A 72,089-nucleotide genomic window follows, 5' to 3' on the forward strand; every position below is an offset into this window, starting at 1 on the left:
AAGTCTTCTGTGTTTTCCAGGACCATGTAGAGGGCTCCTGGCACCACAGGCTGCAGAGAGCAGTTTGCTTTTCTGACCCCACTCAGATCTGGAAGATTCCGTGTCACCTGGTCCAGGAGCCAGACCAGTCCTCCTCCATGTGGATTATGCTGTGTCCAGAACCAGAGAAGCTGTCTGGCAATTATTTTCATGAAGAGAAAGACAAACATTCAACACCCTGAAAGAGAATGTACATCTACAACCTGCTTAGGGAGCAATTGAGAACTCTCTAACCACTGCAGGAAATTTTTTCCTCCAATTTGGTACCAGTAGTTTTGTGCCCTGGAGTGTCATTTGGACAGCACCTCAACTAAGGGAAATCGGCCACCAGACAACTACCAGAATGCCACCAGGCAGCCCAGAAAGAGTTCCCAAGTCATTCCTCTTGACTTTCTTTTGACACAACTTCTGAACTAGCACTTGAGTGGGAAAATTCTATCTGTATTTGTACCTACTTTCACCTGGTCCTTACGTCAAAATATGCTAGGGACAGTCAAGTCAAAGTCTAATACACATACATTTCCATCCTGCTGCAAGTTTTGGCCTTAAGTTTTTATTTGCCTCACCCCTTGAAGATCTTTATGTGAGGAGGATGGTAGTTCATATTATGCCTCTTCTCTCCTTCTCTCTCTCTCTAATCTCACTGTGTTCTCTTTTTTCTCTGCAAATGTTAACAGAGACACATTTTACAACAGGTTTTTCATTCTGTCTTTTTTTTTCCTACATGGTCTGAGTGTAGTAAACTCTGGTTATGACCAACACTAGAAGTTTCGATTATATGAAGACAAATGATTTTACTCACTCTTGAAACATTATTATTCAATTCCAAACAAAAAGACACTGCCTGTTTAGGGGTATAAACAGGGTTGTTGTGTCCACCAATTATTGGCTTTATTTTCTGTAATAGAATCAAAGGTTTCTTATCTTTGTACTTATACACTTTATCATAAGGGTATCAAAAGGGTGAGACCCAGTTCCTGCTTATATTTATAAAATAATAAACTATTTTGGTGTGATTCCCTTGAACAATGGATTTTCAACATTCTAACAATCAGCTTCACATTTAACATAAGGCTATGAGAATGCCAGGAGAAGAGCCGACCTGTGGGATTGAAAATGTTTCTAATTGACCAGGATGTGTGTTTGTAACGGGAGCATTTTATTTTCTTTTTCATTCATGTACTTATTTTTCATATCTGACCATTAATCTCAGATTGATCAGGTCACTGCTTTAGAAGAGTCAATATGCACATTTCTGGAAGCACAGAAAGACTGGGGCAGTTGATGCTCCAAAGAGCATTTGGACTTTGAGTGATCCGTGGCTTCTGGTCAAAAGTGACTAAGTAATGTGAAATTCACTCCTGTGAGCCCAATGCTTCCTAAAGGCAGAAAATCACCATTCTCACTTACTGGTGCAGGCAGGGTATTTTCATTATAATATGAGGAACAGCCACTAAATACTTCATTCATCCCTGTGTCTTTCCGACTCTAATCTTTCCATTTGTGTTAATAAGGGAGGAAAAGAATGATTACAGAGAATTTAACTGCTTTCAGATATCAGTTTACATCATTTGCTTTGACGTTGTTTTTTCCACGGGGTCTTAAATATCCCTTTTTCAAAAATATAAGAATTTCTTTTAACTTCTTTACTACAAGGTTAAATAGAGTGCTGGAGTTCTCAGCACAGCAGCATCCTGTGTTTAGCCAACACTAGAAATCCCCCTTGTCTTGATATCTTCAGAGCCAGATGTAAGACCCAGAATCATTCTGAAAAAGACCAGGTCAAAGAAAGTGAAAGCTTAAAGAAATGGAATAAAATTAAAGCATAACTAATAGTGTGACTAGTGAAATACGGAGCATATGTCATTCTGCAAGTAACTCAACATCACGATTTTCTCAGCAGGTGAGATTAGTCCAGAAAGTTCAGAGTTTAAAGATGAACATCATTTTTGGTCAGCTATCTGCCGAGGTCCAGCCCCGGCTGATCCAGGGAGTTCGAAGAGGAGACGGCTTCGGCGAGTTCACTGGATACAATAGCTTTATTTAAATATTCATCAAAGATATAAAGAGTAATAGAATGAGGATAGCTCAGTAGGAAAATTCAGCGGAGAAAAGAGGCTGAGTAGCTTGGTTTATGCGGAAAATCAATATAACCTGTGACATCAGGTTAGCTCTGACCACAGAGGCCGCAGGCGCCCTCTCGAATAGCAGAAGTTGCCTCACCTTAGGCACCTTCTCGAGTGGGTCTTAGAAGCCCAGGCAAATAAATGGTTGCAGGGGACCTCTGCGCTCCAGATGGAGACTCAGCCAGAAATTGAGAAAAAGAATGACATGGGGAGACCAAGCTTCGGTGAGCAAGGCCCATAGCTTTATTTTGAACAGGGGCTTTAATACCATAAGTTGCACATAGAGGATAATAGGGGATGTGAAATCATGCAAAGTCAGCAGTCTTTGATCCCTATCGAAACCAGGGTTTCCTTCCTGCAAATTTATCGTATACAAATGGTTTAGGTGATTTACATCATCTTCTGGACAGAAGGCCTATTAACATTTTATGACTCTGACAAAGGTTTGTCAATCCATAAGACTTATTTTCTCTAAGAGTAATTATTTTAAAGTTTGGCGCCATCCTCCGAAGGTGTTAGATAAAGTTGCATTCCTATAGGGCAGAGGTGCAGTGGGTTTACAACAAAGGAAAGAATGTATTGCCTTCACATCAGATCAGATCAGATCAGTTGCTCAGTCGTGTCCGACTTTTTGCGACCCCATGAATCACAGCACGCCAGGCCTCCCTGTCCATCACCAACTCCCAGAGTTCACTCAGACTCACGTCCATCGAGTCAGTGATGCCATCCAGCCATCTCATCCTCTGTCGTCCCCTTCTCCTCCTGCCCCCAATCCCTCCCAGCATCAGAGTCTTTTCCAGTATGTCAACTCTTTGCATGAGTGGCCAAAGTACTGGAGTTTCAGCTTCAGCATCATTCCTTCCAAAGAAATTCCAGGGCTGATCTCCTTCAGAATGAACTGGTTGGATCTCCTTGCAGTCCAAGGGACTCTCAAGAGTCTTCTCCAACATCATAGTTCAAAAGCATCAATTCTTCAGTGCTCAGCCTTCTTCACAGTCCAACTCTCACATCCATACATGACCACAGGAAAAACCATAGCCTTGACTAGACGAACTTTTGTTGGCAAAGTAATGTCTCTGCTTTTGAATATGCTATCCAGGTTGGTCATAACTTTCCTTCCAAGGAGAAAGCGTCTTTTAATTTCATGGCTGCAGTCACCATCTGCAGTGATTTTGGAGCCCAGAAAAATAAGTCTGACACTGTTTCCACTGTTTCCCCATCTATTTCCTATGAAGTGGTGGGACCGGATGCCATGATCTTCGTTTTCTGAATGTTGAGCTTTAAGCCAACTTTTTCAGTCTCCACTTTCACTTTCATCAAGAGGCTTTTTAGTTCCTCTTCACTTTCTGCCATAAGGGTGGTGTCATCTGCATATCTGAGGTTATTGATATTTCTCACGGCAGTCTTGATTCCAGCTTGTGTTTCTTCCAGTCCAGCGTTTCTCATGATGTACTCTGCATAGAAGTTAAATAAACAGAGTGACTATATACAGCCTTGACGAACTCCTTTTCCTATTTGGAACCAGTCTGTTGTTCCATGTCCAGTTATAACTGTTGCTTCCTGACCTGCATACAAATTTCTCAAGAGGCAGATCAGGTGGTCTGGTATTCCCATCTCTTTCAGAATTTTCCACAGTTGATTGTGATCCACACAGACAAAGGCTTGGGCATAGTCAATAAAGCAGAAATAGATGCTTTTCTGGAACTCTCTTGCTTTTTCCATGATCCAGCGGATGTTGGCAATTTGATCTCTGGTTCCTCTGCCTTTTCTAAAACCAGCTTGAACATCAGGAAGTTCACGGTTCACATATTGCTGAAGCCTGGCTTGGAGAATTTTGAGCATTACTTTACTAGTGTGTGAGATGAGTGCAATTGTGTGATAGTTTGAGCATTCTTTGGCATTGCCTTTCTTTGGGATTGGAATGAAAACGGACCTTTTCCAGTCCTGTGGCCACTGCTGAGTTTTCCAAATTTGCTGGCATATTGAGTGCAGCACTTTCACAGCATCATCTTTCAGGATTTGGAATAGCTCAACTGGAATTCCATCACCTCCACTAGCTTTGTTCGTAGTGATGCTTTCTAAGGCCCACTTGACTTCACTTTCCAGGATGTCTGGCTCTAGGTCAGTGATCACCCCATCGTGATTATCTGGGTCGTGAGGGTCTAAAGTTGCTAGCACCAAGGCCACTACTTATTTTTTCTACATACCAACTATATTAATTAATACACATTTAAGAATACAATACAGGGGATGTGGAAACTTGGCAGCAAACATTGGCTCATCCATGAAATCTTTTACTAGTTTTATTCTAACAGTTGCTAACTCTCTGAGAGGCTCTATGGTATTTGAATATCTTAAGCTTCCCGTGCCTTTCGTGGCTGGGAGACTGTAAACAATCGTATGCATAGCTGTAGGAGTCCGGGTAAACTTGTCAGGTGAGTTAGAGAGCTATCTGAGGGGTTTGGATTTAAACACTCCTAATGCCCAGGAACTTATTAACTGGAGCTGTAAGTTAACTCCTTTTCAGAGAGAGCGAGATGGTGGTGGGGAACAGCCCTCGTAAAGTCAGAGGTGAGAGTACAAAGCAGTAAAGTAGGCAGACTCTGGTTTTGGGGGGTAGATGCTCGAGAATATCCAGGGGGACTCTTGAGGCTCGATCCCGCCTTTGCGTATGCCGAGCCTCCTTCCTCACGACTTTTACCACGGGCGGAGCTCCTCACTCTGGCTCCCGGCAGCTATCATTCCAACATTTTCAAAATTTTATTCTTGAATATTTCCAAGAGAATATGCAGACCAAGCATTGTTGTGGAATCATACAGAATATTGTATTAGTTAATTTGTCTTCAAGGTCAATTAAGCTTGTCTTTGGGTTTAAAGTCCCCTGAAGAAGGGCATGGCAACCCATTCCAGTTTTCTTGCCTGGGAAATCCCATGGACAGAGGAACCTGGTGGGCTAGAGTCCATAGCGTTGTAAAGAGTTGGACAAGACTGAAGTGACTTAGCATGCAAGCCTTGGGTTTAAATTACCCAATTTTAAAAAGACAGCAAAGTCTACTTTTAAAATATTCAAGATTCTGTTTTCAGGACAAAAAGAATTTGATATTGGCACTATTTTTGTGGTACTCTTCAATTCCACATGACCTGCATCAGGCTGACACAGGACAGTGGTCTTCTTGTTTGTCTACCTAAGGAAGCTGCTGTGACCGACCGTGCCTCCCAGCACTAGTGGCCCCGAATCCTGTTCCACGCGGACCATTGGTAAGTAAAAGCCATGGAATGCGTCAGTGATAGACACAGGCCACCCTGAGACATTCACATAAAGGATCCAGCCATTGCCTTTCTCACGAATTCTCACAAACAGCATCTCCTCTGGAAATGTAGACTCCTGGCTGTAGCTTCCAACACACACGTATTGAGAGCCTTAGGTCCTCACACAGAGCTGAGGGAACCAGGAAATCCTATAGCACCTGATTCTACCTGAGTCCACAGAGGAAAATGTTTCTAAGCACCACTCAGACAAAAAACACAGTCACACTTTTTTCACACTGTCCACCATCTCAAGTGAATATTTTTCTCAAAAACTCCTTTGACTAACCTGCTTTATATAAATATATATATATGTGTGTGTGTGTGTGTGTGTGTGTGTAGAGAGAGAGAGAGAAAGAGAGACAGACAGACAGACAGAGACAGAGACACAGGGACACAGAGACAAAGACAGACACAGATAGAATTATGGTAGAACATGCACCAGATTGAAAAAACTGAGTTTCAGGTATTTCATATCACTGATTTAGGCATAAAAGTCTTATCAAACTTTTATTGTCTTAAACTGAACTATTAACTCTCTGAACAACGTATATATTATTTTTTTCCTTGGCAATTTCTTTTGACTTCAGTATTCTTTGAGAGTTAATTCACTTGCTGCCAGGATCAATTCTAACACTTGATTCTAATATTCTTAAACAGGTAACTTGGGAACTGCAATTATCTGACAGTTCTTGAAGCAGCTCAACTTCATGATATTCTTTGGAGGAAACTCTGAGGGTCAGTACTAGTGGGGAAGAAGTTGTTCTCTTATCTAGATCAGCTGGGAAGAATCAGAGTGAGATGGACATTCCCTCCCAGATAATAACCCTGAACATACGTGTCCAAAAGTAGGGTCCCCATTGCTTTCTTAGAGTCCTGGCCCATGTGCACTGGGTTCTTGCAAACAATCTGCACTCTCACAGTGAGATTCTTCATCCCACTGCTCCAAGCAGTGTAGACTGTAGCCATTGGTTTACATCTCAGCACAAAAGACCTTTATTTCACTTGGCTGAAAGTTGACCCCTCCCACCCTCCCCCTGGCTCTGTGCACACCTCTGCCCCCACCAGTGGATTTGCATGTTGTTCCCCAGGGAGGACCTTCCCTTGCAAGTCTGAGATAAAAGCTCAGCTCTGGTCTTGCTCTGACTTATCAGGACTCCTCAGTTCACACTTCTGAACATGAGGTTCTCTGCTCAGCTCCTGGGGCTCCTCCTGCTCTGGGTCCCAGGTAAGTATGGAGAGGGATGAGAAGGAGGATGGGGGTGAGCTCTGGGGCAGCACTGCTCTCTGTTAGATGTGTATGACTTGTCCTGCAGATGAGCATGGGAACCTTAGATCAATGAGAGTGAGGAACGTTCCAGAAGGAAGAAGGTCCTGTGCTCTGGTCAGGACTGTGACAGGGGAAGTGGGGATGATGTAGGGGATGTTTAGAGGTCTCTTTACACTTTACAGATATCAAGTTCATTATTGTGATTGTACAATTTTGCTGTATGATCACAGACAATGTGAGTAATACAAAGTAGTATTAATGTTTTAGCTAAAATAAATCAGAAAATGGAAACAATAAAAATGGTTGCTAATATTTGTAGCTTTCTAATTCTATGTCATTCCTTTAGGATCCAGTGGGGATGTTGTGCTGACCCAGACTCCACTCTCCCTGTCTATCATCCCTGGAGAGATGGCCTCCATCTCCTGCAAGTCTAGTCAAAGCCTGGTACACAGTGATGGAAAAACCTATTTGAGTTGGATTCAATATAAACCAGGCCAATCACCACAGGGTCTGATCTATCAGGTTTCCAACCGTTACTCTGGGGTCTCAGACAGGTTCACTGGCAGTGGGTCAGGGACAGATTTCACACTTACAATCAGCAGAGTGCAGGCTGAGGATGCTGGAGTCTATTACTGTTACCAAGGTACAGAAGATCCTCCCACAGTGATACAGCCCTGAACACAAACCTCCCTGTCTGGGTGGCTCAGCTGTTCAAAGTGCAGCTTCTCTGGGGAACTGACAGCAGATGCTGTGAGTCTGTGTTAGAGGAAGATGGTGGAGATCTCGGGGGAAGAGTTTGCAGTGAGGGCTCTGGACCGTGAGTGTCTTGTCTGCCGGTCAGGTACCATGTGTTAAGGCTCCATCAGCGGCATAGCCTGGTCCTGGCAGAAGCAGCAGGGACTGTAAGGGGTTCTGTGTCCTGTAGCAGCCAGTTCTGTGAAAGGGGAACTGAGTCAAAGGTCAGCCTCCTCCACCCTGCCTTGTCTACATTTGTCAATTAAATGCATCCAGTCTAATAACCATAGGCAATTTTGGAAAATAATACAGAATAATGTCCAGTTCGACATTAGTCTAACTGGAAAAGGATCTTTAAAGTTTGCAATTTTATGTCATCTAATGTCTATTTTTTCCACTGTTGTCATATAGAAAGTGAATACTTTAATGTTACATGTCGTGATATGCTATGATCGAAGTAAAATAATTCCAGATTGCTAGGACAGTATAATACTTTCTGGTTAAAGAAATAAACATATTAAACATGATTTTCTATTTCAGCCTAATGGGTTCCATAGCGATTGCAATTAAAATTGCATACTTAATTAGTGTGTATGCATGCTAAGTTGCTTCAGTCATGTCTGACTTTGTACAACCCTGTTGACTATAGCCTGCCAGCCTCCCCTGGCTATGGGATTTTTCAGGCAAGAATACTAGAATGGGTTGCTATTTCATACTCCAAGGGACAACTTTTGACATTAACCAATAAATACATGGTCCAGTGTAGCCTGGTGTATTATGTGTTGTGTCCACATTACACAGAGCCTTAAAAACACTGGTTCATCCTCAGTGATAGGAGGACAAGGATCAGTTGCTTGTTCTTTACCTTGAATAGGATGTGGCAGTATGCCTCAGGCATCTGAACCACTACCGTACTCACTAATTAGCATCCCATTAATTTATCTAAAATTTCAATCCCATCCTTTTGTTGTTGCTGTTGTTGTTGTTCAGTTACTCAGTCTTGTAGGAATCTTTGTGATCCCACAGACTGCAGCACACCAGGATTCCCTGTCCTTCACTATTACCCAGAGTTTGCTCAAACTCATGTCCACTGAGTTGGTGATGCGATCCAACCATCTCATCCTCTGTTGTCACCTTCTCCTCCTGCCTTCAATTCTTCCCAGCATCAGGGTCTTTTCCAATGAATCAGTTCTTTGCATCAGGTGGCCAAAGAATTGGAGCTTCAGCTTCAGCATCAGTCCTTCCAATGAATATTCAGGGTTGATTTCTTTTAGGATTGACTGGTTTGATTTCCTTGCTGTCCAAGGGGATCTCAGTCTTCTTCAGCACCACCTTCTGAAAGCATCAATTCTTCAGCATTCAGCCTTCTTTATGGTCCAAATCTCACATTTGTACATGACTACAGGAAAAACCATTGGAGAAGGCAATGGCACCCCACCCCAGTACTCTTGCCTGGAAAATCCCACGGACGGAGGAGCCTGGTGGGCTGCAGTCCATGGGGTCGCTAAGAGTCAGACACGACTGAGCGACTTCATTTTCACTTTCACAGGAAAAACCATAGCTTTGACTATATGGACCTTTGGGTCAAATAATTTTTTCCAGTCATCCACATCCCAGCAATTTCTTGCCCATCGAGTCTAATGAACATGATGATACTCTAGAGGTCTGAACTGTGGTTCTCCTGCAGGTGCTTTCCGTAACATCCATCTACTGCCCCTATCTACCCCAGGCACTGCAGCATCATTGGTCCACTGGGTTATAAGGCCCACTGCAGGTAGTACTTAGTGCAGATTCTTCTCTTCTGGGGATCACTTAGAGCTAGCAGTCTTACAAGTTGCTAAGAATTGAGTCAATATGTAACTTATGGAATCCAAAGAATACTAAGTTGCAACTCCACTTTTTAGTTATGAGGGTTATATTTTTATTTTGAAGATAATTTTGTGATCTTCCCCCTGATCATTCAAATGCTAGAATCTTATTTGCAACTACAGCCAGAACACCAGAGGGAGCTGTGGGTAAGGTGTGTGATTTTTCTCAGCATTCTCTAAAGTCAACCACTTAATTCATGGTTTTGACCTGATCTTGATTTTTACCTAGGAAAGTCCTTGAAGTGACTTTTTTTTAATCCTGGAAAATCATAGACATATTTTTCAAAAAATTTTGCACTGCTCTCCCTACGTCTTCCTTTTAGGACTTCAGTTATATATGCAATAGATTGCTACAAGTTCTCTTGCAGCTTGCTAATGTTTTGCTCATTTTATTGTATTTTTTTAAATATTTTTTCTCATTGTGCTCAGCTGTGGGTGTTTTCAGTCATGAAAGTCACTAACCTTTTCTGCAACCTAATCTAAACTTGTCAATTGATACTGTTTGAGTCTACTTTTTTTTTTTTTAATTAGGAAAGGCATGAGTGGCATCTACTATAGGGATAATTTCACCATCTACTGAAACAAAGCCTTTTGGAGTATGCATCCTGATGCCTCATGAATGATGAGACTGTGCGCTGGCTGCTGGAAAAACCTAATCCCGGCTCTGTGAGAACGCAGCAGGGATTTTCCTCTACCAAGTTCAGAGAAAATTTTTTACAACATCAGTAGATTCTGCACATGTCTGTATCCATCAGTACATCATTAAACACAGGCTTCCCTAGATGCTCAGATGGTAAAGCATCCGCCTGTAATGCAGGAGACATGGGTTCAATCACTGGGTCAGGAAGATCCCCTGGAGAAGGAAAGGGCAAGCCACTCCAGTATTCTTGCGTGGTGAATCCCATGGACAGAGAAACCCGGTGGGCTACAGTCCATGGGGTTGCAAAGAATCAGACAAGACTAAGCAACTAACAGGCACACACAAGTTCAGAAAATTTTCCTACAACATCAGTAGATTCTGCACATGTCTGTATCCAGCAGTGCATTGTTAAATATATGGAGGAGAAACTCTGAGTTATCCTGAGCTCTGTCTCTCTGCTAATAATTTATCACTCCAAGTGCATCATGGAATCAGGTCAAACAGTAAGACATTCTAGACTCAACAATATCCCTGGATACCCAATGCAGAGATCTTGTAAAAATTTCTTGCAGTTTCCTGAAATATGTCATCCATGATAGAACCTGTCTTAGATGGGAAAGTAGCAGGGAAAAAATGTATCAAAATTGAAAATAATAATTGAACACTGCTAAAATAACAGAAGAATAATTTAATTCTGTGACCTCCTGGGAGAAACGTACTGTCTGTGGGCAAATTTGAGCTGCTGTGATAAGACTTGGGCATCTGGCAGACACTGGGCTTCCCTGGTGGCTCAGATGGTAAAGAATCTGCCTTCAATGCAGGAGACCTGTGTTCAATCCCTGGGTCGGGAAGATCCCCTGGAGAAGGAAATGACAACCCACTCCAGTATTCTTGCCTGGAAAATCCCATGGACGGAGGAGACTGGGAGGGCTCCAGACCAAGGGGTCGCAAAGAGTCGGGCATGACTGTGTGACATTCACTTTCAGACACTGCACCTGCGCTGTGTTATAGACACTACCAGCCCTGCAGCTGTGCCCAGCTCTGCCCCATCCTCTGCTGATTTGCATGTTACTGGAGATAAATCCACTGCCCTGGAGACTTATTAATGTTCTGATCACATCTTGTGCATAAATCAGTCCCAGTCAGGACTCAGAGCGAACATGAGGTCCCCCACTCAGCTCCTCAGTCTCCTGCTGCTCTGGCTCCTCCCAGGTAAGGATGGAAAGCTATAGGAATTTATTCTGCCCATGTATTGTGGTTCTACAGGATAGTCCTCATATCATTAATAATAACATGGATATGGGTTTTTGTGTTTCCAATCTCAGATGCCAGGTGTGGCATCCAGATGACTCAGCCTCCATCCTCCTTGTCTGCCTTTCTAGGAGACAGAGTATCTATCATTTGCTGGGCCAGTTAAAGCATTAGCAAATGGTTAGACAGATATCAGCAGAAACCAGGGCAAGTTCCTAAGCTCCTGTTCTATGCAGCATCCAATTTGGGAACTGGGGTCCCATCCCGGTTCAGTGGCAGTAGATCTGGGACAGATTTCACTCTCACCACTCTCACCTGGAGGCTGAAGATGCTGCAACTTATTACTATCTACAAACTGATGGTACACCTCCTACAGTGTTACACACCCAAACATAAACCACCCTGGGGAGCAGATGTGGGAGGCTAGACTGTCCAGAAACTCTTGGTGCCTCCATCTGCTGAGAGCATTTCTGAGATGCACCCTGGCTTTGGATGTGACTAGAAGTTTTGGTGGAAGAGGCAGGACCAGCACCCTAACTCTCTTTCCTTCTCCTGAGTGCCCGCAGAACAGACATGATGACACCTCTTATGACTGAGTAATGGATGGACGATTACACATGAGTCTAATTTATGGTTCTAAACAGGATTTTCAGCAAGAGAAAAACAAATATACGTCTTTCAAGTAGGTTTTTTTTTTTAAACACAGGATGTGACTCTAAACTATAACCTGTAATGTGTGGGGAATGTGAGGCAGTAGTAGAATAAGTGATTCCCTGGTGCTTCCCCAAAGGCCAGAGCACATCTGCCACTGGAAGTGTAGGCTGTGTTCACCCACATGTAGGGCTCATGTGGCCTGTCTCTGATGCCCAGGCTTGGGGGTGCTGATGTTGCAAGACGCCTGCAGCCCCTCAGGTGATTCTTAAGTCTTGCCTGTGTCCATGTATCTGCCTGCGGGTGCTGATAAATATTGACTATTCCTCTTCTGATCTCCAAATCTCATTGGAGTGTCCATCGTTAAACAACTCTACAGGAAACCATACCAAAAAATCAGTTTTTAAAATGTGTTTCCAGAATTGAAGATGATAATGGAGATTTTGAAAGCAGGTTAATCCATATGGTCATATATATCATATCTCAGAAAATTGCCACCTTCTAATGGCCCCAGAATACATCTGATTGTGCTTCTGAATATGTACAGCAAGACTGGGCTCATAACAAGTAAAAATCATTAAACAATACAGTAAATAGAAAACTGAAGAAACTGCATGAAATATAAGACAATCATTTGATAAAGGCATTTGAAAAAGCCTTCTTTTCCAAAACACTCCAATCACCAAAATGTGGATATAGCATTCTTTTACCTATTTATTTAAAATACCTTGTTGCTAAAAAATTGTTTGGATTAAACAGCATCATCAGAATCACTGAGAAGTTGCTTATTACAAAATGAAAAATAGAGCAGACTCACCTTAAATTTAGTTTTCAGGTTTAAGAGTTCAGTTCAGTTGCTCAGTTGTGTCTGACTCTTTGTGACCCCATGGACTGCAGCACGCCAGGCTTTCCGGTCCATCACCAACTCCCAGAGATTGCTCAAACTTATGTCCATTGAGTCGGTGATGCCATCCAACTATCTCGTCATCTGTGGTCCCCTTCTCCTCCCACCTTCAATCCTTCCCAGCATCAGGGTCTTTTCAAATGAGTCAGTTCCACGCATCAGGTGACCAATGTATTGGAGCTTCAGCTTCAACATCAGTCCTTCCAGTGAATATTCAGGACTGATTTCCTTTAGGACCAACTGTTTTGATCTCCTTGCTGTCCAAGGGACTCTCAAGAGTCTTATCCAACACCACAGTTCAAAAGCATCAATTCTTCCGTGCTCAACTTTCTCTGTGGTCCAACTCTCACATCCATATATGACTACTGAAAAAACCATAGCTTTGACTATATGGACCTTTGTTGGCAAAGTAATGTCTCTGCTTTTTAATATGCTTTCTAGGTTGGTCATAGCTTTTTGGTGTCTAAAAAGAAAGAGGGGTCTACTTTTTAACAAGGTAACAGGTGATCTATACAACTTCTTAAAAACTATGTTCTAGGGTATGTTCATTCAGCTGAAGAGTTTTTTGTTTGTTTGTTTTTGCCCAGTGAAGCCATTTAAGAGGGTTTCTTTTTAAAGCCATATATCTAAAAAACCAGCTTCACTTTCCAATCAATGCAAAATTAAAAATGAAATGAATATAGGCACAGATCTTATAACTTCATGGAAACAGTGGGATATAGGTTGAAAACAGTGTTGTTTCAAAACATGGAATTAGGTCACATTTATGAAAACTGAACTATCTCAAAATCTTATCTCTTCCTCAGCTTTCTTTACACTTGGGTTTATGTCATCAAGGCCCACAATTCAGATTACTTCCATATAATATTCTATCACATTATACTATTGTGTGGAGAAAATTGGTGATTGTGTGTCTGAACACTCTGTGTAGAAATATCACTTCTTGTAATGTATATTTTCACTTTGTTTGGGATGAAGCATATGATACTGAAAACTTTTTATCAAAGCTGATGAAAATTTGAGACATACCTCATTTGTGGAAAATTTGTGTTGTGTATATAATATGCAATCTGTGCACATATATTTATTTGATGTATTACTGCTGCAGATATTTATACATGTTTAATGCATATAGAAGTTTATGTAACTAAATATATACCATTTTTATATATACTTCTACCCACAACACATGCATTTGAGCAAAGTGATTACATAAATGAAACAAATGAGGTATAGTACTAGCTGTTGTTGTTGCTGTTCAGTTGCTAAGTCGTGTCCAACTCTGCGACCCCATGGACTGCAGTGCACCAGGCTTCCCTGTCCTCCACTATCTCCCAGAGTTTGTTCAGACTCATGTATCAGCTTCAGCTATAGCATTGTCCTATTCAAGCACTATTTTTAAAACTCCCACATTGGTTGTGCTCACATTGAAATACTGTTCCAACCCAGTCCTAGTTCAAAGGGCGTGAATGGAGATAATATTGTCTAAAGTTAAAATGTAAATCATTGCAGGCTATGAAAATTCTCATTATAGTTATGTTCACAATGATGCTATATGTTCTGGGTCTGAGATATTCATTATTCAGTCTTTTTTTTTTCCTTTTAAGTTGAAATGTGGTTAATAATTTTCTCACCAATATATTACTTGTGATTTATAAAGATAATAGTGATTAAACTGACCAATTAACAAACAGAAGACTGAATCACTGAAAAATAAATTGCTGTTGTTCAGTCCCTCAGTTGTGTCTGAATCTTTGTGACCCCATGGACTGTAGGCGTTCCTGTCCATCACTGTCTCCTGGAGTTTGCTCAAACTCATGTCCATTGAGTCAGTGATGCCATCCAACCATCTTATCCTCTGTCATCTCCTTCTCCTCCTGCCTTCAAGCTTTCCCAGCATTAGGGTCTTTTCTAATATGTTGGCTCTTCTCATCAGGTGGCCAAAGGATTGGAGCTTCAGCTTTAGCAGCAGTCCTTTCAATGAATAGTTAGGGCTGATTTCCTTTAGGATTGACTGGTTGGATATCCTTGCAGTCCAAGGGACTCTCAAGAGTCATCTCCAACACCACAGTTCAAAGGCATCAATTATTTGGCACTCAGCTTTCTTTATGGTCCAACTCTCACATCCCTAGGCTTCCCTGGTGCTTCAGACCTTGAAGAGTCTGCCTCCAATGCGGGAGACCGGGCTCGATACCTGGGTCAGGAGATCCCCTGGAGAAGAAAGTGGCAACCCACAGTATTCTTGGCTGGCAAATCCCAAGGGCAGAAGAGCCTGGGAGGCTACAGTCCGTGGGGTCACAAAGAGTGGGACACAACTGAGCAACTAACACTTTCACTTTCTCACATCCATACATGACTACCGGAAAAACCATAGATTTGACTAGATGGACCTTTGTCAGCAAAGTAATATCTGTGCCTTTTAATACACTAAGTTTGTCACAACTTTTCTTCCAAGGAGCAAGCACGTTTTAATTTCATGGATGCAGTCACCATCTGCCATGGATAAAATCAGATATTTCCAAGTACAGTATAAGCAACAATTATCAGCCTAAAAGTGGGAAGCATATCAGAATTTCAGGAGATACAGTTATGAAGAACTGATTTATTTACCAGTAGATGTTAAAGTCCCATATTTATGCTACAAATATTGTACCAGCATATAATCTGTTTCCTTGACCAGCTCTTGGACTGTGTAACAAATATTGGTTGAGTGACTCTCCAGACCTCTTGTGTAGATTAGAGGACAAACTACACTTTAAAATGCACAGTGATTTTTATGATTTCCTTTAGGTCATTCTTTAGCCAACCTTCCTAATGCTGTATAAAAATTTTACCAGCTGAGCCACCAGGGAAGCCCAAGAATACTGGAATGGGTAGCCTATCCCTTCTCCAGGGGATCTTCCCAACCCAGGAATTGAACTGTGGTCTCCTGCATTGCAGGCAGGTTCTTTACCACTGAGCTACCAGGGAAGCCCTATAAATAATTTAATTGTTTCTTTATTTTACCTTTTTTGCTCTGGATCTTCTTGCTGCATGCAGGCTTTGTCTAGTTACTATGAGGATGGGCTCCTCTTCATTGCAGTTCACTGACTTTTCATTGTGGTGGCTTCTCTTACCATGGAGCACAGGCTATGGAGTGCTCAGGCTTCAGAAGTTGCAGCTCACAGGCTTTAGAGTGCAGATTCAGTAGCATGGTGCATGGGCTTTAGCTGCTCTGCGTGTGTGGAATCGTTACAGACCAAAGATCAAGCCTGTGTCCCCTGCATTGGCAGGTGATTCTCACCCACTGTGTTAGGCAAGTCCCCTAACATTGTATAGATTATTGATATTGGACAACTTGAAGGGGCCAACTGAAAAAGTCATCCTATGTCCAGCCGTGACCAAGATATGCAGCAAGAATGAATTCTAAATCAACCTGTGTCCTAATGACCTCTAACCGAGAGAGGCATTGTATTGACCACTGGAGAGTAGATCACATTGATCTGAACCCCTGCCATATTCACTGATCACTAGCCCATGAATTTTTGTAGGATTTACATCTCATCCTTTGGCATAGGTATATCTTACCAGTCATTCTCATTCCAGCAACTTCTTGCCCATCAAGTCCAATGAACATGATACTCTAGAGGTCTGAACTGTGGTTCTCCTGCTGGAGCTTTCTGTAATATCCATCCACTGTCCCTATCTACCCCAGGCACGGTAGCATCATTGGTCCAGTAGGTCATAAGGTCTACTGCAGGTTTTACTTAGTGCAGAGTCTTCTTGTCTTCTGGGATTACTCAGAACTGACAAACATACAAGTTATTAAGAAATGAGTCACAATAACTGACTCCACAATGCATATGTAGCTTGAAGACTCCAAAGAAAACTAAGTTGTGTTGCCTCTATTTTTTAGTTATTAGGGTTGTATTTTCATTTGAAATGGAGAAGGCAATGGCAACCCACTCCAGTACTCTTGCCTAGAAAATCCCATGGATGAAGGAGCCTGGTAGGCTGCAGTCCATGGGGTCGCTAAGGGTCGGACACGACTGAGCGACTTCACTTTCACTTCACTTTCATTTGAAAATACAATTTCATTTCAAATGAATTTCATTTCATTTCTTGATATTCTCCTGGCCATTCAAATGCTAGAAACATATTCACAACTGCAGCCAGGACACCAGAAGGAGCTGTGTGTGATTTTTCTCAGGCTTTCCTAAATTCAGCCACTGAATTCATGGTTTTGACCTGATCTTGATTTTTAATGATTGAAGTCCTGGAAATGATTTTGTAAAACCTGGAAAATCATAGACATAATATTTTTTTCAAAAGTTTTGCTACTGCTATTGGAAAAGAAATGCAAAAAAGCAAAGGGCTGTCTGGGGAGGCCTTACAAATAGCTGTGAAAAGAAGAGAAGTGAAAAGCAAAGGAGAAAAGGAAAGATATAAGGATCTGAATGCAGAGTTCCAAAGAATAGCAAGAAGAGCTAAGAGAGCCTTCCTCAGCAATCACTGCAAAGAAATAGAGGAAAACAACAGAATGGGAAAGACTAGAGATCTCTTCAAGAAAATCAGAGATGCCAAGGGAACATTTCATGCAAAGATGGGCTCAATAAAGGACAGAAATGGTATGGACCTAACAGAAGCAGAAAATATTAAGAAGAGGTGGCAAGAATACACAGAAGAACTGTACAAAAAAGATCTTCACGACCCAGATAATCACGATGGGGTGATCACTGACCTAGAGCCAGACATCCTGGAATGTGAAGTCAAGTGGGCCTTAGGAAGCATCACTACGAACAAAGCTAGTGGAGGTGATGGAATTCCAGTTGAGCTATTCCAAATCCTGAAAGATGATGCTGTGAAAGTGCTGCACTCAATATGCCAGCAAATTTGGAAAACTCAGCAGTGGCCACAGGACTGGAAAAGGTCCGTTTTCATTCCAATCCCAAAGAAAGGCAATGCCAAAGAATGCTCAAACTACCACACAATTGCACTCATTTCACACACTAGTAAAGTAATGCTCAAAATTCTCCAAGCCAGGCTTCAGCAATACATGAACCGCGAACTTCCTGATGCTCAAGCTGGTTTTAGAAAAGGCAGAGGAACCAATGATCAAATTGCCAACATCCGCTGGATCATGGAAAAAGCAAGAGAGTTCCAGAAAAGCATCTATTTCTGCTTTATTTACTATGCCAAAGCCTTTGACTGTGTGGATCACAATAAACTGTGGAAAATTCTGAAAGAGATGGGAATACCAGACCACTTGACCTGCCTCTTGAGAAATCTGTATGCAGGTCAGGAAGCAACAGTTAGAACTGGACATGGAACAACAGACTGGTTCCAAATAGGAAAAGGAGTACATCAAGGCCGTATATTGTCACCCTGCTTATTTAACTTCTATGCAGAGTACATCATGAGAAACGCTGGACTGGAAGAAACACAAGCTGGAATCAAGATTGCCAGGAGAAATATCAATAACCTCAGATATGCAGATGACACCACCCTATGGCAGAAAGTGAAGAAGAACTCAAAAGCCTCTTGATGAAAGTGAAAGTGGAGAGTGAAAAAGTTGGCTTAAAGCTCAACATTCAGAAAACGAAGATCATGGCATCCGGTCCCATGGCATCATTCAGAAAACGAAGATCATGGCATCAATAACCTCAGATATGCAGATGACACCACCCTTATGGCAGAAAGTGAAGAGGAACTCAAAAGCCTCTTGATGAAAGTGAAAGTGGAGACTGAAAAAGTTGGCTTAAAGCTCAACATTCAGAAAACGAAGATCATGGCAAATAGATGGGGAAACAGTGGAAACAGTGTCAGACTTTATTTTTTTGGGCTCCAAAATCACTGCAGATGGTGACTGCAGCCATGACATTAAAAGACGCTTACTCCTTGGAAGGAAAGTTATGACCAACCTAGATAGCATATTCAAAAGCAGAGACATTACTTTGCCGACAAAGGTTCGTCTAGTGAAGGCTACGGTTTTTCCTGTGGTCATGTATGGATGTGAGGGTTGGACTGTGAAGAAGGCTGAGCGCCAAAGAATTGATGCTTTTGAACTGTGGTGTTGGAGAAGATGCTTGAGAGTCCCTTGGACTGCAAGGAGATCCAACCAGTCCATTCTGAAGGAGATCAGCCCTGGGATTTCTTTGGAAGGAATGACGCTAAAGCTGAAACTCCAGTACTTTGGCCACCTCATGCGAAGAGTTGACTCATTGGAAAAGATTCTAATGCTGGGAGGGATTGGGGGCAGGAGAAGAAGGGGACGACAGAGGATGAGATGGCTGGATGGCATCACTGACTCGATGGACGTGAGTCTCAGTGAACTCCGGGAGTTGGTGATGGACAGGGAGGCCTTGGCCTGCTGAGATTCGTGGGGTCGCAAAGAGTCGGACACAACTGAGCACTGAACTGAACTGAACCGAACTGAAAGTTTAAAACTGTACCCACTAACATATTAAATATGAACCACATGTAGCTTCACAACTTAAATTAGAATTACTTAAAATTAAAAACATAGCTTCTCTGTTGCACTACCTGCATTCTAGATGCTCAGTAGCCACCTGTGGCTAATGTGGATTGCCATGCCCTCCTCCAGGGGATCTTCCTGACCCAGGGATCAAACCCTCATCTGTTTTGTCTCCTGTGTTGGCAGGTGTATTCTTTACCACTAGAGCCACCTGGGCATCCCCAATGGTTGCCATATTGAGCAACACAAATGCTGGCACTTTCATCATCACAGAAAACTCAATTATTCAGTAATGGTCCAAAAGATCACCCCTGGTCACTCAATGGTGTTATGGCTCAGAGCACAGACCTCACACACTCTTGGTCCTGAATCTTCCTTGGCTGGTACAGCTACTATGGTTCTCAGGACTGCTCTGTAGGGCTTTCTGGAATGAGAGGATGAGGCTGGGTCAACAGTTCTAGACTAGGAGCCTGCTCCTACCTGTCTGGCCCTTGCCATTGTACCTGCAGGGACCCTCCTGTCCCACCTGCTCTTTCCCAAAACCATGAGATGTCTTTGACATTTCATGTGGATCAAGAACCTAGCCCTAACTCTTTTATGACCAATATCTTTCCTGGATTCCTATTTAGATGACTGGATTATTGAGGATAGAAATTTTGTGTGGAAGACACAGTATCAGCTTCAGAAGTATTAATAACAGTAAAAATCTCACAGTCAAGATGCTTTGAGATTCCACATTGAAAATTTTATAACTGTATCACAAAACTGCCATTAGATGGCAGACAAACGCAGCAGAAACACAAGACAGAAGCCTGTTCTTAGAAGTGCTGAGATACTGAGTGCTACTGTCCCATTTTCAACAGGAGCCCCTAAGGCTTGAACGGGCTCAGATGTGATGGGGACACCTGGAGAGGAGCTGCCTTGTGCTGAGTGCTGGAGAAAACCCGTGAGCTGGGAAGATTCCCATGCCCTCCTCCAGGGGATCTTCCCAACCCAGGGACTGAACCCACAACTCCTGCATTGTAGGTAGATTCTTTTACTGCTGAGCCACCGGGGAAGCCCCCCAAAATGGTACAAACAAACTTATTTTACAAAATAGAAACAGACTCACAAACAGAAAACTAATTAATGGTTATCAAAGGGGAAAGAGGTGTGGGTAGAATATAATTTCATTGTGTGTATATATATATATTCCTTCCATTATATATATTCCATTGTGTGTATATATATATATTCCATTATATATGTATATATTCCATTATATGCATTCCATTTCATATATAGTGGAGTATTATCCAGTAGTGTGAAAGGAAGAAAACCTGCCAAATGGGCGATATGAATGGACCTTGAGCACATTATGCTCAATGAGATAAGTCAAACGGAGAAAGACAAATACCATATGATATCACTTACATGTGGGATCTAAAACAGTTAAACTCGTAAGAGAGGAATGATAATGAATGAGGAGTTTTCATCAGGCCATATACACGTGTGCAAACCCAGCCTGCATCTTTTGTTCCTGTCTTCCACACAGCTCATCCCATTTTCCTGCAGAGCAGTGAGCTTGTTTGCTCAAGTCTCATTTCCCATGGGCACATGTAGTTCTAAAGCCAAAACAGGGTGACCACAAGACTGTGTCTTATCCCTAGAGACCTGCCTACCATTTCATCTCCCTCCTGTGTTCAGTTTACCTCTTATGGTAACTGACAGGATCCTCCTTAGGAAGGTTGCCAATGGACAGTTAAACCCAGAGAAAGAAAGAAGGAAACCAGACTAAACCAGACATGCTGTCTAGCTTGCTCCAAGGAGATGTGAGAAGACTGAAGGAGATACCTGACATCCCAGAAGGTCTTCACAAACCTCACTCCTCTCAGTCTTGTCCACGGAAACCCCAGAGCTACACACTTGTCCTGAAGAGCTGAAAACAGTACAGATGACCTGATCTGAGACTGTGAGATGCCCCAACTTACAACACACAGGAAAGAAACCAAGGGCCCCACTATGGTCTCTGAGGGAAGCAAGATATCATTCCTTCTCTTGAGACATGGGCTGGACCTGCTGCGGTCAGTAACATGCATCCATATTCCATCAATATGTAAATTCCTGTATTAATTATTTCCTCCAGCAACAACTTAAATTGTCAATCTTTGTTGATAGTGCATGCATGCTTTAGTCATGTCTGACTCTATGTGACTCGATGAACTGTAGCCCACCAGGTTCCTCTGTCCATAGGGATTCTCCAGGCAGGAATACTGGAGTGGGTTGCCATGGCCTCCTCCAAGGGATCTTTCCAACCCAGGGATCAAACCCAGGTCTTCTACATTGTAGCCAAATTCTTTACCATCTGAGCCACTATAGATAGCCTGTAGTATCTATTAGGGATTAATATCAAATCAGGACCCATATCTCAAAAAGCTGAGTCTTATTTTCAGAAGGGATTATGGCATTATCCCAATACTCTAGAGGTCTGAACCATGGTTCTCCTGCTGGAGCTTTCTATAACATTCAGGCACTTTAGCATCATTGGTCCACTGGGTCGTAAGATCTACTATAGATTGTACTTAGTGCAGACTCTTCTTCTGTTCTGGGGACTACTCAGAACTGGCAAGCTTACAAATTATTAAGAAATGAACCAGAACAATTGACTCCAAAATGTATATGTTGCCTTCATAATCCCAAGAGGACTAACCAATATTAACTCTACTTTTCAGTTGTGAGGCTGGTGTTTTCATTTCAAAGATAATTTCCTGATTTTCACCTGACCACCCACATGTTAGAAATGTATTTGCAACTACAGCCAGGACCACAGTGGGAGTTATGGAAAAGGTGTGTGATTTTTCTTGGGCTTCTCTATTTAGCCACTGAATTCATGGTTTTGAGCTGACTTTGGCTTTTTAATTTTGAAAGCCCTGGGAATAATTTCTTAAAATCTGGAAAACTCTAGTGATGCATTCAAATATTTTTTGTGCTTCCTCTCACTACCTCTTCCTCTTTAGGACTTCAGTTATATACACAATAAATGACTTAAAGTTGTCATAGCTCATTTCATGCTCTGCTCATTTTATTGTATTTCTTCAATATCTTTTTCCCACTGTGCTCAATTTGGATATTTTCTATTGCTAAAGTCATTAATATTTTTTTTCTATGGTACCTAATCCTGTCAGTTGAAACTGTTGGACTCTATTAAAGTCTTGCTTTTAACCTTTATTAGGAAAGACCAAAATGGCATTTAATATAATGGCAATTTTGCCCCACTACTAAAACAAAGCCTTTCAGAGTGTGCCATCTGATGCCTAATGAATTTTGAGCTTTACTGCTCTGTCTAGTGTACAACTAATCTTCACTCTTCAGGTTTCTCCTTTAATATAACTTCAGAGGAATTTTTCTATAACATCAGTAAATTACTCACATGTCTGTATCCATCAGTACATTGTTAAATATGGAGGGGAAACTCTATAGCTATCCTGGGTTCTCTCTGTGTATTGACAATTTATCACCTCAAACGCATCAGGGAATCAGATCAAAGAAGAAGATGCTCTGGGCCCAATGATATCACCAGGTATCAAATGCAGAGATCTTCTAAAATTTCTGGCAGTTCCTTTGAATGTATCATGTCTGGTAGAACCTGTCTTAGATGAAAAAGTAGCAATAAAAGCATTGTATGAACACTGAAAATAGCAAAATAGCACTGTACTGAAAGAACACTAAACAGATTCAATGCCTTGACCTCCAGAGAGAAACACACTGTCCATAGGCAAATTTGAGCTGCTCTCATCAGACTTGGGCATCTGGCAGACATTGCACCTGTGCTGTGTTATGGAGATTGGCCAGCCCTGCAGCTATGCCCAACTCTCTGCTAATTTGCATGTTACTGGAGATCAACCCCACTGCCCTGGAGACTTATTAATGCTCTGATCACATCTTGTGCAGAAATCAGTCCCAGTCAGGACACAGAGTGAACATGAAGGCCCCCACTCAGCTCCTCAGTCTCCTGCTGCTCTGGCTCCTCCCAGGTAAGGATGGAGAGCTTTAGAATTTACTCTGCCTGTGTGATCAGTACTGCCTGATCCTACAGGATAGTCCTCTTGTATCATTAGTAATAACATGGAGATGTGTTTTTATGTTTCCAATCTCAGGTACCAGATGTGACATCCAGGTGACCCAGTCTCCCTCCTCCCTGTCTGCATCTCTAGGAGACAGAGTCTCCATCATTTGCCAGGCCAATCAGAGCGTTAGCCACTACTTAAACTGGTATCAACAGAAACCAGGGCAAGTTCCTAAGCTCCTGATCTATTATGCAACCAGCCTGTACACCAGAGTCCCATCCCGATTCAGTGGCAGTGGATCTGGGACAGATTTCACCCTCACCATCAGCAGCCTGGAGGCTGACGATGCTGCAACTTATTACTGTCAACAGGATTATAGTACACCTTCCACAGTGTTACACACCGAAACATAAACCACCTAGGTGAGGAGATGTGTGAGACTGGGCTGCCCCAGCTGCTCTGGGTGCCTCCATCTGCTGAGAGCATTTTGGAGATGCACCCATGCTTTGCATGCCACTGGAAGGTCTGGTAGAAGGGGCAGGGAGCCTCCTCAGCACGCTGACTCCTTGCTCCTCCTCAGTGTCAGCAGCATAGACATGACTCTTCCCCACCTGATTTAATAAAAGACAGATGATTATACCTGCAGAGTCTGGTTTATGACACCAGTCAGAGTTCACTCAGCAAAAGAAAAGCCAGTATACATCGCTCAGTCATGTCCAACTCTTTGCAACCCCATGGACTGTAGTCTACCAGGATCCTCCCTCCATGGGATTCTCCAGGCAAGAGTACTCGAGTGGGTTGCCATTTTCCTTCTCCAGGGGCTCTTCCCAACCCAGGGACCGAACCTGGGTCTCCCGCATTCCAGGCAGATGCTTTAACCTCTGAGCCACCAGGGACTCCATATTCCAGGCAGTGATTTTTTAAAATACATAAAAATGTTTGTTCCAATGCTATTCTCAACCATATGTAAAATAGATAGGCAGTGGGAATTTGCTGCGTGATGCAGGGGTTTCTAATCTGGGGCTCTGTGACAACCTATAGGGGTAGGATGGGCTGGGAGATGGGAGGGAGATTCAAAAGGGAGGGTACATACATATACTTATGGCTGATTCATGTTGATGTATGGCAGAAACCAACACAATATTGTAATTATCCTCCACTAAAAAATAAAAAGGAAAAGTACATGGAGTGTGAGTCTTAAATATAACCTTTCAAAGTCTGGGGAGTGTGATACTAGGTGAAGCAGTGGAAGAAATAAGTGATTCTCTGGTGCTCCAGGTGTGGGAATTGCGCCCCTTGGTGTGGGAATTGTAAGATTCAACATTGTCCATCAAGGGACCCAGAAGGATACTAACCCCACAGAGAACCAGGTGATAATAAACGGACTTATTACCCAGCATAAGCAGTGGACCTGAAGAGCCAATGAACCTACTCTAACCCCACTCAGCTGTAGCCTGCGAACACCTGGAGAGTGTTTACCTAGGTAGATACCCATACATACCCTCACTTTTGATCCAGCAATAGCCCTTCTTGGTATTTACCAAAATTAATTTAAAACTTAAATTCACCTACACATGTATTTAATAGCAGCTTTATTCATAGTTGCTCACATTTGGAAGTAATCAAGATGTTCTTCAGTAAATGAATAGGTAAATAAACTCTTGCACATTCAGACTATGGAATATCATTGCTGTTTAGTCACTAAGTCATGTCTGACTCTTTTGTGACCCCATGGATTGTAGCCCGCCAGGCTCCTTCTGTCCATAGGATTTCCCGGGTAAGAATACTGGAATGAGTTGCCATTTCCTTCTCCAAGGGATCTTCCCAACCCAGGGATAGAACCTATGTCTCCTGCATTGGCAGATGATAGGTTCTTTACCACTGAGCCACCAGGGAAGCTCATGGAATATTACTCAGCTCTGAAAAAGAAATAGCTATCAAGCCACAAAAGACATGGAGCAAACTTAAATGCATATTACTAAGTGAAAGACGTCTATCTAGAAAGGCTACATATTACATGATTCCCACTATATGACATTCTTAATGGCTGGATTATGAAGATAATTAAAAGGTCAGCGGTTTCCAGAGATTGGGTACAGTAGAGGAGAAGGATAAATAGGCAGAGCACAGAGAGTTTCCAGGTTTATGAAAGTATTCTGTATAATATTAAAATGATGAATGCGTTTCATTGAACATTTGTCCAGACCCATAGAATGTATACCAACAGTGATCCCTCAGGTAAACTATGGGCTTCCAATGATCTTAATGTGTCAATATAGGTCCATCAAATGTAACAGAGGTGTCACTCTGGTGAGTGGTGTTGTTAATAGGGGAAGCTGTACTTTGTGGGGGCATAAGCGGAATCCCCTTACCTTCCTGTTAATTATTCGACATGTACATTTTAAACTTCATCTGTGTTGGTGGTATGGCAGTCATGTGTTCCTTTTCACTGCAGAATAATTCTCTTATATATGAACATATAAAAATTAATTTATTCATTCTTCAATTAAAGAGTTGTTTTTAGGTTGTATGAATCAAGTTGTTTTTGGAATATTCTTTTCTTAATATTTATTTACTTATTTATTTGGCTGTGGAATGCAGGGTCTTTTGTTTCAGCAAATGGGTTTTCCTCTAGTTGCAGAACAAGGACTTCGTTGCTCTGTGGCCTCTGGGATCTTAGCTCCCTGACCAGGGATCAAACCTGAATCCCCTGCATTGGAAAGTGAACTCTGAACCACTGGATCACCAGAGAAGTCCCTGGAATATTCTTGCAATGTCTTTTGTGGCATTATACACTCATTTTCCTTGGGTACATTCCTAAGTGTGGAAGTGCCAAGTCATAGGATTAGGATGGGTTTGGTAAACACTGCAAAATAGTTTTCAAAAATGATGAGTGTATTAAAAAATCCTCCAGCCATGTATACAAGTTCCAGTTGCTGCAGTCCTTTCCAATATTTGGTATTGTCAAACATTTTATAATATCTGTATTGATAAAAATGAAGTGGTATTGTATTGCAAATTTATATTTCCCTGATAACCAATCATACTCAAAGACTCTTTATATGTCTGCATGCTTGCTTAGTCACTCAGCCATGTCTGACTCTATGACCCCATGGACTGTAGCCCACCAAGCGCCTCTGTTCAAGCGATTCTCCAGGCAAGAATACTAGAGTGGGTAGCCATTTCATTCTCCAGGGGATCTTCCTGACCCAGGGATCAAAACTGAGTCTCCTGCATTGCAGACAGATTCTTTACCATCTGAGCCACCTAGGAATCCCTTTATATGTCTACATAGACATTTTATGCTATTTATGTAGTATGAATCATATATAACACATAAAATATATATTTGAAGAAACTGCCTACACTGTGGGAGACCCAGGTTCAATCCTGGGTCAGGAAGATCCCCTAGAAATGGGAATGGCTACCCACTCCAATATTCTTGCCTGGAGAATCCCATGGACAGAGGAGGCTGGTGGGCTGCAGTCCATGGGGTCACAAAGAGTGGACACAACTGAGCAGCTAACACTTTCACTAGTTAATCTTTATTGTTCTCTTGTGTTTGCTTCATGAGTTTACCTGTGTGTCCTGTTCAATAAATTTTGGCTACTTTTAGTGCCCAAAGATATTTTCCTAAACTTTCTTTTAGAAGCCTCAGTATTTTACCTCTCACATGAAAACTAACTCTAATTTATATTTTTGCCTAGTGTTAGATGAATCAGAATTTTATTTACATTTCCATATCTAATAGCTCCTCACAATTTATTGTGAAACAAAAATAAATAAGCAAAAAAACTAGGAAATTATACCCCACTTTAATGGCACCCCACTCCAGTACTCCTGCCTGGAAAATCCCATGGACGGAGGAGCCTGGAAGGCTGCAGTCCATGGGGTTGCTGAGGGTTGGACACGACTGAGTGACTTCACTTTCACTTTTCACTTTCATGCATTGGAGAAGGAAATGGCACCCCACTCCAGTGTTCTTGCCTGGAGAATCCCAGGGACGGCGGAGCCTGGTGGGCTGCCGTCTATGGGGTTGCACAGAGTAGGACACGACTGAAGTGACTTAGCAATTAGTGCATCTGTTAGAAATCAAGTGATTGTGCATGTGGCTCTTTTTTTCTATTTTTAAGATTTTTAAACTCTTTATTGAATCTGTTATACTATTCCTTGTGTTTTATGTTTTAATTTTTTGGCCAGGAGGCATATGGGATCTTAGCTCCCTAATAAGGGATCAAACCCACACCCCCAGCATTGGAGGGTGAAGTCTTAACCACTGGACCATCTGGGAAGTCCCAGCTCTTCTTCCTGATTCTGTTCTGTCTCATTTGTCTGTTTATCTATCTATGTACCTAGGGTACACACACTGTTGATCATTGTAGTTTTATAATAATCTAGAAGAATGATATTATAAGTCTACTGACTTTATTTTTATTCTTTAAGGTTTTCCTGGTTCTCTGAATTTCCAGACAAATTCTAGGATCATCTTTTCAACTTCAAAAAATCCTTTGTGGATTTTAGTTGGATTACATCGACTCTACATGTCAAATTTGCAGAAATAAAATCTTAACAATATTGAATTTTCCAGTCTATGGACAAGGAAAAATTCAGGGTACTGACCCAGGCTCTGGACTTCAGAAAGAGTCACCATAACCAGCCAGGACAGTTAATTCTCAATAGGTACTTAGCCTAGTATCAGCAGAACCCAATGTAGGTTCGTATGACCTTCATCAGGAGTGCATCCATCTCTAATTTCAGGCTTTATTCTGGTTCAGTAGATTGGTTTAAGACAAGTACCTTGCCCACAGTTAGAGGCCTGCAGGTTAGAGATACTACAGAGTCACCGGCCTTAGACCACCCTCACATAGTGCTACAGGTCAGGAATAATCCTCTTATGCTATCTGCTGACCCTTGAGTTCAGACCGCACCTGTTGCTTTCTACGCTCCCACAACTATTCTTGGAGTTACTGTGATGGAGTTCAGGAAAGCAGCGTAGAATTTCATGGAATATGATTAAAACTCATTTTATTCTGATTTCAATATTCAGTACATGATAGTAAATGACAAATCAGGAAAGTTCCCAAAAAAATGAATCCAGAGCTCTATAGCATTTTTTTATTCACTTGCAAATAGTAAGAAGCCCATATACTTTGTTTCCTTCTTGGTGATGGTGTTGCCAAAAGCAACACCAAAGTGGGTCCGGCTGCTTGCCACTCAAAAGCCAATAAACAGTCAGGTTGGTGGAAAGGAACGTTTGATTTATTTCAGATGTTGGCAGCTGGTGGGGGGAGGGTGGCAGACACCTGTCCAAAGGCCGACTGCCCACCACCACTGGCAACCAGTGGGGCGAGAGCTTTTGTAGACAGAAGGAAGTGGCTACATGCAAAAGCAGCATGGTCAGCTCTGACAGTCATCTTGACATTGGTCACTGATGGTCTGACCAGCTTGGTTGTTTTAGGTACAGTTAATCTTCAGTTCCAGGGTCCATTCATTCCCATTTCTTTGAGGCCAGTTCTCTGAATTGTGGCAGCTCATGTCCTGGGTACAGTCTGATCATCATGTAGTTACCTTTTCCACCTGGTGTTCTAGTATCTGTAAGACAGCTCACAGGATATGGCTGAGATATGGCTATTATCTATAGCTCTTGAGAAAGAACTAAAGGTCCTTGACTATTTTCTGCTGCTGCTAAGTCACTTCAGTTGTGTCCGACTCTGTGCGACCCCATAGATGGCAGCCCACCAGGCTCCCCCGTCCCTGGGATTCTCCAGGCAAGAACACCAGAGTGGGTTGCCATTTCCTTCTCCAGTGCATGAAAGTGAGAAGTCAAAGTGAAGTCGCTCAGTTGAGTCCGACTCTTAGCAACCCCATGGACTGCAGCCCATCAGGCTCCTCCATCCATGGGATTTTCCAGGCAAGAGTACTGGAGTGGGGTGCCATTGCCTTCTCCGTGACTATGCTTAATGACTACATTGTTATTTGGTCTCCTTTGATTGTTTTCCTTTGTTTTTATATGTTCTCACTTCTCTGATTAAACTCTTTCTTTGACTAAAGTTTTCCACAGACAAAAGGCAGGCAGAGGACATGAGGGGAGCCCAAGGATCCTAGGGTACTACTCCATTTCAACAGTGCGACTATACGACCTGTTTATTCTTTTAGGTATGAGACAATTTGCCCTTTTTAAATTTAATAGTGTGGAAAGTGCTGTGACAGAACATTCTCCTTCAAAAAATGTGATCACTACTCAAGCACTTTTTTTCCCAAACAATGCAGAATTTTCCTGCTCCTCACAGATATAACTCACATAAGTAATGCAAATCTCTACTTCAAAGCCAAGATGATGGTATCCTCCAAAACTCAGTGGGGGTAGATAACTTTTTAATGTGAAATTACTTTTAATTTAAAAAAACCTATTTAACAAGTATTCACAATTCTTAAGGAAATTCCCTGGGGGTGCAGGGATTAGGACTCTGTGCTTTTACTGCTGAGAGTGCAGGTTCAATCCCTGGTTGGGGAACTAAGATCCTGCAAGCCACAAGGTGCAGCCAAAAAATAACAGTAATAATTCCTAAATACAAAGTAATCCAATAACTCTTCCAGGATTGAGTCTGATTTATTGTGTCTCCTCTGTCATAGAAATAAATGGCACCTAATAAAACCTATAAACCCACTAGTCCCCTATCCTTCTAACCAGTACCTGAGGTTCCAACATTTCTTCCCAATACTCAAGTCCACCTCCCAGGTCCATCTAGCATGTCACTCAAAGCAATACCATGCCAAGAAAGACATTTAGAATAGAATGAACTCTGGAGGAGTCATAGATTCCTGGACCATCCTCTGTACATCTGTAAAGAAACTGTGAGTATGAGGAAGAGAACAACTTGTAAATCTTTCAGCTATTTTTTTCTCCTATTTTATTCCATAATTACAACAGCAGCAACAACCTTCTGCTTCGACTGCTTGACCTTAATAAGTTTCCTCTGCTTTTTTCCTCAGACTAACAGGAATAATACTGAACCTCTTAGTCATAATAAGAAAACTGGAAAAATCCAGTGTAGCACAGGGATTCCTTAAGCCAGCAATGCTAAAATATTTGAGTCACCAGTACACACATATAGATGATATATGTCTAACATAAATGAAAAATAAATCCATGAAGCAGTAATTCTCATTAGTATACACAACATGCACAGGGATCCTCTTTCTATTTTAGCTCATTTTATTTTATTCTATTATTCTAGTTTATATCATTAAAAAATTGCTCACTGCCCACTAAATTAATGTTTTGATCCATGATTGAATAAAACACTCCACATTACAAAATACCATTCTCAAGCATATGCTTCTTTTTTTATATAGTTGAATTATGTTTTTTTTTCCTTAGACTTACTCTTTATTTATTTATTTTTTTTATTCTTATGCTTCTTAGTATTGAAAATGAGGTCCAAAACACTTGAAAAAATACCCTAGAGTAGGCCCCAAACTGATAATAGTAGTTTTCCTTATTCTATGTCATGGGCTAAGTTTTGGAGACAAAGTGAAACGATTTTAAAAACTGAATAAGGATTATATAAGAAAGAGAACAGCAATGTGACATTCTAGTCTTTCACAGGACAAAATATAATGGGCAGTGGGAGAAAACACCCTGAAAGAGTCTGAAGGGTCATGACTGTAGATCTATGGGCTTCAGAACTGATTGATAAATTAAGATTAAGAGACTTGTGAACCTGTTGGATAAAAGATGACGCTGAACCCTGGCTGTGGGTGAAATATACTTATGAATAGAAATATACTGTAAAGTATCTACTACTGTTTTCACAATTTCACAAGTATGGAAACTGAGGTAAAAAGAGTTCAAAAATTTGATTGATATCATACAACCAAGTAAGTTATGGAGCTCCAATCCAACTGAGATGGTTTGCCTTCAAGGTTCAGTGTGTTAACCACTGTGGCTGTGGATAAAGTTCTAATTCCTGAATGTACAGAGATTGTCTTACAATTTGGAATAACATCAATAAAGCAGTTTTTTGGGAGAGGCAAAAGAAGAGAAAGCGAAGGATTTCTACTTGGCAATGGTGTTACTGTGGTGTGGTCAAGGTTGGGGTCCTCAGCTATTCAGTTAGTCTCTGCTTGTACCACCCTTTTGTTGTTCTCTGCTAGTTTAACCTTTGTGTCAATTTTTGGTTTCTGTCTCACTGCATCCCTCAGCTCCTGGGGCTCCTCCTGCTCTGGGTCCCAGATGAGGATGGAGTGGGGATGAGAAAGAGGATAGGGGGTGAGTTCTGGGGGCACCACTGCCCTCCATGTCTGTTTTGTCCAAGAGTTAGAGGCATATGTTTTATCCTTTGGGAAGAGATATGTGATGTTTAGGTCTATGAGTCTGAGGAACATTCTAGAAAGAAAAAGGACCTATCCTCTGGTGAAGACTGTGACACAGAAAGAGGGGGATGTTGTAGGTGACTTGCAGAGACCCCTCAGTGCATCACAAATCTTATGCTCTTTTTCAAAATTGAATATATTGGGATAGAAAACAAAATCACAAAATGTTGCTTAACTTGAGATAAATAACAGAAGGAGAGAATATGGCTTGAGAAAACAGAAAAATCAGGCATGTAAAGATAATATTTCCATAAACAGAGTGGGTTCCCATGTGGCGCTAGTGGTAAAGAATCTACCTGTCAATGCAGGAGATATAAAAGACATGGGTTTGATCCCTGAATTGGGAAGATCCCCCAGAGAAGAGAATGGCAACCCACTCCACTATTCTTGCCTGGGAAATCCCACGGACATAGGAGCCTGGCAGGGTCATAAGGAGTTAGACATGACTGAGAAACTAACATACTTTTTTCCCCACCAACTCAGATAATAAAGACATTTACAAAACCTTCCCTGAGCTCCCTTTAAACTAGAATATTTATCAGTGAATTTTTCTTATAGCCAATAACAGGTGCAGTTACTTAGGAAAGATGACCCACTTCATTCATACGTCTCAGGGCTCAGGAATCCAGTCCAGTGACCTGCAGGTGGGGAGCTCCCTCTGAGGGATGGCTTATCTCAGTTATCACCCAAGGAGAAACTCTCACTTTTCATCAGAAAGAACCTCCATTTGGACCTGTTATGACACAATCCTATGTCTGTCTCTAATCGTGGCCAAAGCAACGTAGACTTGTACTATTTGGGCTGACAAAGTCTATAGATCAAAGTCTACCAAACATGTGGTGCTGGAGAAGACGCTTGAGAGTCCCTTGCTGCTGCTGCTACTAAGTCGCTTCAGTCCTAAGGGAAATCAACCCTGAATATTCACTGGAAGGACTGAAGCTGAAGCTCCAATATTTTGGCCACCTGATGTGAAGAGCTGACTCATTGGAAAAGACCCTGATGCTAGGAAAGATGGAAGGCAAAAAGAGAAGAGGGCGGCAGAGGATGAGATGGTTAGATAGCATCACCAACTCAATGGACATGAGTTTGAGTAAACTCCGGGAGATAGTGGAGGACAGGGAAGCCTGGCATGCTTCAGTCTGTGGGGTTGCAAAGAGCCAGATACGACTGAGCAACTGAACAACAATGACTACAAAATATGTAACCATATCACACTCTCCACCCCACAAATTCTAACTCCACGATAACACATTCAAATGATTCTACCAGCAACACTATCTGATAACATGTAGGAAGCAGAGGTTCCTTTTTAGAATTAAGGATATTATGTTCTCTGTGTACAGGCTCTTTAAGAAAATTTCAAAGCCTTTTTCTGACAAAGAAATAATTTTTATAAGCATTTACTTGTTCTGTGTATTTCAAGGCAACAGATGGTAAAATAAAACACCAATCAGAATTTAAAACATTATGTTAATTTCACAGAAAATAGCAATACTATATGAAATTCAAGCTAAAGAATACTTTGTAAAAGTAGCCTTTTAAAGAGTTGATTTGGGACTCCTCTGGTGGATAAAAATATGCCTGCCAAAACATGAGCATGGGTTTGATCCCTGGTCCTGGAAGATTCCATAGGCCCCAGGACAGCTAAGCCCATGAGCCACAACTCCTGAAGCCCCTGTGCCTAGATCCTGTGCTCCTCAACAAGAGAAGCCACCACAATGAGAAACTCACGCACTGCAACGAAGAGCATCCCCCACCCATCGCGACTAGAGAAAGCCCATATGCACCAATGAAGATCCAACACAACCAAAAATTAATTAAAAAAAAAAGAATTTATTTACAACAGAACAAAATACAGCCTTATTTCCACTCTTATTTTTTCACTATAGAAGTTTCCATATTAGGTAATGAGTGATTCGTTTCCCAGGCCTGCCATAACCAAGTATCACATAGAGACCTAAAACAATACAAATTTATTCCCCCATAGCTCCAGAGGCAGAAAGTTTAAAATTAATACCCCTGAGGGGTTCTGATCCAGCACCATTTTCTACAATGACCATATTTTTTTTTTCACTTTTTTAAAAATTGGAGTATAATTGCTTTATAATGTTGTGTTTGTTTCTGCTGTACAATGAAGTAAGTCAGTTATAAGTTCACTTGCTCAGTCGTGTCCAACTCTTTGAGACCCCACAGACTGCAGCACACTGGGCTTCCCTGTCCATCACCAATTCATGGAGTTTGCTCAAATTCATATCCGTAGAGTCAGTGATGCCATCCAACCATCTCATCCTCTGTCATCCCTTTCTCCTCCCACCTTCAATCTTTCCCAGCATCAGGGTCTTTTCCAATGATCAGCTATATAAATACATATATACCCTCCCTCGTGGACCACCCTCCCCTCCATCCGATATCCCACCCCTCTAGGTCATCACAGAACATTGAGCTGGGCTCCCTGTGCTATACAGCAACTCCCCACTAGCTGTTTTACACATGGTGGTGTATATATGTCAATGCTACTCTCAGTTCATCCCATACTCCCCTTCCCTGGCCCTGTGTCCACATGTCCCTACTCTACATCTGTGTCTCTATTCCTGTCCTGCAAATAGGTTCACCAGTACTGTTTTTCTAGATTCCATATACATGCATTGACATATGACATTTGTCTTTTTCTTTCTGACTTACTTCACTGTATGACAGACTCTAGGCCCATCCACATACAGTGATCATCTTTGATGAAAGCCCAGGAAAATGTCAGTCATAGGTACAGAACACTGAGACATTAAAAGAGTAGATTTGTTCTCATTATAACATACAGAATTTCCTTTTAAACTGTAGATTCAAGACTATGGCCAGCCAAATACATGATGAGAAAAAGTTGATATGAAAAGAATTTATAACCATTCAGAAAAAAGATAATATAGTTATATGAAAATATTCCTTGTTCATTCTCTCCTACTATTCCAAGGAAATTTTTCTCTTAAGAAATCTTTGATTAATCTGGTATATTTATTCAAAATGTGATAGTCACCAGTCTATAACAACTGGTTCCCAAGTATTGCACATTCACTGCCTGAGGCACGAAATTCTGTGTTTTTTTGCCTTAAATAGGGACTATAAGCTTTTTAGTTAGAAGAACGAGATTTTTCTAGCCAGATAAATTTCTCTTGACCCAAGTCACTTGAATGCTTTGTAAACTTTAATTCACTAGGTACTGGAGAAAGACAGTTTCTAACACTTGGCTCTAAAATTCTTAAACAGTTAACCAGGTGATAGAACATGACAGATTACTCGAGGTAACTAAAGTCCATGATGTTTTGGGGAGAAAACTTGAAGATCAATACTAATGGGGATGAAAGCTGTTTCCTTCTATCAATTAGCTAGGAGAAAACCAAGCAAGATGCCCATTCACCTCCCAAAGACTGATTTGCACATACATCTCCACATTGTCAGGGTCTCTAATGCTTTCTTAGAGAGGCAAGACATCTACACTGGGTAAAGTAGGCATCCTTAAGCCAGTGCCCCTTAGGTTTTTAGATCACAGTCACACATATATATGGGCTTCCCTGGTGGCTCAGATGGTAAAGAATCTGCCTGCAACGCGGGAGACCTGGGTTCTATCCCTGGGTTGGTAAGATCCCCTGGAGTAGGGCATGACAACCCACTCCAGTGTTCTTGCCTGGAGAATCCCCATGGACAGAGGAGCCTGACGGGCTACAGTCCATGGGGTTGCAAAGAGTCAGACACAACTGAGCAACCAAGCACAGCACAGCACACACATATATACAACATAGGTATAATACATATTTTAAAAACCCACAAAACAGACTTACCGTAAGACCATATCACATATTCATTTTCCATTCTATTCTATTTTATTCCATTATTCTAGCTATTGTCATTAAACTATCTGGTCATGACCCTCTGAATATGGGGTCCCCAAACCCCAGGCAATGGAATGCTACCAGTCCGAGGCCTGTTAGGAATTGGGCCACACAGCAGGAGGCGAGGGGGGATGAGCAAGTGAGCAAAGCCTCATCTATGTTTACAACTGCTCCTCATTGCTCACCTTACTGCCTGAGGTCCATCTCCTGTCAGATCAGCGCGGCATTAGATTCTCATAAGAGTGCAAACCCTACTGCGCTCAAATCATCCCCAAACTATTCCCCCTCCCCCATCCATGGAAAAATTTTCTTCCACGAATCCAGTCCCTGGTAGCAAAAAGGTTGTGGACTGCTACTCTAAATTAAATGATTTCTTGGCCCGTGAACAGATAAAATCCTCCATTTTAAAATACGGCCCAGGAATAGGTTTCTAAGCGTGAGATGTTACAAAGGCCCTGCATTAAATGCCTGAAGAAACTACTGGAACAAACTCAAAAGTCACAGCAGTACTTTCTCCTTATTGTAAATCATGAGGCCAGTGTTAGAGAAATGTAGAAAAGATTAAAAAGGATCTATCAAGTTAGAACCAATATTTCACACCCATCTCGAGAACTTGATAGCTCATATAATACACAATAGGTTCAAATTAAAATTTAAGTCTTAGAGATCTATATAACTATTTTCTTTCTAAATTTTTACAAAAAGACCTTCCTATTGTAATTAGATTTTAGACCCTCAGTACAGATAAGTACCACAAAATGTAGAGATGATTTTATCTTACAAATACCAGAGAGAAAACCCTTGGGACTAAATGTGGATCCATGATGTGAGCACCCAGGAGGCCCTGAGCCCCACAGCAGCTGGCTCTGCAGCTGCAAGGACAAAACTGCTTAACCCCTCATGATTTGCATGCTTTCTCCAGAGTCCATTTTTGCTCTTCAGAATCCTCATAAATAGCGATTTTGAGGCAAGTGATTTTGAGGCAAGTGAATCTAAGTGATTCTGGGCAAGAAAAAAGAAGCTCAGGCAGGACCTGGATGAAACATGGGTGTCCTGACTCAACTCTCATGCTTTCTGTTCTTCTGGCTCCCAGGTGAGAAGGGGAATGCAGGGGATACACCCCGGAAATGATGGGAATTCTTCCCTGCTAACTGGGAAATCCTGCCCAGGTTCTCTGGATCTCTGACCCCCAATCCCTTCTTGGAGACCCCAGTGCAGTTAAACTCTGCTGGGAGGCAAGTGGTATGGGATTTGTCAACCATGGTGACTTTGTGCTTTGCTTCTTTCTCAGCTGCCAGTGGGGAGGCTGTGCTCTACCAGACTCCAGCCTACATCACTGTACCCCTAGGAGAGAGCATCTCCATCACTTGCAGAGCCAATCAAAGCATTAGTGATTACTTAAGCTGGTATAAGCAGAAACCTGGCCAGGCTCCTATGATTCTCATCTATGATGCTGATAATCGTTATAATGGTGTCCCAGAGAGGTTCACTGCGACTCAATCTGAGACAGAATTTGTTTTCACAATCAGCCAGGTAGAGGCTGATGATGCTGCCACGTATTACTGCCAGCAGGATTATGCATTTCCTCCCACAGTGTTACAGCCCCAAACATAAACAGTCCTCCCAGGCCAGTTATGTGCTGAGGGTTGGTGGTTACAGCAGCTGCTCTGTGCCGTGTGCTCTGTTCAGAGCTGCAGGGTTTACTTTGAGCAAGGGTTTGCAGGGTGCAAGGATAATCCTTGCGAGGGACTTCAGTCCTTTGAAAGCTTCCTTTCTGGACAACACAAAACCCTCCAACCTCTATTTAATTTATTCTAAAAAGAGATTTCCATTTCAGGCCTGCAGAGGAGTTTGTCCACAGCACGGTCTTTTCACGGTGTGTAAAAAGTTTATTGTTATTACCTTTTATTGAGGTATATTTGTGTAATATGTGTTTCCAGTGTACAACATAGATTCACAATTTTTTAAAATTATATTCATTTATGTGAAAGTCTCTCAGTCGTGTCTGATTCTTTGTGACCCCATGAACTGTAGCCCGCCAAGCTCCTCTGTCCATGAAATTCTCCAGGCAAGAATACAGGAGTGGGTTGCCATGCTCTTCTCCATGGGTCTTCCAGACACAGAGATTGAACCTGAGTCTCCTGCTTTGCAGGCAGATTCTTTACAGTCTAAACCACCAGGGAAGCTCCACATTCATTTATAGTTATTATAAAATATTGGCTATTTTTCCTGTGTTGCACAATATATCCTTGTAACTTATTTTTTTAAGTTTTTATTTTGGATTGGGGAATAACCAATTAACAGTGTTGTGATAGTTTCAGGTGAACAGCGAAGAAACTCAGCCACACATATACATGTATCCATTCTCCCCCAAACTCCCCTCCCATCCAGGCTGCCACATAACATTAAGCAGAGTTCCATCATGGCACAGTCTTTGAATCTCTTCTCTGAAAAGCACTCTGAGAAGTATTTTTAAAGACAGAAAACTAGACCAACAAAAAGAACCCATATTCAAGGAATATGACTATTTCTACTACTATTACTATTACAAATTCAAGGAAATATGCCTATTTATACTACTGATATTTTTACTAATACTACTACTACTAACAATAATATACACAAACAATAACTACATGGCCAATTGCCATGTAAGGAAGTCTTCAGTCAGTTCAGTCACTCAGTTGTGTCTGACTCTTTGCAACCCCAAGGACTGCAGCAAGCCAGGCCTCCCTGTCTATCACCAACTCCTGGAGTTTACTCAGACTCATGTCCTTTGAGTCGGTGATGCCATCCAACCATCTCATCCTCTGTCATCCCCTTCTCCTCCCTCCTTCAATCTTTCCCAGCATCAGGGTCTTTTCCAATGAGTCAGCTCTTCACATCAGGTGGCCAAAGTATTGGAGTTTCAGCTTCAGCATCAGTTTTTCCATTGAATATTCAGTACTGATTTCCTTTAGGATGGACTGGTTGGATCTCCTTGCAGTCCAAGGGACTCTAAAGAGTCTTCTCCAATACCACAGTTCAAAACCATCGATTCTTTGGCACTCAGCTTTCTTTATAGTCTAACATCTATACATGACTATTGGAAAAACCATAGCTTTGACTAGACCAACTTTGTGGGCAAAGTAATGTCTCTGCTTTTTAATATGCTATCTAGGTTGGTCATGGCTTTTCTTCCAAGGAGCCAGTGTCTTAATTTCATGGCTGCAGTCACCATCTGCAGTGATTTTGTACTGATCCAAGAAAATAAAGTCTGTCACTGTTTCCACTGTTTCCCCATCTATTTCCCCATCTAGATGCCATGATCTTCGTTTTTTGAATGTTGAGTTTTAAGCCAACTTTTTCACTCTCCTCTTTCACTTTCATCAAGAGGCTCTTTAGTTCTTCTTTGCTTTCTGCCATAAAGATGGCGTCATCTGCATGTCTGAGGTTATTGATATTTCTCTCGGCAATCTTGATTCCAGCTTGTGCTTCATCCAGCCTGGCATTTCTCATGATGCACTCTGCATATAAGTTAAATAAGCAGGGTGACAATATACAGCCTTAACATACTCCTTTCCCTATTTGGAACCAGTCTGTTGTTACATGTCTAGTTCTAACTATTGCCTCCGGACCTGCATACAGATTTCTCAAGAGGCAGTTCAGATGGTCTGGTATTCCCATCTCTTGGATTTTCCACAGTTTGTGGTGATCCACACAGTCAAAGCCTTTGGCATAGTCAATAAAGCAGAAATAAAAGATTTTCTAGAACTCTCTTGTTTTTTTGATGATCCAGTGAATTTTGGCAATTGACCTCTGGTTCCTTTGCCTTTTCTAAATCCAGCTTGAACTACTGGAAGTTCATGGTTCACGCACTGTTGAAGCCTGGCTTGGAGAATTTTGAGCATTACTTTGCTAGCATGTGAGATGAGTGCAGTTGTGCAGTAGTTTGAGCATTCTTTGGCATTGCCTTTCTTTGGGACTGGAATGAAAACTGACCTTTTCCAGTCTTGTGACCACAGCTGAGTTTTCCAAATTTGTTGGCATATTTAGTGCAGCACTTTCACAGCATCATCTTTCAGGATTTGAAATAGCTCAACTGGAATTCCATCACCACCACTAGCTTTGTTCATAGTGATGCTTCCTAAGGCCCACTTGGCTTTGCATTCCAGGATGTCTGGCTCTAGGTGAGTGATCATACCATCATGATTATTTGGGTCATGAAGATCTCTTTTGTATAGTTCTTCTTTGTATTCTTGCCACCTCTTCTTAATATCTTCTGCTTCTGTTAGGTCCATACCATTTCTGTCCTTTATTGAGCCCATCTTTGCATGAAGTGTTCCCTTGTTATCTCTAATTTTCTTGAAGAGATCTCTAGTCTTTTCCATTCTATTGTTTTTCTCTGTTTCTTTGCTTTGATCACTGAGAAAGTGTTTCTTATCTCTCCTTGCTATTCTTAGGAACTCTGCATTCAAATGGGTGTATCTTTCCTTTTCTCCATCAGGAAGCTTCCATAATCCTCTTATCTTTCTCCATCAGAGGGCAGACAGACTGGAAATCACAATCACAGAAAACTAACTAATCTGATCACATGGACCACAGCCTTGGAACTCAATGAAACTATGAGCCATGCTGTGTAGGGCCACCCAAGACAGACAGGTTATGGTGCTGAGTTCTGACAAAACATGGTCCACTGTAGAAGGGAATGGCAAACCACTTCAGTATTCTTGCCTTGAGAACCCCATGAACAGTATGAAAAGGCAAAAAGATAGGACACGGAAAGATGAACTCCCCAGGTCGGTAGGCACCCAATATGCTACTGGAGATCAGTGAAGAAATAACTCCAGAAAGACTGATGAGACGAACCAAAGCAAAAACAATACCCAGTTGTGGATATGACTGGTGATGGAAATAAAGTCCAATGCTGTAAAGAGCAATATTGCATAAGAACCTGGAATGTTATGTCCATGAATCAAGGCAAATTGGAAGTAGTCAAACAAGAGATGGCAAGAGTGAACATCAACATTTTAGGAATCAGCGAACTAAAATGGACTGGAATGGGTGAATTTCATTCAGATGACCATTATATCTACTACTGTGGGCAGGAATCCCTCAGAAGAAATGGCGTAGCCATCATAGTCAACAAGAGTCCAAAATGCAGTACTTGGATGCAATCTCAAAAACAACAGAATGATCTCTGTTCGTTTCCAAGGCAAACCATTCAGTATCACAGTAATGCAAGTCTATGCCCCGACCAGTAATGCTAAAGAAGCTGAAGTTGAACGGTTCTATACAGACCTACAAAACCTTCTAAAACTAACACCCACAAAAGATGTTTTTTCATTATAGGGGACTGGAATGCAAAAGTAGGAAGTCAAGAAATACCTGAAATAGTAGGCAAATTTGGCCTTAGAGTACAGAATGAAGCAGGATAATAGAGTTTTGCCAAGAGAATGCACTGGTCATAGCGAACACCCTCTTCCAACAACACAAGAGAAAACTCTACACATGGACATCACAGAATGGTCAGTACCGAAATCAGATCAGTTATATTCCTTGCAGCCAAAGATGGAGAACCTCTATGCTGCTGCTGCTGCTGCTGCTGCTAAGTCACTTCAGTCGTGTCCGACTCTGTGCAACCCCATAGACGGCAGCCCACCAGGCTCCCCCATCCCTGGGATTCTCCAGGCAAGAACACTGGAGTGAGTTGCCATTTTCTGGAGAACCTTATACAGTCAGCAAAAACAAGACTGGGAGCTGACTGTGGCTCAGATCATGAACTCCTTATCGCCAAATTCAGACTTAAATTGAAGAAAGTAGGGAAAATCACTAGACCATTCAGTCAGTTCAGTTCAGTCACTCAGTCGTGTCCGACTCTTTGTGACCCCATGAATCGCAGCATGCCAGGCCTCCCTATCCATCACCAACTCCCAGAGTTCACTCAAACTCATGTCCATCAAGTCAGTGATGCCATCCAGCCATCTCATCCTCTGTCATCCCCTTCTCCTCCTGCCCCCAATCCCTCCCAGCATCAGAGTCTTTTCCAATGAGTCAACTGTTCGCATGAGGTGGCCAAAGTATTGGAGTTTCAGCTTTAGCATCAGTCCTTCCAATGAACACCCAGGACTGATCTCCTTTAGGATGGACTGGTTGGATCTCCTTGCAGTTGGAGGGACTCTCAAGAGTCTTCTCCAACACCACAGTTCAAAAGCATCCAGAGACCATTCAGGTATGACCTAAATTATACAATGGAAGTGACAAGTAGATTCAAGGAATTCGATCTGATAGACAGAGTGTTTGAAGAACTATGGATGGAGGTTTATAACACTGTACAGGAGGCAGGGATCAACACCATCTCCAAGAAAAAAAAAAGCAAAAAGTTTGTCTGAGGAGGCCTTACAAATAGCTGTGAAAAGAAGAGAAGCAAAAGACAAAGGAGAAAGGGAAAGATATACCTATTTGAATACAGAGTTCGAAAGAATAGCAAGGAGAGATAAGAAAGCCTTCCTCAGTGATCAATGAAGTCTTAGAGATTTACTAAGTGTTGAATATTGTAGCAAGGGTTTATTCACCTATAGCAATTATCTCATAATAACCCCCCTAATGATGAACAATCATTAGTGCTTAGAGCTACTTAGAAGTACTTAGAGCTTAAGTTACTCAAGGTACTAGTGGTTGTAAAGGAAGAAGATGGAAAAAAAAAAAGTCTGTTAATCTGGCTCCAGGAGACTTTCCTGACCCAGAGATCAAACCCACATCTCCTGAAGCTCTTACATGGCAGGCGTATTCTTTACCACTGTGCCACTGGGGAAGCCCACAGTTTCTGCTGGTACCAGGCAAACTAGGTTTTCTGGTTGAAGTATAGAAGATTCTGGCTGGACCTGTAGTTGATGATGATCTTCTTCTCCTGCAGACACAGCCAAGGAACTTCGAGACTGGGTCATCATGACGTCCCCAGAGACACCTGCAATCATGATGGAATGGCGATTATACATTGCATCATTCATATATTAAAGCATATATATAAAAAATGTAGGGTTTGCTCCTTATCATAACTAATTACACCATTTAAGTAAAATGATTTACTCATTTTGCATGGTAAAATCATCTTTTAATTTTATAAAGATACTTCTTCCCTCAGTCTCTCACCTGAGACCCAGAAGGCCAGAAAGATAAGGAGTTATGGCTGTGGCATTATCTTGCTGCTTCTCACTCTTCTGACACACTCAGGCCCCATCTTCAGGAAACTCCTTTAATAGAGCCCTGAGCATCCTGCCTAGAGCTCCAGGAGCCTACGCAAAGCATCAGAGCATAACATCAAAAGTACGTGTGCAGTAAGCTGTGAAGACAAATAATGTATGATGAAAAGGAGACAAAAATATCATATCACTACTCCAGGAAATGTGAGATCTATGAGAGGCTCGGCAACCAATTTAAAACTGTGATTCCTCAATACCATTCAGCAAAAATTCCTAAATGTAAAATTTTCTTGCTATCAGCTGTACTTTTTCAAGCCAACTGAAGAAAGCCTAAAAACTAATTTATGTGCTCAGTCTCTCAGTCGTGTCCAACTCTTTGCCACCTCATGGACTGTAGCCCACCAGGCTCCTCTGTCCATGGAGTTTCCCAGACAAGATTCTAAGATGCCCTATCATATTATGGACTCCATATTCCACACGGGTCTTCCACCTTCATCTTCCTATGTGACTGCTTCCTCATCACGCTTGGGTTCTAATATCTTAAATCCAAGACTCTCTTAGGATCTTGAAAAGATTTTGTGATAGGATGGTGCAATATGCAGTTTAAGGAACATAGTATTAATAAGTGCAAGGGTATAAATGGGCATTTGGTCTAGGGAAGACCTTGGCTTCTAAATAAGAAGACCTTGGGGAAAGACAGGAGAGAAAGCATGAGGAATAATATGTAGAATTCAGGGAACATCTAGCATAAATATGTGTAATCTGTTCAGTCGCTCAGTCATGTCCATTGCTTTGTGACCTCATGGACTGCAGCACACCAGGCTTCCCTGTCCATAGGTCAACTCCCAGACCTTGCTCAAACTCATGTCCATCGAGTCGGCGATGCCATCCAACCATCTCATCCTCTGTCATCCCCTTCTCCTCCTGTGTTCAATCTTTCCCAGCATCAGGGTCTTTTCAAATGAGTCAGTTCTTTACATCAGGTAGCCAAAGGAATGGCATTTCAGCTTTAGCATTAGTCCTTCTAATAAATATTCAGGACTGATTTCCTTTAGGATTGACTGGCTTGATCTCCTTGCAGTCCCAGGGATTCTCAAGAGTCTTCTCCAACACCACAGTTCAAAAGTATCAATTCTTCAGTGCTCAGCTTTCTTTATAGTCCAACTCTCACATCCATACATGACTACTGGAAAAACCATAGCTTTGACTAGGTGGACCTTTGTCAGCAAAGTAATATCTCTGCTTTTTAATATGCTGTCTAGACTGGTCATAGCTTTCTTCCAAGGAGCAAGTGTTTTTTAATTTCATGACTGCAGCCACGATCTGCAGTGATTTTGGAGCCCAAGAAAATAAAGTCTGTCACTGTTTCCATTGTTTCCCCATCTACATGCCATGATCTTCATTTTTTTGAATGTTGAGGTTTTTTTTTTTTTTTTAATTTTTAAACTTTACAAAATCGTATTAGTTTTGCCAAATATCAAAATGAATCCGCCACAGGTATACATGTGTTTTAAGCCAACTTTTTCACTCTCCTCTTTCACTTTCATCAAGAGGCTTTTTAGTTCCTCTTCACTTTCTGCCATAAGGGTGGTGTCATCTGCATATCTGAAGTTATTGATATTTCTCCCAGCAACCTTGATTCCAGCTTGTGCTTCATCCAGCCCAGCATTTCACATGATGTACTCTGCATAGAAGTAATATACTGTCTTGACATACTCCTTCCCCAGTATGGAACCAGTCTGTTGATCCATGTCTGGTTCTAACTGTTGCTTATTGACCTGCATACAAATTTCTCAGGAGGAAGGTAAAGGTGGTCTTGTATTCCCATCTCTTTAAGAATTTTCCACAGTTTGTTGTGATCCACACAGTCAAAGTAAGAGCACACAGAATTAGGAAGATGGCTGATATTTCTCAGATGTGCAGATAGAAAATTTCTGATCTTGGCTGGTCTTGATGGAGATAATGGGACAGACCATACATAAATGCTTAGCTGGAGATGAAAGGTTAGTGATGACAGATACCCAATGTCTAGTGCTTTCTTTACAAATCATGACTGTGTGCATTTTTATTGCTCTTCTACTTCATAGCATTTCTTGCTGGTACTGCTAACAATTTATCTTACTAAGAGCATCAGAGGATCAAAGAGAAGGCCCCACTGGCCTCCATCATGTACATAGGCTCTCATTTGAAAAAAGTTATAAAATTTTTGAAGTTTTCGGTGTGTGCCATACCTGAAAGACTCTGCCTTAGTTGGAGAGATAGCAAGAAAAGCATGTTTTCAACTCCGAAGGGAGCAAAATCAAACATTCCAATCATAGCATGGTAGGCTGATTGTGTCCTATGGCCTGCATGAAGAAACATGTTCTCTGTGGGCTAATTTGTGTTGCTCTGGTCTGACGTGGGATGCTGGGAACTCATTGCTTCTGTGCGGTTACTGACCTCAACCAGCCCTGCAGCCTCGACCAGCCCTGCCCTTCCCCTGCTGATTTGCATGTCCCCAGAGCTCAGCCCACTACCCCAGACACTTCCTAATAGTCTGATCACAGCCTGAGCAGGAGTCTGTCCCGGTTAGAATGCACAGTGAACATGAGGGCTCCTGGGCAGCTCCTTGGTCTCCTGCTGCTCTGGCTCCCAGGAAAGGAGGGAGAACACTGGGGATTTGTGCAGCCCAGTGTGGTCAGTACTATCTGGTCCTTCAGGGACGTCCTCTTATAACTTGGCTAATCCTGTGGATATATGTTTTTATGTTTCCAATCTCGGGTGCCAGATGTGACATCCAGGTAACCCAGTCTCCATCCTCCCTGTCTGCATCTCTAGGAGACAGAGTCTCCATCACTTGCCAGGCCAGTCAGAGCATTGACACTAAATTAGCCTGGTATCAACAGAAACCAGGGAAAGCTCCTAAGCTCCTCATCTATGCAGTACCCAGGTCACCTTCCTGGTTCCCATCCCAGTTCAGTGGCAGTGGATTTGGAACAGATTTCACCCTCACCATCAGCAGTCTGAAGGCTGATGATATTGCAACTTACTACTGTCAGCAGGATCACGGTTTACCTCCCACAGTGTCACACACACGAACATAAACCACCCAAGGAAGCAGATGGGTGAAGCTGGGCTGCCCCAGCTACTCCTCCTAGTTCCTCCATCTGTTGAAAACAATGCACAAATACTCTCGGATGCACCCCCACTTTGAAAGTCACTGGAAGGTTTTGGCAGAAGGGGCAGGAGGCTCCTCAGTACACCCTAACCCTCTTTCTTCCTCTACAGCACCAGCAGCACAGACATGGCCGGGTCACTCCTGATTTAACATAAACAGAGATGATTTACCCTGAGGAGCCTGATTTGGGCTTTCCAGGTGGCTCAGCGGTAAAGAATCCTCCTGCCAATGAAGGAGATGTGGGTTTGATCCCTGGGTCGGGAAGATCCCCTGGAGGAGGAAATGGCTACCCACTCCAGTATTCTTGCCTGGAGAATCCCGTGGACTGAGGAGCCTGGCACAGAAGAGGGGGTCACAGAAGAGTGAGACACGACTGAGCTGCTGAGCAGGCACGCATGCACACACACAAGGGTTCATGCAGCAAAAAGAAGTCACTCTAGATAGTTCAAACAGAAGTTGTTTAAAGCAAGAAATTAGGGTCTAAAGTACAATATTCACATGCTTGGGGATATGCTAATAAGGGAAGTGGATGCCAGAAATGGAAAATTCCCACATGGTTTCCCCAAAGCCAGAGCACCTCTGCTATTGGAGATACAGAGTGCCTAACCATGTGGTCCTCAGACTTGGGTAGGAAACCTAGGGGGAAGGATGTTGATGCTCCTACCTGCCTGGAGCACCTCACTAGGTGATCCTATGGTTCTCACCTCTGTTCATATATTATCCTGCAGAAAGGCTCAGTGGTGAGGAAACGACTTGCCAATGCAGGAGCCACAAGAGACGTGGGTTTGATCCATGCGTTGGGAAGATCGCCTGGAGAAGGAAATGGCAACCCACTCCAGTATTCTTGCCCGCAAAATTCCATGGGTAGAGGAGCCTGGTGAGCTACAGTCCATGGGGTCGCAAAGAGTCGGACACAACTGAGCATGCATGCACATATATAACCCATGGATAATATTGAAGACTTCTCTTTGGGCTTCCAAATATTAGGGAAGTCCCCTCACTGGACAACCCTACATCTGGTCCCATAACTTCATGGCAAATAGATGGGGAAACAATGGAAACAGTGACAGACTTCATTTTCTTGGGCCCTAAAATCACTGCAGATGATGACTGAAGCCATGAAATTAAAAGATCCTCTGTTGGAGAGGGAGAGGGTGGGAAGATTTGGGAGAATGGCATTGAAACATGTATAATATCATGTATGAAATGAGTTGCCAGTCCAGGTTCGATGCACGATACTGGATGCTTGGGGCTGGTGCACTGGGACGACCCAGAGGGATAGTATGGGGAGGGAGGAGGGAGGAGGGTTCAGCATGGGGAACCCATGTATACCTGTGGTGGATTCATTTCGATATTCAGCAAAACTAATACAATTTTATAAAGTTTAAAAATAAAAAAGATGTTCCTTGGAAGAAAAGCTATGACAAATCTAGACAGCATATTATAAAGCAGAGACATTAATTTGCTGACAAAGGTCCGTCTAGCAAAGCTATGGTTTTTCCAGTAGTCATGTATGGATATGAGATTGGACCATATAGAAGGCTGAGCATTGAAGAATTGATACTTTTGAACTGTGATTTGGAGAAGACTCTTGAGAGTCCCAAGGAGATCAAACCAGTCAATCCTAAAGGAAATCAACCCTAATATTCATTGGAAAGACTCATGCTGAAGCTGAAGCTCCAATACTTTGGCCACCTGATGTGGAGAAATAACTCATTTGAAAAGACCTTGATGCTGGGAAAGATTGAGGGCAGGAGGAGAAGGGGATGACAGAGGATGAGATGGTTGGATGGCATCACTGATCCAATGAACATGAGTTTGAACAAGCTCCAGAAGATGGTGAAGGGCAGGGAAGCCTGGCATGCAGTGCATGGAGTCACAAAGAGTTGGACATGACTGAGCAACTGAACAGCAACATGGGATTAAGAGCCAAGAACAAGCCTAGTTTAACCCCACTTAGAAACCAAAGGAGCCAATTTAAGAAAAATCAAGTTTAAGAAGAGTGATTAAACTCATACATCCAATCACAATACTTCCCCTTAAGAATTCATGCTCCCAATGCAGGGGACCTGGGTTCCATCCCTGGTCAAAGAACTAGATCCCACATGCCACAACTAAAGATCCCTCATGCTGCAACTAAAGATCTGGCAGGCTGCAATGAAGAAGAATTTGTGTGCCTTGACTAAGACCCAGAGCAGTCAAATAAATAAGTAAATTTTAAATAAATAAATACAAATTTTTTAAATCTAAATTGCAAAAATGATTTTTTAAAGAAATAAACCCAAAGCAAATTCCCTGGCAGTCCAGTGGTTAGGACTCCACATTCTCATTGCCAAGGGCCCCAGGGTCAATCCTTGATCAAGGAACTGAAAGCCACAAGTTTTGTGGTACAATCAGAAAAAAGAAACAAATAAACCCACAAGTACAGAAAGAACAGGGCAGAGACAGCAGCAGCAAAATATTAGGTTGTGTGGTAAGCAGCTTAACTGACCCCTGGAGCTGAACAGAATGAGGAGGAGGGGGGCGGTGGGGGGGGGGGCGGGGGGCAGAATTGGAAAGTAGAGTGAGATTGAAATCCTTTTGAAATGGAATCAGGACATACATATCAAGGGAAGGAGGCAATGCAGGTCAGTGGACAGAAAAGATCCAGAGCCCAAGTTCTTAGTCAAAATGAGCAAGACTGGGAAGAGGAGGAAGGGGGAAGTGGTCAGAGGGGTGGGAGGGGCCTCTCACTGAGTAGTCCTGAGTCAGCAGAAAGCAGGGTAGAGTGTTCATGAGGGATTTGAAGATTTTGACAACAAAGGCAAAAATGTGAGGCACTGTTAGGTAGGTAGAATAGGGAAAAGGAGTCCAAAATGGCGGTGGCAAAAGACAAGGAAGGGAAAAGCCCGCGAAAATAGAACAAAGGAAGGTCAAAGGAAGGTCCGAGGACCAGAGTGAAGACTTCAGGTAGAACAAACAGCACTCCTGGCTAAGCCCAATTTGCATAGGGCAGGCCCAGGTGGAGGAAAAAACATACAAAAGGAGGAGCCAAAGCACTTTCTCGCTCTCTTTCTCTCCCACGTGTGTGCGCTCTTTCTCTCTCCCTCGCTCACACTCTCTCTCCCCGAGCTCTCCTCCACACTCTTCTCTTCAAGTCTTTGGGTTGCCCTCACGCTTCGAGGATGGATTCTCCTGCTATCTTCTAAATAAAATAGAGCTGTAACACTGATTTGCCTAAGAGCTATAACACGGTTTGTCCAAGACCCGAGAGCTGTGACGCGCTGAGGGCTTTAATGTCTGTCGCTCCAAATCTTTGTTGTGATAAGACGAAGAACCAAGGAACATACACTCGCGTGACAGAGCCAAGCCTGAATTCAGGGACTCCATGGCTGCATGCAGAGCTGGCTCAATCACAGTAGTTGTCTGCAATGGGTTTCTGTGCAGCAGGGTGAGGGGGACACAGGATTGCATGCCAAGTAGACAGACAAGGGGCCAGGGAACTCCAGGGTAGAGCTTGAAAGGTTCATCACTAGTGTAAAACCAACTGGAAACCACAACATTCAATATATAAATCTCATTGTCAGAGCTTCTCCAAGGGTTCATAAGCCCTGGTATGTTGCTACTGTTTTCTCTTTCACTCTAGAAAGTGTAAAAAAAAAAAAAAAAAACCACCTGCAGCCTTCATGTCCTCGTGGAAACAAGATATGTGTGTTTGTGTGCACGTTCAGGCACTCAGTGGTGTCTGACTCTTTGCAACTCTATGGGCTGTAGCCTGCCAGTCTCCTCGTCCATTGAATTTCCCAAGCAAGAATACGGGAGTGGGTTGTCATTTCCTCTTTCAGGGGATCTTCCTGCCCCAGGGACTGAACCTGAGTCTCTTGCATCTCCTGCACCAACAGTCGGATCCTTTACCACTAGCGCCACCTGGAAAGCCCCAGAAACAAGATGAGCATCTACATTTTCCAGAGCGGGACCAGACTTTCGGGTCAGGAGTACAGCTTATGTGTTTGCACATGGTTGGGCAAAGGACTTTGCTTCTCTCAGCATGTCTTTCTTCAGAAATGGATGGAAATAGGCACAGCCCCAAAGCAGCAAAGAAGCAGTGATCTCCAGGTCTCAAGTGACCTCCTCTGTCTTCCTCCTTCTGGCCAAATGAGGGCCATCCTTGCCCCTTGGGGATTCAAGTCAGATGTCTATTTGTGGCACTCTAGCCTGGAGAACAGCAATTGATCAGGTTCTGATCACCACTGAATGTGGCTCAAAAATTTCCTCCTCACATTTTGAAATATCAGCTTAAGTCAAGTACAAAGGACAGACAGTATGATCTTAAGGAGGAAGGAATCAAGCTGAAGCCAAAAGAACCACACCTACTTTGGACTTTACTGTGAATGCTGCTGCTGCTGCTGCTGCTAAGTCACTTCAGTCGTGTCCGACTCTGTGCGACCCCATAGACGGCAGCCCACCAGGCTCCCCCGTCCCTGGAATTCTCCAGGCAAGAACACTGGAGTGGGTTGCCATTTCCTTCTCCAGTGCATGAAAGTGAAAAGGGAAAGTGAAGTCGCTCAGTTGTGTCCGACTCTAGCGACCCCATGGACTACAGCCTACCAGGCTCCTCTGTCCATGGGATTTTCCAGGCAAGAGTACTGGAATGGGGTGCCATTGCCTTCTCCAACTGTGAATTATGAGCTGGAAAAAATTTTGAACCACAGACTTCTGGATGGATTATCAGACGCAAACATTCAGGAGCCAGGTAGGGAATCCCTCAGTCCTCAAACTTTGCAAAATTGTGTCACTGTGTCTCTGACATGCTGGGTGATTTTCTGTATTGTACTGATGGGAGACAGACCTTTCAAATAGGCTGGTTACTTGTGTCAAATTAAAAAAAAAAAATGGTGTTTCTTGAAATGCTAGACCTGAGAACACTGATCAGAAAGCTTCTCAACAGTTTTCAGGATGACTTATACACATGTATTTCGTCTTTCTCTCTTTCATTTTTTCTTTCTTTCCCTAGGACAGAGGAGCCTGGTGGGCTACAGTCTATGGGGCTGCAAAGAGTCAAACACGACTGAGCAGCTGAGCACACACACACACCATGAGCAGTTGAGAATTTATTCTAAGAATCTGACTTTGTTGGCAGCCACATGGAAAGCAGCTTTAGTGATGAGTTTTTTGGAATGCTCCCCTAAATTTTCTGTTTCCATCATTCATGCATAAATCTAAGAACCCCTCAGACTAGTTTATTGACTCTATTTTTTCCTTAGTAAATCAATCTTATCAAGGCCCATCCTGGACACTCTGTAGAATGGTAGGTCCTCACAGATGCTTCTAAGAAATCCTTTGCCTTCAAATAATAAACCACATACACATTAAGGTTCTCAGCCACTTTTCAGTGATTCATGTGATGTTACAGCAAACATCACAACCACTCCTATTGATCCTACTGTGTGTAGTCAAAAAAACTAGCTTTTGCACAACAGTTTTTATAATAAGAATCTTTTATTAATAGCAAATTCTGCTTTTAATAGTCATTTACTTACATGCTTCACTTTCAATCTCCTATTTACTCACTTAGGAATATACATTTTTCAGCCCCCACATCACACCCACATGTCCTACATTGGTAAAACAATATCTCCTATACAGAACAGGAAAACTCCTACCTTTTTTGCACTCTTAATTTAAATATTATTAAAACAGTATTTGAATGACAAAGAAAAATTAAACATGTATATATCATTTAAAAATTATATTTACAATTGCTCATGACTATAGAGAATTCTACTTGATGATATCAAACTATCAAAACTGGTACAGCCTTAGTGTTTCTATGGGAATATATTCCCATAATTTTTAAAAACCAAATAATCTACAATAGTACAGTAGAAAGAGAAGACATTGCTCCCCTTTTTTCCAAAACAACACACCACTGTAATCAATTTTAGGAGACAATTACTGAGCACAGTTGATTGTATTTCCTTCTGCAATTAGCCTCTATTCATATCCATACATATTCAATTAAAATGGGATCATAGTATCATACAATATATACCATTCAGCCTATATCTTCTATATCACCTTCTACGTGACTATGCAGAAACCTACTTTATCCTCTTAGTAGCTGTTTTGTGCTCCATTGCAAAGCTCTATCATAATTAGTTTATGATGAAGATGTCAGTTATTTTCTCTTCTTTTACCTTTTTTTCTGATTGGAGGATAATTGCTTTACAGCATTGTGTTAGTTACTATAAGCTACAAGTGAATCAGCTACAAGTATACATATATTCACTCCCTCTTGGGCCTCCCTTTCCCCCCACCAACCCACACCTCTAGGTCATCCTTAAGCACTGAACTGAGCTCCGGGTGCTATACAGCAGTCTCCCACTAGCTCTTAATATTTATTTTACACACAATATATGTCAGTGCTCCTCTCTCAATTCATCCCATCCTCTCCTTCCCCTGCTGCATCCACAAGTTCATTCTCTATGTCTACATCTCTACTCCTCCTTGCAAATAGGTTTATCAGTACCATTTTTCTAGATTTCATATATATGCACTAATATATGGTATTTTTCTCTTTCTGACTTACTTCACTCTGTATTACATACTCTAGGTTCATCCACATCACTCCAAATAACCCAATTTCGTTCCTTTTTATGAATGAGTAATATTCCACTGTATATGCCTAACACAACTTCTCTTTTTTTACTTTTTAAACAACATTTCATGTGCAGTCTTATATATAGTATTGAGCCTACTTCAGAATTACTATTACAATTTCTTTTGTAAAACTTACTATTACCATAGTCAGTATTAATCCTTGGTCTTTTATAATTTATCAGCTCTGATCTAGTCTTGATTTTTCAACTATTTATGGTTTGTTTTTGTCTCTTGTTTTGTTGTTTTCATTCATTCTGCAAATGTTTGTTGAGCATTTACCAAGTGAAGATACTAGACTGGACCTTCCAAATATAAGGCAATGAAACATCAAACAGCTTACAATCCAGTAGGGCAGAAAGAATCTAACTGCAGATAAGAGCAGCTAGGTGTTACAGGCTCAGTGACCTGCCTCTGTACTCTACAACATTGAGTTGTTTTCTGGGAGATAATCCAACAGAAAGTCTCTCTTAAATTGAGTCTTGAAAGACAATTAGTTGTTCACAAGTAAGGCAGGTGAACAAAAGTGTTTCCAAGAAGAGGGGGAGCTTTGTAGAAGCTGGAGGTCTCAAGAGAACAGTAAGGACTTTAGTATGCTGAAGTGGGAATGGAAAGTTAAAAGAGAAACAGGACTGGAATAAGTAGAGATGGACTCACAGAAAAATGAGGTCTTCAGGGCCCTTGATGGGGTTACTATGGAAACATCAAGGCATGCCACAATTCTCTAGCAGCTCCAAAGACAGCATACACCTGGTTCAGCTCATTGTGGCATGGTGGGTACCCCTCCAGCTCTACCTGTCCTATGACAACAGACAACTAACCAAGAAAAGTCTACTTTTATACTCTTTTGATCTTTGTTTTTGTTTCATGGGCCATCTACAGCTTCACTCCAAAATATATTTCAAAATAAGACATGGGCCTTGGTTTGATATTTAATACATTTAGTCTTTTTTTTAAAACAACATGGTGGCAAAAAAGAGTTTCAAATAGAAAAAAACATTATTTCAGTATTATTAACTGAGAAAAGCTAAGTTTCATAATGACATTGAATGAGGTTTGTCATGTGCAAGCCCCGCCCCTCCCCTCACCCCAGGAGAAGGTATAAAGAAGTACAGTTTTTAAAATGATATTATTTACAAAACAGAAATAGACATGGAAAACAAATTTATGGTTACCCAAGGGGAAAGATGGGGGAGAGATCAATTAGGAGCTTGGGATTAACAGATACCAGATATTAAAGAGATAAACAACAAGGCCCTACTGTATATAGCACAGGGAAATACATTCAGTCTCTCAGTCGTGTCCAGCTCTTTGCGACCCCATGGACTGCAGCACACCAGGCCTCCCTGTCCATCACCAACTCCCGGAGTTTTCTCAAACTCATGTCCATTGAGTTGGTGATGCCATCCAACCATCTCATCCTCTGTCGTCCCCTTCTCCTCCTGCCCTCAATCTTTCCCACCATCAGGGTCTTTTCCAATGAGTCAGCTCTTTGCATCAGATGGCCAAAGTATTGGAGTTTCAGCTTTAACATCAGTCCTTCCAATGAACATTCAGGACTGATCTCTTTTAGGATGGAATGGTTTGGTCTCCTAGCAGTCAAAGGGACTCTCAAGAGTCTTCTCCAACACCACAGTTCAAAAGCATCGGTTCTTCAGCACTCAGTTTTCTTTATAGTCCAACTCTCACATCCATACATGACTACTGGAATACCTTGTAATAATGTATAATGGAAAAGAATGTTAAAAAGAATATATATGTGTGTGTGTATAGCTGAATCACTTTGATGTCTCTAACACAACACTGTAAATCAACTATGCTTCAACTGTCTAAAAGTACAAGGTTTTATAAAATGAGTTTATCTTTCTTTCTAATTTATATTCAACCTGCTTTCCAGTAAATAAGTAAGTAGCAGTCCAGAGGTGGGAGATTGCTAACATATGGGACCATTTATTTAGGCCATCGACATAAATAAATCATCTAGGATTTTAGAATTCACCTAAGAATGACAAACATTCTCTATCAGAGAAGCCCCAGGGCCTCCACACCTGCTTGAGATGGGAGTTAAGCTTCAGCGGCTTGACCCGAGGCTCTGTTCCCCTTTAGTGAGAAGGGTTTTTATACAGCGAGATAATGTACAGCTAAGCAGAGACATTACTTTGCCAACAAAGGTTCATCTAGTCAAGGCTGTGGTTTTTCCTGTGGTCATGTATGGATGTGAGAGTTGGACTGTGAAGAAGGCTGAGCGCTGAAGAATTGATGCTTTTGAACTGTGGTGTTGGAGAAGACTCTTGAGAGTCCCTTGGACTGCAAGGAGATCCAACCAGTCCATTCTGAAGGAGATCAGCCCCAGGATTTCTTTGGAAGGAATGATGCTAAAGCTGAAACTCCAGTACTTTGGCCACCTCATACGAAGAGTTGACTCATTGGAAAAGACCCTGATGCTGGGAGGGATTGGGGGCAAGAGGAGAAGGGGACGACAGAGGATGAGATGGCTGGATGGCATCACTGACTCGATGGACGTGAGTCTCAGTGAACTCCGGGAGTTGGTGATGGACAGGGAGGCCTGGCATGCTGCGATTCATGGGGTCGCAAAGAGTCGGACACGACTGAGTGACTGATCTGATCTGATCATTGTGATGGACGTTAGGTCAAGGAACCAAGCTGGAAATCAAACGTGAGTAAAATCCAAACTTTCCTTTCTCAGTTGTCTGTGTCTTATGATCCCTGTGTCTCTGAAATGATCCATACATTCATTGACTCTATGAAACCAGACTCTGCCATCTTCCAAGGCAAAGCTACAATCCATCCATAATCAAATAGGAGAACTGATTGCACATTTTCTATGAAGAACTAGTCAGTCTCTGGGTGAGAATAACTTGTCTGAGTGATAGTTTCAGAAATGTATTGGGGAGCAAAGGGTCTGTTCTGAAACAGAGCTTTGCTCAGTGGTCAGGAAGGGAAAGGGTTTTTGTATAGGAACGAGGTTAAGAGGAACTGTTGTGTAAATACTTTCGGCCAAGGAACCAAGATAGAGATCAAAAGTAAGTATTGTTTTCAGCTAATCCTTTGCTGTTTCTGTCTAATTGGTTTACTTTTTGTTCCTTTTTGCCTGTTTTCATTAATTCGGTGTCAGGGCTAAAACAAATTTCATTCCCAGGTTAGGTACAGAGGAGGGGAAGGGAAATTCTTCCATAGGAGGCTAGCTGATGGTAAATTTAAGATTAATTTTAATGTAATTGGGGAAGGGGGCTTGATGCCCCTTCAGGGTAGGTATTTGTACAAGCGGAAATTAGGGGGAATCACTGTGGTTCACTTTCGGCCCAAGGACCAGAGTGGAGATCAAATGTGAGTAAACTTTTGTTCAATTGTTTGTATTGGAGACTTTTGTCCTGTTGTATCAGTTGTGCAAGTTTGTGATATTTTGGTTACGTGAGCCATGCCTGGTGTCCCAAAAAGTAAAAGACAGAAAACCAGAAGATAGCCAATTTTTAAGCTGAACAAACAGCCACATTGTTGAATTTGTAAGGAGAGTAGGGTTTGTGGAGAGAAAGGCAGAGAAATGACTGGATTTTTCTGTGGATTGGGCTTTTTCCTGTGATTGGCTTCAGAAGGAGGTTTTTGTTAAGGGGGATATGTCAGGGACGTCACTGTCAATTATGTTAGGCGGCGGGACCAAGCTGGAAATCAAACGTAAGTGCACTTTTCAACTCTTCTTTCTTATAGAGCTGTGAAATTTGGGGGTTTTAATGCTTGGGATATGAGTTGAGGTCAGTTTTGAAGAGAATGGGGTTCTTCTGAAAAATCAGATGAGTCGGGGGCTGGAAATCAGTTTGTCTCAAGGAAGAGCAAAAAGCTAGTTAGTTAATGTGGCACCTAAATGGCCAGATTTTCTCTGTATCTGACCATTGAAAGAGATTAGCAGCAAAAAGTGTTTTTTGTTGAGAGGAAAGTAAGTTAAATCTGTGGATCATCTTTGGCCAAGGGACACGTCTGGAGATTAGACGTAAATAATTTTTCTCTATTACCTTCTGAAATGTGGGTCTAAATGCCAGTATGGACTTTTAGAGGCTTAAGTATGAGTTTTGTAGAGATGGGTAAATGAGAATATTTCAGATTTATTATCAGTTTGAAAAGTCAAACTCAGCTCCAAAACTGGATTTGTAGACAAAAAAGATTAATTTAAACTAAACCAAATGACTCAAAGGGGGAAAAAATAAGTGTCGATGAAAAAGGACACTTTTTCAAAGATAAAGATGTTTAGCTTTTAAAAATCATAACAGAGACTTAAATTTTTTACATCTTAAGATTTGTAGAATGTCCCTGGGATAGATATTAAAATTTTTTCAAATACCTCCATAACAAGGAATCTTTGCAGCTCTAAAGAGCCAAAGTGAATTAATTTTCATTGAGATTTGCCAAATATTGTACTGATTTTTGCTAGATGTACAAAACAGAAAAGTAGAGAAATGTGTCTGATAAATTATTTTATACCAATAAAAATTATTGGAATGCACTAAAAAATCACTAAGACATTAGAAAAATATACTTGTCTATGTTAAAATTTCTGCTTGATTGAGAATCAGCAGCTGTGTTATTTTTAGAGTCTAAAATGAGTGAAAAACTGTCAATATTCAGAAATGCTATAGGGGTTCTATACCTTGACAGATGACTCTAAAAAAAAAAAAAACAAATTTCTATATTAGACTGTACTGGAAATGTATAAATACATCTCCTCTTATAAATGAAGGAAAGAGGGTTGCTCCCAAAAACTCAGCTTTGAAGAAATTTGTTTAAGTGAAGGAAAATAAAATAATTGCACTTTTTAGATGCCCACAGACGTTAAAAAGATAGGAAATATTTTAATGAGTATGATTTTTCTTATTACTTGGCAGTGTCTTTGTACCGCTGTGGGGGCTGTGGCCGCTAACGTGGTCTGCAGACCTCGCAGATGTCTTTAGACTTCGGGGCGTCGTCTTTCGTGATTGAAGGACGTTGGCGGCCAGGCCCCTGGGCTCTAGTGGCCGCGCACCTGGCCGCTAAAGGCCGCGAAAGGCATGGCCAACCCCGTGATCGCCCATTCAGCTGTGTTATGGCCCGCTTTCCTGACACAGTGATACGAATCATGTCGCTAACTGTAGAGAACAGAAATATGATGGACGTGAGCTAACATGGGGAAAATAGGGAGAAGCCTGATTTTTAACAGCAATTACAAAAATAAAATTTATATTATTGTATCTGCTTAATAAAAATTTCCAGTATGGGACTATAAAGAACTTAGTTATTTTTTCAGTGATCTATAATTATTTCAATATCCTCTCATCAAATATGTTTAGTAATAAATGTTCAATCAAAATGAAATATATATAAAAGTTAACATATATATTTTTATATATATATAATTTTCTCTTTATACATATAACTCTTTTGGGGTAAAATTCACACCAGCAAAAATCTAACTGAAGACTAGCAATCTCGCCATTCAGGTTTTGATCAGTTAACTTACTGAGTTAAAAGTTCAAACTAAATATCATTATAGGTATATTGCTGAAAAAAAAATTAGATAAATTTGTGATGTTTTTAATTTTCAGAAATGTAATGGCTTCAGTAAGATTATATTTCAGGTGTACAAAATATCTAAACGTATATAAATGCCATTGATAAAAACTCAGTGGCATTTTTTTATAAATGGCATTTTTAAATAAATTTTTTATAAAAAATAGAAAAGCATTTCCCAACCCCCTCATTCCATGATAGAAAATTTTTAATCTGGGTGTTTTACCCTTTAAAATCATTCTAAAATTTGTTATTGTCATTGTTGTTTACTCTGGCTAATTTCAAAAGTGATACTTGAAAAAGATTATTTTTGGTTTGCGGACAACCTGACAGGACTATTTTAGGGACATTTTAAAACTCTTTTCAAACTGTTTAAACTATGTAAGTATTTTAAACTGTTCTAAAATAATTTGGGGCCTTTTAAAAATCTTTCAATTAATTTTAAACTCTATTAAAAAGTTAATATGAGGTCTTACAAGAATTTCCATGTCAAATATGATAATTGTTTAATATTTTAATGCAGGATAGAATGTTTAAAGCCATCAAGGATTGACCCAAATAGTATCTTCATAGAATATTTCATCTCCTTTTTTTCTAGAATTCATCTTATTTTACTGCATAGGCTATTTTATAAAATTCTCTGAAAAAAAAATAATACGAAGAGTAAAAGAAAAGAAAATATCAAAACATTAAAAATTCAGTATCTGATATTGAACTGCTTGGTTAACATGGAGGTTTATAGCTTTATTAAATCTGTTCACTGATCTGTGACTTCTCCCAGCAAAGAATTCTTTATTTGTGATTTAATTCACACTCTCTCATTCAAGAACTCAAAGGCCCACCAAGGGGATTTCTAGCAGGCCATCTGACAGCTGCTCAGAAGTGAAGCTCATCAGTTTCTCTGGGGCAGGTGGCTGAAATTACAGTTGACCCTATGAGTCTGCCTGAGACTTGCCCCATATGGTGACAGTCATAAGGCCAGGGCTGGGGGTCTCCCTTTGAGGCCTTTTGCAAGGAGTGGGAGAGTTGCTGGCTTGATCACAGACGGTGAAGGGGTTGACACCCACACACACATGCTCAGACCCAGACTCAGAGTTTAGGGCTCACCCATGAAGGGTGGGTCTGACCCCAACACATCCAAAGGAAGCCCAGGAAGTGTAAGACAGCCTGACATCACTGCACAGAACTAGGAGAGACAAGGGGGAAGTGATCTTGTTAGATCTGGTCTCACTTCTAAACTCCAAGAGGTTTTGTTTCTTGGCCTCTTGCACTGGGTTCCCTTGTAGGAGGCAGGGAACACAGATGAAGGAAAGAAAGATAAGGTCAGAAAACTTAAAACTCTTTTCAAACTGCTCAAACTATTTAAGTATTTTAAACAGTTCTAAAATTATTTAGGGCTTTAAAAAAATCTTTTAATGAATTTTTAAATTCCATTAAAAAGTGGATAGGGCTTCCCTGATGGCTCAGCCAGTAAAGAATCTGCCTGCAATGTGGGAGACCTGGATTTGATCCCTAGGTTGGGACAATCCCCTGGAAGATATAAGGACTTACAAGAATTTTTGTATCAAATATGCTAATTATTTAATATTTTAATGCAGGAGAGAATGTTTAAAGCTATCAAGGATTGACCCAAAGAGGAGTATCTTCATGGGATATTTCACTTCATTTTTTTTCTAAAATTCATATTATTTTGCAGCCTTAGAATGGCTGCAAAGAGTACAAAAAATTCAGAGCTTTCTTAAGGAGTAGGGGGCTACAGAAAAACTCAAAATCATGGCAATTGTGAGTTTGCTTCTTGACTTCCCTGGGTGGCCCCTGGATACTACAAAAAGAGCATGTGGCTCTCTGCACATCTTTCTCTTGCATTTCCAAGGTCACCCCCAGACAGTGCACCCCAGTAGAGAACTTCACTGTTACTTAAACACCCTTCTCTGTTCTTCCTTCCTCAGGGTCTGATGCTCAGCCATCCATCTTCCTCTTCAAACCATCTGATGAGCAGCTGAAGACCGGAACTGTCTCTGTCGTGTGCTTGGTGAATGATTTCTACCCCAAAGATATCAATGTCAAGTGGAAAGTGGATGGGGTTACTCAGAGCAGCAGCAACTTCCAGAACAGTTTCACAGACCAGGACAGCAATAAAAGCACCTACAGCCTCAGCAGCATCCTGACACTGGCCAGCTCAGAGTACCAAAGCCATAACGCCTATACGTGTGAGGTCAGCCACAAGAGCCTGACTACCACCCTCGTCAAGAGCTTCAGTAAGAACGAATGTTAGAGCAAGAGGTCTACAGGCTCCCCAGTCACCTGTGCTGATTCAGTCCCAGCCCCTCACCCCTCCTCAGGCCCTTTTTCCACAGATCAACCCCTATTGCAATCCTCTGACCCATCTCCCCACCTCATCCCCCTCCCCCTCTTTGGCTTTAATCATGCTAATGTTGGGGGGACAATGAATAAATAAAGTAAATCTTTGCACCTGTGATTTCTCTCTCCTTTCTGATTTAAGGGTTTTTGTTTTGTTTTTTAAATTTTTGGGGGGTGGGGGGGCTGCTGCACTGGGTCTACCCACTCCAATGTACTTGCCTGGAGAATCCCATGGACAGTGGAGGCTGGCAAGCAATAGTCCATAGGGACACAAAGAGTTGGACTCAACTGAAGGGACTTAGCACACACGCACACACTGGGTCTTCATTGCTGCACGGAGTTTCTCTAGTTGCAAAGAGCAGGGGCTACTCTCTAGTTGCAGTGAACGGGCTTCTCACCGAGGTGATTTCTCTTGGTGCAGAGCATGGGTTCCAAAGCATGCGAGCTTCAGTAGTTGCAGCACATGGGCTCAGTAGTTGCCCAGCCACAGCATGTGGAATCTTCCCAGACCAAGAATGAAACCCAAGTCCCCTGCTTTGGCAGGAGGATTCTCAACCACTGGAGCACCAGGGAAGTTCCTTGATTAAAGGTTTTTAAACACTGTTTTTCTAATGACCCAGTTTATCTTCTAAGGAATTAAATATTGAGTTGATAAAAACCATACCATCATTTATAAAAATCATCAGCCTCCATTCTAGCCTACCCTACCTTACTCTTTTATGAAACCCACAAGCCATCTATATTCATAGCCCTCTCCTGGGCCATGGTATGAGAGGTTTGCTTTTTTTTTTTTAATTGAAATATAGTTGATTTACAATGTTGTGTTAGTTTCAGATGTACAGCAAAGTGACTCAGTTGTCTATATACATATATGCACTCTTTTTTAGATTTTGTTCCCATACAGGTCATCACAGGGTATAGAGTACAGTTTCCTGGGCTATACAATAAGTTTTCCTTAGTTATATATGTCATTGGGATTGAGACTCTTGCCTCTTTGACTTCCCCTTCTCAGCAGGCTTCAGAGCCCTTTGCAGGGTGATGGTTCTTATGATAACATAGTCTTTGATCCAGTTGAATCTAATTTACCAACAGAAAATCTTTCAAAAGAATGGAATGGCTAGAAACAGATTCATTCATTGTGGCAAAACAATGATAATAATGTAGGTGAAGAAGCAATAGGGAAATATTTAAGTGCCATATGGCACTTTGACTTAAGGGAACACGATGCCTTCATTACATTCTAAATACAATACATGTTGAGGCCTCCTATCTGCCAAAGACTACATTAATGTTTCCACAACCTAATTTAATTCTTACTACACTACACAGTTAAAATGAAAGAACATGAAAGTTGCCCAGTCGTGTCCGATTCTTTGTGACCCCATTGCAGTCCATGAAATTCTCCAGGCCAGAATACTGGAGTGGATAGCCGTTCCCTTCTCCAGGACATCTTCCCAACCGAGGGATAGAATCCAGGCCTCCAGCATTGCAGATGGTTTCTTTATCAGCTGAGCCACCAGGGAAGCCCAAGAATACAGTAGTGGGTAGCCTATCCCTTCTCCAGTGGATCTTCCTGACCCAGGAATCCAATCGGGGTCTCCTGCATTGCAGGTGGATTCTTTACCAGCTGAACTACCAGAAAACAAAGTTAAAACACAAAATGTTTATTAAAGTGTAAGTCAAGTTCTATATAGCTGAGAGATATTCATACCCTAATACCTACCAATCTTGCCCTTGAATGAATATGTCCCTGCCCACCAAAAAAACTTATGTAAGAATTTTTCAGAGCATCTTCATTCATAAAAGCCCCAAACTAGAAACAACCCAAATGTCCACCAACAGTAGAATGAGTCATTAAATTGTAGCATGTTTGTATATTAAACTATAACTATACCAAACAATATAGATGATTCTCATAAGCATGACAATCAGCAAAAGAAACCGAACACAAAAGATATGCCCTATATTTTCATCTATGAAGAGTTCAAAACCAGGAAAAATACAATTAGAAATTGGAATAGGAATTACTTTGGGCTGAGAAGGCAATGGCACCCCACTCCAGTACTCTTGCCTGGAAAATCCCGTGGATGGAGGAGCCTGGTGCACTGCAGTCCATGGGGTCACCAGGAGTCGAACACAACTGAGTGACTTCACTTTCACTTTTCACTTTCATGCATTGGAGAAGGCAATGGCACCCCACTCCAGTGTTCTTGCCTGGAGAATCCCAGGGACGGCGATGCCTGTTAGGCTGCCCTCTATGGGGTCGCACAGAGTCGGACACGACTGAAGTAACTTAGCAGCAGCAGCCGCAGAGGTAGTGCCTAAGAGAATATAAGACAGGACTTCTTGTATTCTTGGTAATGTGAAGCACGCCATTTTGTGAAAATGTATTGAGCTGTGAAATTATAATCTGTGCACGATTCGGTATATGCATTCTACTTCAAGATATGCTCACATAAATATCTTATACCCAATTTACAGGTAAGAGAGGCCAAGAGGAATAAGTAATAGGTCAAAGCCACACAGATGGTGGGCCAAGGATCAAATCCCCACCTGCCCAATTCTGCTCTCTTGACATCTATATAATCGTTCTGCCTTCCGGTGCTTAGGGTGCTGCACAGAACAGAAACTCAGATGCTACCTTCTCAGGGACTTCTCCATTTGGAAATCAGAGGCATACATACATAAGTAGCAATGGAATGGAACAGACGTTCAGCTATGGGCAAAAGAATGTAGTTAACCTGATCCAGATATTAGGATCCCATGAATGAAAGGTTATGTGTTTGGGAAGCAGGGAGGTCAGGAGGAGACCACATATAAAACCAACCTTGACTCTCTTCCCCCACTTCTGTGCAGGCATCCTAGCCTCTCCCATCTCATCTACTTACCCATCCAACAAACATTTACTGAGCACCTTTTTCAGCTGATACCCTGAAAGAGGTACATAAGTAACTAAGACGGTGTCCTTTCCCTCAAGAACTTTATAATCCAGTTTTTCTTCCATTTTTTTCCTTTCCTTTGTCAGTACTGGAACAAGTGGGAAAGGACTCTCATGGGAAAAGAGGGTAGGGAGACAACACTGACATTGTACATCTTGAGAATATTTATTATTATCAAGTCTCTGAAATTTTGGAGGTCTGAACAAAGTTCAGAAAGACTCAGTAAGGTCCCTTCAAATGACATAAACTTTCTCATCCATCTCTGGAGGCAAAACTCAACAGTCAATAGCATCTCTGATCCCATGCAAGGGTCTTTTCATAAAGCAAAACTTTGAAGACAGATCTACTATGACTCAAGGAAGTAGAAACAGGTATTATGGGTAATAATTGTATCCTACAAAAAGATATGTTCAAATTCCAGCTCCCATTCCTATAAAAGTGACCTCATTTGGGAATAGGGTTCTTGCAGATGTAATCAAATTAAAGTGAGATTATACCGAAATGCTGGTAAAGATGCAGTGAAACTGGATCTTTCATCCATTGCTAGTGGAAATGTAAGATGATACAGGTAACACTAGAAAATAGTTTGCTGGTTTCCTGAAAAACTAAACAAAATACACCAGTAATTGCATTCCACAGCATTTATCCCCAAGAAATGAGAAAGTACGCATACACAAAAACCTGTTCATAGTTATTCATAACAGTTTTGTATGTAATAACTGCAAACCACCAACATGGCCCCCTATACATGACTCGAAAGGTGACTCTGCAGATCCCTCAACATCCCTCTCAATAATAGGCTGAACAAATTGTGATATATCCATTTCATGGATACCATGTGGCAATAAAAAGAAACAAAATACTGATATATATGCAACAACTAGGATGATATTGAAGTGTACTATACTGAGTGAAAAAAAAAAAAGCCAGTCTCAACAGGTCACACAGTACAAGATTCTTTTTACATAACGTTATTGTTGTTGTTCAGTCTACTCAGTATAGTACAGGCATGTACTCCCATGGACGGAGGAGCCTGGAGGGCAATAGTCTATGGAGTCTCAGAGTCAGGCAGAGCTGAGTAACTAACAGTTCCACTTTCAGACATATGATTGAATGACATAGCATGGTACATACACATTGTAGCAATGTCACATTGCTGAGGTTGATATTGTGCTGTAATTATGTAAGAAGTAACCATTTGGGGAAATGGGTGAAGAGCACACCAGACATCTATGTTCTGTCACTGCAGCTTCCTGTTAATCTCTAGTTTTTTCAAAATAATTTTTTTTTAAGTGAGGTCATTTTGAATTAGAGTGATCCCTAAATCCAATGCCCAGTGTCCTTCTATAAAGAGATTAGAGATGCAGCGACACACAGGGAGGTCATGTGGTGATGAAAGCAAAGATTGGAATAAAGCAACTGCAAAGTAATTCACATCAAGGATCACTGAGCATGCGTGTGTGCTCAGTCGCTTCAGCTATGCCAGACTCTTCTCAATCCTACGGACTGAAGCCCACCAGGCTCCTCAGCACATAAGATTCTCCAGGCATGAATACTAGAGTGGGTTGCTGTGCCCTCCTTCAGGGGATCTTCCCAACCCAGGGATCCAACCCATGTCTCCTGCATTGCAGGCAGGTTCTTTACCCCCGAGCCACCAAGAAAGCCCCACAAGGATCATTGGAGAGCCAGAAAAGCTAGCAAAGAGGCTTGTGGTGGCTTCTGCCTCAGAGCTTCAAGCAGGAACCACTTTAATTTCAAGCTTCTGGCCTCCAGAACTGAATAAATTTTTGTCATTTCAAGTCACCAAGTTCGTGGTATCAGGTTGGCCCAAAAAGTTCATTCTGGTTTGCCCGTACCATCTTATGAAACTATTTAGCCAACCCAATACTTTGTTGGGCTTCCTTGGTGGCTCAATGGTAAGGAATCCACCAGCCAATGCAGGAGACGCGGGTTTGGTCCCTGAGTCCGGAGGATTCCCTGGAGGAGGAAATGGCAACCCACTCCTGTATTCTTGCCTAGGAAATCCCATGGACAGAGGAGTCTGGCAGGTGACAGTCCATGGGGTCGGGCATGACTTAGCAACTGAAGAACGGCAACAAATGCTTTGTCACAGCAGCCCAAGCAAACTAACGTCATGGTGATAACAGGGATGAGAGTTCAGTTCTCAACAAACTTCCATCTGTACAGATGAATGAGTCAGCATCAGAAAATCATTAATGCTCTTACTGGTTAATAGGACAAGGAAGCTGAATCAGCCCCATGAAACGACAGCATCAGAAAGGAAAATGGTTTAGGGAAATTGAAAAAACCAGTAGTCTATAGATCTATGGCACCTTCAATGGGAAGAAGAGGCCTGGCAGCCACCTGGGCTCACCAAAGTCCAGCAACTCAAGAAAATACAAAGAGACTTACTAGGTTGGGGGACACAATGAAAGAGCTAGTTCTTGGAATTGTCAGTGCTTGGACCAGGTACAGTGTAAAAAAATAAACAGACAAGCATCTATCTTCACTTCCTCTTTCCCTTTCCTCATTGCTTATCCTCCATCGATCAGCTTTTGCTGCTGCTTCCTCCTCCTCTATCTCCCTTTTGGTCCCCCAATTCTTTCTCCCCACCATCCATGTCTTGATTGTTTTTTTGTTACTATTTCTTGACACACCCTCTTTTCTCTCTGTTTTATCCAAATGATATATTTAATTATCAACCTGTTTAAGAACCTATGGGGATGTGTTAGCACCAAATCTAAGACCCATGGTTAATTCTGGAAAAGTCTTTTCTTATTAAAAAAAAAGAAAGTTAATATAAAGTTACAGCATAGTTTTGAAGCTACTCTAATGTACTCTAATAGACATTAGAGCTGGAAAAAAAGACTCCAGGATCCACAATCCATAGCTTTGTCTTAATATAATGCAAATGTCTTTTATCATACAAACCCAGAGGGGAAATGATGCATCCAAGAGTACTTGGGGTGGTGTGGTGGGTGGAACAGGTGGCTTAGGAGTGGTGGGTGGAAGTAGGGGTTTAGCCATTGGACTATCCCAATCTTATGACACTAAATATTTATTATTATTCTAAACCCACTCCCAACTACCAGGAAGTTTTGGTTCTTTTTAACTGTGTCTTAGCGTATATGCAATCCATATGCTGCTTTCAAGATGTCCAATGATTTTTATTCCCAAACAGGTGATGCCCAGCTCCATGCCATAGATGTGGACCTCTATTTTCTCACGAATGATTGATATTTCATGCTTGGTAAGTCTCGAACACTGCTGAAACGCTGTCTCTGCCCAGGAAAAGACTACCAACCCAGCTGAAGGTGGGGGTATGCCAGTGTAGGGCCCTCCAAGTTTTCCTTGAGAGATTTCCTTTTCTCACTTCCTTTTATTCCTTTTCTCATTTAGTAGTGATTGAATGCCTAAAATATTGCCGGCACTGTTTTAGATACTAGAGATACAACATAGGTAAAATTCCCTGCCCTTGTGAGAATTATAGTCTAGCTGCAGAGATAAATGATAAATAAGATTAATACATAAACAATATCTTAAATAATGATATGTAATAAATAGAAATTTATAGCAGAGAAAGAGGGTAGTGATTGTTGGAGTGAGGTTATAAAGCTCAGATCAGTCATGAGGAATGTTGTCACTAATAAGGTAATATTTAGATTTAAAGACCTAAATGAAGTGAGGAAGTGAATCATGATAAGGGATAAGCATTTTAGGCAGCGGGAAGAGCAATGGATGAAAAGTCCTAAAGTAGGTGTGTACCCAGAGTGTTGACGGCACAGAGTCACAGCAGGGAGGGGCAGGTCCTACAGGCACCCGTTGGGTACAGGAAAATTTTTTATACTCCAAGTAAGACAAATGGTGGGTTTTGAGCAAAATAATTTCACATGACTTGTATATAACCAGACCCTCCTGAGTGCTCTGATGAGAATACACTGTCAGGGGTGGGATAGGACCCATCGCTAGGAGTTTACTAGAATAACCTGAGGCAAGAGGTCACACTGCTTTGAAAGCAGGACTAACAGGACATGCTGACAATGTGGGTGCAGAAAAAGACAGAGGAGACAAGGTTGCATCCAGGATTTTCTGCCTGAGGAATTGGGATAGAGTTGCTTTAATGAAATGAGGAGGCTTACAGAAGTTGCAAGTCTGGGAGAAAAGGTCAATTTGATCCCTCTAGAATTAACTTTTGCATAGAGTATGAGGTGTGAGAGTCAACATAAATATTATTCTTTCATACAGATACCCAGTTGCCCCAGCACCATTTATTTTTAAAGATTTTAATTTTCTCTGTTGGATTACTTTGGCACATTTGTTGAAAAACAGTTAACCATAAAAGTGAAAGAAAAAGCGTTAGTCATTCAGTAGTGTCCGACTCTTTGTGACCCCATGGACTATAGCCCGCCAGGCTCCTTGTCCATGGGGATTCTCCAGACACTCAATATTCTTTATGGTCCAACTCTCACATCCGTATATAACTACTGGAAAAACCATAGCTTTGACTATACAGACTTTTGTCAGCAAAGTGACGTCTCTGCTTTTTAATAAGCTGGCTAGGTTTGTCATAGATTTTTTTTCCAAGGAGCGTCTTTTAATTTCATGGCTGCATTTACCATCCGCATTGATTTTGGAGCCCAAGAAAATAAAATCTGTCACTGTTTCCACTTTTTCCCCATCTATTTGCCCTGAAGTGATACCAAACATTACTTTTCCATCTTCATATGAATTGCCTTCCTCTCCTTTGAAGTGTCAAATCACTACCTCCAATATCCTCTTTTGTCTTTAGCTGAAGATGATATTTAAGATGACGGTTTCAGCCATTTGGGCAAGTTACTCAGTTTTTCTAGATCTCTCCCACTTATCCATGTGATTAAACTGTTTTCTCCTGTTAATGTGTCTCAGGTCAATTTAATTGTCAGACCAGCCAGAAGAATCTAAAGCAGTAGAGAAAAATGTATTCCTTCCTGACAAAGGCTTATGAGAATCGTCTAGCAGAGAAAGAAGATCGGTGCTGTAAGAGAGAGAAGGAAAAATTGCTGAGGCATATCGAGTATGTGAGGTGGGAAAGGTGGGCCACAAGTGGAGATGTTACCCTTACCTAAGAACACAGACAGCTCACCCAGTAACAGAAGAGAAAGGGGTGTCCATGGGCACTGATGACATTAACCTTGCCTTGTGGATGCACAAAATGTTACTAAGGAGGTTTTGTAATGTGCTTAAGATTACAGAGTTCATATGAGGTAGAACTATGACTTAAACCATGATTACTAAGCCCAAAACAGCAGTTTTTCTCATAGTTTTGCACATGGCAGGTTCTGTGTAAGTTTTCATTGTTACTGGTTTGTAACAGTACTAGTTAAGCCTCAATTAACTTCTCTAATACTAACAAAGGGCTTCCCTGGTGGCTCAGATGGTAAAGCATCTATTTGCAATGCGGGAACCAGAGTTCGATCTCTGAGTTGGGAAGATCCCCAGGAGAAGGAAACGGCAACCCACTCCAGTACTCTTGCCTGGAAAATTCCATGGACAGAGGAGCCTGGTAGGCTACGTTCCATGGGGTCGCAAAGAGTCGATAGGACTGAGTGACTTCACTTTCACTTTTCAATACCAACAAAACAGTTGAACTTTACACTGAATATGGATCTTTTCTATTAGTCCTTCTCAAAAAAAAAAATATATATATATATATATATTTTTTTTTAACTTTTTATTTTATCCTGGGCTATAGCTGATTAACAATTTTGTGATAGTTTCAAGTGGACAGCAAAGGGACTCAGCCATACATAAACATGTCTCCATTCTCCCCTAAATTTCCCTCCCATCCAGGCTGCCATGTAACATTGAGCAGAGTTCCATGTGCTACCCAGTAGGGCCTTGTTGATTACCCATTTTAAATACAGCGGAATGTACATGGCCATCCCAAATTCCCTGTCCCTTCCTGGCAACCATAAGGTTGCTCTCTAAGTTGGTGAGTCTGTTTCTGTTTTGTAAGTAAGTTTATCTGGAAAAAATACAAATTTTTATTTCATTAGAGGCTCAAAGAACAACCTCCAACCTATGACACAGTAACAAAATATTGATGGTCAAGATAGGAAACAAAAATTATGCAGAGAAGACCTTCTGCAATACTGTTGCTGGCTCAACACATACCAAGTTGTAACAGATTTGTACACTATGATACAGTAATGGATAGTAATGTCTCAACACTGGCAGAGATCATGTCACTGAATCCACCAACAACCCATTTGTAGTTTGTATTATAAGCAAACTAAGACTTAGAGTACATACTACATCCAAGGTCATTTCCTAAGTCAGGAAATACTAAAATCAGTTTTCAAACTCAGGCAGCCTGATCAAGAGCCCAAATTCTAAAATGCAGTCCCTTGATAACTACTATTCATGGTTGTACTTTTCAGGGGCAAAGAATCACCAAACTTTGAATGAGAGGAGCTAGAAATTGAATCTCTCATTAACAGATTTAGAGACTAAAAAGTATGGCATGACATGGTCACTGGGAGACAGAATCAAGATTTGAAGTCAGTGTTCTTTCTACCTGTTTTGTTTTTACCAGATGCAGCAATGGACTAATAAAAGACTTCTCAAGGGAGGAATTCATGACCCTCAGCAAAAATGGAGAATCATCCAAGCCCAAGACAACTAAGAGTGTTGGTCTAGCTTGGAAAGATAGAACTCATTAACCAAAGGTTCCTCTTTGGATCCCCAGTGTTTTCCACCATCACAGTACTCAGGCCCCAACCACACCCAAACCACCCCAACCCCAGACTGGTTATTACTGAGTTTCATGGTGACTGGCCTAAGACCAGAAAAGTAATGAAATCTTAACAAGGGAGAACCCCAAGGACCAAGATAGCAACTGTCATAGCAACGGTCACAGTGCTTTGGTCAAGGAGAAGATCTTTTGGGGAACTGAAAACAGAACCTTGAGCACATCTGCTGGTTTCACTCCCATCCTCCTTCAACAGCCTGGGTGGTTCATACACTCCACACCCTTGCACTAGTTTCCATGGCCCCCTGCATCTGGGACCCCCACAGCACCCGACCAAGTCTGTGTCCAGCACCAGGACGGAAGTAACATGAACCCTACTCTTGTTTAATACCATACTGCCTAACCCCACTGTCCCATCTCAAGTCCTAGAGGCTTGAAAACCTCAGCCCAGAAAGGTCAGCATCCTCTAAGTGGCTTGATGTGGTAACAGAACACATATACACTGCCTGTGAGAAGGAAGCTGTGAGCAGTCAGGTTCCTCATGAGGCCCTCGAAGAAGTGTCTGAGAGAAACAAGAAACAATTCAGTGGAATCTAAAAAGAAATGATACGAACAAAATTACTTGCAAAACAGGAAGAGACTCAACAGACTTAGAGAATGAATTTATGGTTGCCAGGGGTGAAGGGATATTTAGGAGTTTGGGATGGTCATGTACACACTGCTATATTTAAAATGGATAACCAACAAGGTCCTACAGTATAGCACAAGGAACTCTGCTCAATGTTATGTGGTGGCCTGGATGGGAAGGAGTTTAGGAGAGAATGGAGACACATGTATATGTATGGCTGAGCCCCTTTGTGGTCCACCTGAAACTATCACAGTATTGTTAATTGGCTATATCCCAATACAAAATAGGAGAAGGCAATGGCAACCCATTCCAGTACTCTTGCCTGGAAAATCCCATGGGCTGAGGAGCCTGGTAGGCTGTAGTCCATGGGGTCACGAAGAGTCAGACACGACTTAGCGACTTCACTTTCACTTTCAATACAAAATAAAAAGGTTAAATTTTAAAAAAATTTTTAAAGAAACCATTCATGTTGAATAGTTTGAGCATCTCAGGGATAGGAGGCTGGGAACATAGGGATGATTCACAGAAACATTTCAGATCACATTTCAGTAAATTTCCCAGCTCCCAGGACAGAAGCAGTCTCCTCTACTTTTCCCCCTTCCATCTATGCATGTAGCCATGTACACACCCGTTCAGCCATGTGTTGGTCCTCACTCAAGTCACAGGGTTAATTGTTTGCACTTCTACACCAAGCAACCCTAACTAATATAGGTAATATCCATTTGCATGGATGCCCACCTTCCTTAATTCCACAGATTTTCTTATTAGCATCTTCAGTACCTGGCTCTGTGCTATGTTCTGCAGAAACATGGTGAACAAGATAGAGCTCTCAACCTCAAGGAGCTCCCAGCCTAGTGTGGAAACAAGCTAGCAGAAATCCCACCAGAGCAGTGGCATGTGTACAGGGCCCTGTGGAACCACACAGGATGGGCCCATAACACACGTTGGAGGTCAGGAAACCTCCATACAAGGAAAGATACATACCTTCATCCTCCTGCCCAAACAGTAGCCAACCTGGGATTTAGCTGACCCCAGGTAAACACCCCAGGGTGTTCTCTGGCTTCCCTGGTGGCTCGGTGGTAAAGAATCTGCCTGTCAATGTGGGAGAGGCGGGTTTGATTCTGGGTGGAGAAAAATCCCCTGGAGAAGGAAATGGCAACCCACTCCAGTATTCTTGCCTGGGAAATCCCATGGACAGAGGAGCCTGCCAGGCCACAGTCCATGGGGATAGCAAGAGTCAGACACAACGTAGTGACTAAACACAACAACAAAAGGATGTTCTCATGAATCACTCCAGTGCTCCAACCCTTTGAGTGGGAAGCCATGGGCTAAGACACTGTAACATGGGGATCTA

The 72,089-nt window shown here is 41.8% G+C and overlaps 1 protein-coding gene and 1 gene segment (V, D, J or C); both read left to right on the forward strand.

Annotated features, from left to right (window-relative positions):
• The first annotated feature begins 23,205 nt into the window (after nt 1-23,205).
• Nucleotides 23,206-23,703, forward strand: LOC129623809 (immunoglobulin kappa variable 1-39-like). The segment is given in 2 exon segments: nt 23,206-23,257; nt 23,381-23,703. Coding segments are annotated over 2 exon segments (375 nt in total).
• A 12,825-nt stretch (nt 23,704-36,528) lies between these two features.
• Nucleotides 36,529-60,554, forward strand: LOC129622432 (immunoglobulin kappa light chain-like). 2 transcript variants are annotated; one of them, XM_055539109.1, is made up of 4 exons: nt 36,529-36,640; nt 36,839-37,136; nt 55,531-55,565; nt 60,027-60,554. In XM_055539109.1, exons 1-4 carry the CDS (start codon nt 36,592-36,594, stop codon nt 60,350-60,352), a joined length of 708 nt encoding a protein of 235 aa, XP_055395084.1. In that variant the 5' UTR covers nt 36,529-36,591; the 3' UTR covers nt 60,353-60,554. The 2 variants fall into 2 exon arrangements, 1 of the variants encoding a protein (XP_055395084.1); XR_008699978.1 differs by lacking the exons at nt 36,529-36,640; nt 36,839-37,136; nt 55,531-55,565 and adding an exon at nt 55,656-55,869 and having other exon boundaries at nt 60,027-60,163.
• Nucleotides 60,555-72,089: the final 11,535 nt, after the last annotated feature.

This window comes from Bubalus kerabau, chromosome 11 (assembly GCF_029407905.1).
Source record: "Bubalus kerabau isolate K-KA32 ecotype Philippines breed swamp buffalo chromosome 11, PCC_UOA_SB_1v2, whole genome shotgun sequence".
Lineage (NCBI taxonomy): Eukaryota > Metazoa > Chordata > Mammalia > Artiodactyla > Bovidae > Bubalus > Bubalus kerabau.

What these genes read in the sequence shown, in the direction of transcription:
- LOC129622432 (XM_055539109.1), top strand. Translation starts at nt 36,592, where the DNA reads ATGGGTGTCCTGACTCAACTCTCATGCTTTCTGTTCTTCTGGCTCCCA. An exon ending in TCTGTTCTTCTGGCTCCCAG is followed by an intron (nt 36,641 to 36,838) that starts GTGAGAAGGGGA and finishes CTTCTTTCTCAG; the next exon opens with CTGCCAGTGGGGAGGCTGTG. An exon ending in CAGGATTATGCATTTCCTCC is followed by an intron (nt 37,137 to 55,530) that starts CACAGTGTTACA and finishes CTGTTGTGTAAA; the next exon opens with TACTTTCGGCCAAGGAACCA.